Source organism: Spermophilus citellus (genome assembly GCF_964194105.1).
Source record: "Spermophilus citellus genome assembly, chromosome: 9".
NCBI classification, from domain to species: domain Eukaryota; kingdom Metazoa; phylum Chordata; class Mammalia; order Rodentia; family Sciuridae; genus Spermophilus; species Spermophilus citellus.
This window is the reverse complement of record NC_138191.1, coordinates 122783504-122855015: the sequence shown is the minus strand read 5'-3', so window position 1 is coordinate 122855015 and position 71512 is coordinate 122783504. Positions and strand designations below refer to the sequence as shown.

At 42.7% G+C, this 71512-nt stretch overlaps 2 protein-coding genes across 3 annotated transcripts in view; both read left to right on the top strand.

Annotated features, from left to right (window-relative positions):
• Positions 1-1503, top strand: part of RPL11 (ribosomal protein L11) — a 4550-nt gene extending 3047 nt beyond the window's left edge. For both annotated transcript variants that reach the window (XM_081307421.1, XM_081307420.1), the window contains exons 5-6: positions 913-1023; positions 1425-1503. In XM_081307421.1, the coding sequence (XP_081163547.1) occupies positions 913-1023; positions 1425-1454 (141 nt within the window). In that variant the 3' untranslated portion in view covers positions 1455-1503. The remainder of the gene's footprint in view (positions 1-912; positions 1024-1424) is intronic.
• A 36599-nt stretch (positions 1504-38102) lies between these two features.
• Positions 38103-56122, top strand: ELOA (elongin A). Its single transcript, XM_081306938.1, has 11 exons — positions 38103-38270; positions 44293-44349; positions 45690-45796; positions 46910-48101; positions 48423-48537; positions 50041-50196; positions 50296-50393; positions 51152-51332; positions 51515-51626; positions 52130-52302; positions 53734-56122. Exons 1-11 carry the CDS (start codon positions 38196-38198, stop codon positions 53793-53795), a joined length of 2328 nt encoding a protein of 775 aa, XP_081163064.1. The 5' UTR covers positions 38103-38195; the 3' UTR covers positions 53796-56122.
• The last annotated feature ends 15390 nt before the right edge of the window (positions 56123-71512 follow it).

Sequence of the window (71512 nt, the reverse complement as noted above, 5' to 3'; positions counted from 1 at the left end):
ATGCACTGAGGCTACTCTTTCCCAGCTCCTTCCCATGGACCCTGGGGAGATTTGGCTTCCACCCAGATAACTTAGAACCAGGTTTGGGTGATGCAACTGTAATGCTTGGGGATTTTAATATAAAAGTGACTATTTGTGTTACTGCAGTGTTTTTGGTTCAAACATAGTACCCAGAAGCAGCAGGCTTGACTAATATGGAACCTGAATTAGGTAGAGACACCTTTACCAAATAACACAAAAGTAATGAAAATTGGGTATTTGTGGAAAGTTTGGGGCAGCAAACCTTTTTTTTTTTTTTAAGAGAGATTTTTTAATATTTGTTTTTTAGTTTTTGGTGGACACAACATCTTTGTTGGTATGTGGTGCTGAGGATTGAACCCGGGCCGCACGCATGCCAGGCGAGCGCGCTACCGCTTGAGCCACATCCCCAGCCCACAAACCTTTTATTTAACTTGCTTTTTTTTTTTTTTTAAGTATTTATTTATTTATTTTAGTTTTTCGGCGGACACAACATCTTTGTTTGTATGTGGTGCTGAGGATCGAACCCGGGCTGCACGCATGCAAGGCGAGCGCGCTACCAATTGAGCCACATCCCAGCCCCTTAACTTGCTTTTTTAAAAGAAAATTGCTTTGGTGATTAGGGAACAGTAGTAGAGAATCTTCAGCACCACCGGAAGTTGCGTAGGGAAGGAGGAATGTGTTGAAAATTCCAGCCTGTGCGGCAAGCCTATCTTATAGCATTAGGTTGTTTGGGATGCCAGTGACTGTTCTGTCAGATACTGAGATCATCCTGGGTCTTGCTCCAGAAACCCAGATTTGCCAGGTGACTTGATCAGTCTCCAATGTGTGAGTCTTGTCTGTCTGCTCTTGACTCTGAGCTGACTAGGTGACTGTTGGTTATTCCTGGGACAGGTGCTGGGTAGGCCAGGTTTCAGCATCGCAGACAAGAAGCGCAGGACAGGCTGCATTGGGGCCAAACACAGAATCAGCAAAGAGGAGGCCATGCGCTGGTTCCAGCAGAAGGTAAAGCTGATGGATCTCAAGTGAAGTGGTGGATGGAGTTGGGATTTGGGGGTGCAAAATATGGTACTATTTGGTGGGTAGCTTCTTTAAGGAGAGAGAGTATTTGGGCAGCTTGGCAAATGTGGGTTTCTGGGGTTGGTGATTTAAAAGAACCCCCAGAATTGTGAATATGGGTAGCTGGAAGGGGAGGAATATGGCTTTAAAAGGAACCCCCTTTTTTCAGGTATAGTGTAGAGAGCATAGTATAGCAATTGTTAGTTGGCTTCCCATTTAATCCAGAAACAACATGGGATTCAGAAGTTCATGTATTAGTTTTGAATTCTCCGATGTTAGCCTTTGCTGCAATCATTGCTGTTGCCTCCTTTTCTGAAAAAAAAAAATAAAAATCTCTTCTCTTTCAGTATGATGGGATCATCCTTCCTGGCAAATAAATTCCCGTTTCTATCCAAAAGGCCAATAAAACATTTTCAGTGAAATGTACATTACTGTTGTGTGTTCTGTGAAAGGAGCCTGGCCATATTCAAGTCCCTGGATCTCAAGCCACTTTAAGCTTCGATGGGAATAGCTGGTAAAAACCCTGTTCTCCGTTTGGATGCCAGTGTTTCTTGGCAGATCCAAGTCCAAGTGTTGTCTGTGCTTACCACACCCTTCTAGGTGATGCTGTGGTGCAATAGTCCATGTAAACTGGTTTTAAAAAGAGGGCATGGTTGGGGCTGGGGTTGGATTTAGGGTCTTGATTAAAGGTAGGGTGCAGTTCTCCCCTGTTCCTGGGAGCTCCCTTGTGTTCAGGGATTTGGTGTGTATGGAATGGATCACAGGCTTTGGTTTGAGCTTGAGATTAAATGTTGGCTTAACTTCAGACTTGGTTGCCTTTAAAATGAGAATCTGTTTCTTGAAAAGCAGAGTAAGTAGATAAGAACAGTCTAGATTTAATTCCCAGCCTTTTATTATCTTGAGTGAGTTAGGAATCTTCCTCAGTTCTTATCTGTATCATGGAGGAAATAATAACAATATTCTTTTTTTCCCCTTAATAACGATATTCTTTATAAAGGGTTAGTTTCATACTGAAAGAATGCTTAAGACTAGTAATGTTAATTTGGCGGGGGGGGGGGTTGCTGGGGATTTAACCCAGGAGGGCTTAACCACTGAGCCACATCTCCAGTCCTTTTTGTTTGTTTGTTTTTGAGATGGCCTCACTAAGTTGCTGAGGTTGGCTTGAAACTTGTGATCCTCCTGCCTTGGCCTCCCAAGCTGCTGGGATTACAGGCTTGCACCACTGAGCCTGATTTAGTCTTTGTGTTTTCGTAAATAAAAAACATTACTCTTAAAAGCTTACCCTCCCTTAGTGTATAAGTAGAATATTTATTTGTTGCTTATAGTGATTTATCATATGACGTGGAGCAGTAATCAAAAGGTGTCATTTCTCTGGCCATTAGGCTGGATTTGGCTATTGAAATCATCATTCTAGGTTTGGGGCTTAAATTTTTAGTACATTCTGATTCTGTTCAATGGTTTACTCCTTTTGATTGGTTCAACTTTTTTCTGTTCATGCCTTTGTAGGCGTTTTTAAGCCTGGAGGCTATTTGGTGTGCCTAATTTTTAGACCAGTTGGTTAAAAGAAAGACTCATAGAATATGTTACCACATACTTTTTATTTCACTTACACATGCATATTCGCTTCTAATATTATAGGGCCAGGGCCACCATCTCATAAATGCAGTAAAGATGGAGTAAAGGAGAACGATTTTTGTGATTTACCTTCATTTTTTTAAGGGGGAGCCTGCCTGGTTTTATTAACTTCAGAATTAAATAATGGCTACAACTAGAATAAATATTTGTGAACAAACAGGGTGGTGGGTGGGTGGCTGAGTGCAGAGGGAATTGGGCATGAGTTTTTACAGAGGTGGAACACATTCTGATCTCATCAAAAGCATTGCAGAAATGGAAAATGCACAGTCCTGTTGCTACCACCATCCTCTTGCACTAACTGTTTTTAGACTTTACTCTTTTTTTATTTTTTGTATTGCTATTTAATTTTAACAATATAGACCTGTCTGAACTTAATTTGGTCCTGCTGTATGTGTGCTCAGTTGACTGCCCATGTTAAAAATAGGAAACTACCTGGGTTTCTGGCCCAGTGGCAGTAGCACCTTTAGGAGTTAAGAGATCTAACTGGATTTTAGTCCTGGCTTTAACTAGTAGTGAGATTTTGGGTGAGTCATGAAGCATCTGGGGACAAGAACAAGTGAGGACACATGCCTTTCTTATGTAGAGCAGCCAGTGGCAGAACATTTGGCCCCTTTTCTGGTTTAGAAGCTTGACCTCCAAACAAGTATCCCATTGGGGTCTAAAGCATTTGTGTTTGGGGTTGAGCTTTTGGCAAGTGGATAGATAGGATCACTTGGAAGTTGGTAAAACTCCTGGACCCCACCTCAGATTTTGTGAATTAGTCTGCATTTTAGCAAGATCTGCAGGTTGTTTATATGCATGTACTCCAAAGTGTACAAGCACTGCCCACATTCTAATGCCAGAAGAAAAGGGGGATGGAATGATGTCCATAGAGATTTCTTTAATGAGTTTTAGTTTTATGAAGTTCTTGTTTGTGGTTTTTTCCCCCACCCCCCCGGTTTCTTCAACTGTTTTTTTTTTTTTTTATATATTTATTATATTTTAGTTGTAGTTGGACACAAACCCTTTATTTCATTTATTTATTTATTTTTATGTGGTGCTGAGGATCGAACCCAGGACCTAGCATGTGCTAGGCGAGTGCTCTACCGCTGAGCCACAATCCCAGCCCTCTTCAACTGTTAACCTATGAAATTTTTGACATTGTTAGGTAATCCTGTGCCTCAATCTTGAATTGTGATTGTCATTGGAGTAAGATGGTGGGCATCTCATCTATCCCAATAGTAGGCCCCAAAATGCTGTGCTACTTTGCTGAATCAATGTTCTAGTTCTGCAGTGAACCTTTAGGGCAGAGTTCTCAAGAGGCTGAGATAATATTGCCCAGTTCCCCCCCTGAGGCATTTGAAAATTTATAGGCCTGGGATTCTTACCACATTAACTTGGTATGTGCCTGCATGTTGGAGATACCAGAGGTTCTGCCACAAGGATAATCCCATTTAATGAGTATGTGAAGTGCTGTGGACATGGATAAAGGGTGGCCACTGATGCATAAATATATGATGGGGCCACACGTCTGTGCACACTAGGAGCTCCCATTTTGGTTGAGAAACAGCACTTAGCCCATATAACCAGAAAGCAAGGCAGGAGGGAATCAGTCCAGCTAATGGGGCCAGGTCACAGTACTGGGAGTCCACTATCTGAGGCTCTGCTGCAGAAGCTGGGACACCAATTAGGTAGTCCATGTAGGATGGCCAAAGGGGAGATTAAAATTTAAGTAAGAGCAATCTAGGAATCTTTATAAGTGATCAAAACTTGGTTGGGTGCCAGGTGCGGTTGGCACAACTGCAATCCCGAGGCTCGGGAACCTGAGGCAGGAGGCTTGTGGGTTCAAAACCAGCCTTAGCAACTCAGCAAGGCCCTATACATTTTAGTGAGACCTGTCTAAATTACTGGTACCAAAATAAATAAATAAAACTTGCACTGGAGCTGCAACTCGGTAGAGTGCTTACCTAGCATGCATGAAGCATAAACCAATTTAAAAGGTGTCAGCCAGATTCGGTGGCACACACCTGTAATCCCAGCATACTGAGGCAGAATGGTCAGAAATTCAAGACCAACCTAGGCAATTTAGCAAGGAAAAAGTCTGGGAATGTAGCTCGGTATTAGAGCATCACTGGGTTAAATCCCCAATACTGCAAAACAAAAGTGTCTCTGGATGCAAGTTACTGTTGAAAATCAATCTACAAGGATTGTCTTTATGCTAAGTAGTTGTACAGGAATTATCACACAAGATAGTAGGTTGTCATTCCCCAATGGAAAACAGCTAATGATGGTTTAAAACGGCTTTGTGTCCTTTTTTTGTGTGTGATAGCATGGATTGACCCTAGGGGCACTTTACCATTGAGCTACATTCCAGCCCTTTAAAAAATGTTTTCATATTATAGCGGTTATGTAATACTCCATTTTAGGAACGTGTAGGACATGTTGCCTTCTCTACAGCCTGCATTGAATGTCTGACCTGTCCCAGGAGAAGCTGTCCTATCCCATTGTCTTGTCCCCCTGCCCAATATGTACCTACTTTGTCCTTGCAAGCATCTCAGCAGTGAGTTTTATTATGACTCTTGCTAGCAGTGATGATCATGGATGAGTACTGCCACTGGTTGCAGCCTCTCTGGACTTCTAAAGTGGAGCCTGCTGCTTTTGCCTTTTCCCACAGCTTAACCAGTCACTAGTTCTAACCTGTTAAACTCAAAGCAAATGCTGAAGTTCTCTGGGCAACCAGTTGGTGAAGATCACAATGAATAGGATGCCAAAAAGGCCTGAGTCCTAAAGGGTTAAGGCCCATGTGCATTCTAGGTCCGGGCCCAGAAACTACCCACAAATAATTTAAGCTTCCAGCCTCTGGGGACTAAGCTGGTACCTGCGGGGTACACTAACCACTTAAATAAACAGCAGCTTGTTATGGAAAAACGGCAGTGTGTTTGTCAGAGGGGAATCCAGCCTAAGGCACTTGGGCACTAGGAGGACTGAACTTGACTCTTTAAGGTGCAGGTGCAGAACAGTTCAGAAACAAGTGCAGATGGTTTATATTTTCACAGATCATTGAACAGAATGAGTTGCAGAGGCTTGGGGATGTAGTTCAGTGGTTAGAGTGCTTGCCTGGCCATGTGGGAGCCCTTGGGATTTCTGCGGAGCACTCACAAAAAGAGAAAGTTGAGTTTGTCCCAACTGAGGACCTTTATGTAACGTGATTCTAGGATGTTATGTAATTGTATTTATTGCTACTGGTGTAATTTTATGTGAAATATGTCAGTAGTTACCTGGAGCCTGAAGAGAACTTTAAAGGCAAAGGCATTCATGACATCAGTTATTCTGAATGGACTGCTTTGATAACATATTTTAACCCTTTGAGTATCATGCTGACTGCCTCTGAAATACAGTTTTTCTCTTATTTGCTTTAAATCTTGGTTTTGTTCAAATATGTTACATGGTATATCTTAGTGGTTAAGAGCACAGAATTTAGGATTTAAGCATTTCAAATCCCTTGGAAGAATTTGAGATGCAGTCCTCAGAATAGAGGTTTGCCTTCTGTGAAGAGCCTCCTAACTGCTAGCTGGCCCCTCTTTCAGCCTAGATTTTAGGAAAGTAATTGTGTGATGGTAGTTATTCTCAGGATGGTCATCCAGGAAGACCCTTTGACCGGTGGCTGTTGGGATTCTTTCTTGACATTGAGTATATTACCTTGTGTCTTAAATGTAATAAAGAGGAGGGCATGGGGGAATAGTGAAGAAAACAAATTGTCCAATTTAAGAATCAAGCTAAACCACACATCTGCCCCTTGAGACACACCTGTCAGCTTTTCCCAAAATTAAGTGGACCAACCTATAACATACTGTTTATCCTTTTAGCCTGAGTTTCTCACATCCCCAGGGAGTACTGACAGGGAATCAGAAATGGAGTCAGCCTTGTCGACAATTGAGTCTACAGGGACAAATACCCAAATAGCCCCTGAATTTACAATTAAATGGGAAAAGTTCTTCATTCAGGTGGTAAGCTAGGCACAGTGGCACATCCCTTATTAGGAGGAGGCTGAGGCAGGAAAATCATAATTCAAGGCCAGCCTAAACAACCTAGTGAAACCCTGTCTCATTAACAAGAAAGGGCTGGGTTGTAGTTCCATGGTAAAGAACTGGATTGGTTGCCCAGTACTATAAAAAACAAAACTCAAAAGCAGAAATATGGAGGGAAGCATACTTCATAGCAGACATCCTGTAACCTTACTCAGTGACAGTCTCACTGTGTTCATGGTGTCCAGCTCTTGTGATCAGTATGTTGTCCAGATTGGGCACAGATAGCAACAGTGCCACTGACTACCTGGACAAGTCTCTCTGGGCCATGGGGCTTGTGTAAAATAGGGTTCAGGGGCTGGCGTTGTAGCTCAGTGGTAGAGTACTTGCCTAGCATGTGTGGGGCACTGGGTTTGATCCTCAGCACCACATAAAAATAAGTAAAGATATTATGTCCATCTACAACCAAAAAATACTAAAAAAAAAAAGTAAGGTTTTATTCCATTACTTGAGCTTCCTGGGGAAGAAAGGGTGAGGGTGGGGGGTGGGAATTATTCATCTAAAGGCACACTCAGATTCAGGAGATTTTTGCTGGGCTTCTCTTTCCAGAAATAAATCCCTAAAATGTATGAAGAAGTGGGCTTTGGGAATGACAACAATTTAGGTACAAATTGCTGTTTTCAGTGTTAATGATGTGGATGGCCGTCTACCTGAGCTGGTGACTTATGCTGGGTTTACAAAATCTGACTACTTCAATAACTGAAGAAAATGCGGAAGAAAGCACACAAGCACACAGAAGTACCTTTTCAAAATCCAGGATGGCTCTCAACCTTGGGGATCCATTGGAGAGAACACCGCCTGAATTCTTTATTCTTTTATAAGGGGGACACACAAAGGAAAGTTCCATGGAATGTTCTTCCCAAAAAAGGTCAGGGGTAGTATTACAAAGGAACAAGAAGGCAGTCCACTCCATTGGGTACCACTCACTCCCAAAGCTTTGCTCTTCTGTTGAGCAGAGATGGGGATCCACCTGCTTTCCTGTCGGGGAAGCCAGTCTCCACATTTCCATTGCTTAGAGCTAGGGATGCTCAGCTCCTATGTGGCAGCTCCCGACAAATATGCTTTTTCATTCATTCAGCATTTGAGTGCTTATCTACCTTGAAGCATGTCATAGAACCAGAGTTCCTGCAATTAAGTGGACAAAAATATGCACATATTCTTCCTTTGCTTGCACTTTTTTGGTGGGAGGTTCTATGGGTTGAACCCAAGAGCTCTACCACTGAGCTGTATCCCCAGCCCTTTTCATTTATTTATTTTTTATCTTAAGACAGGATCTCACCAAGTTGCTCAGGCTAACCTTGAACTTGGAATTCTGCCTCAGCCTCCTGATCTGTGAGGAGGAGCTTTCCAGAGAGAGCACAGTTAGAGCAAAGGCCCTGGGGCAGAGGACCATGTAACACAGATCCCATTATGGTAGATAGAGTGAGCAGGGAAGAGGAGATAAAGTCAGAGAGGTGAGTGAGGCTTTGAAGGCCAGAAAAGAGTGGCCTTGACTATAAGTGGAATGAGTCACTCTTTGGAGAGTTATGAGAAGAGGCATCATGTGAACTGACTTCACTTTAAGTCTATAATTGACTGCTGTGATAAGCAAATATGTGAGGCAAGGGTAGAAGCAGAAAGGCCTATTAGAAATGCGATTCAGGCAATTGTTGGCTCTAACTTGGTGGCAGCATTGGAGGTGATAAGAAATGGTCAAGTAGCCAGGTGCAGTGGTACTCGCCTATAATCCCAGTGGTTTAAGAGACTGAAGCAGGAGGATTGCAAGTTCAAGGCCAGCCTCAGCAACTTGGTGAGGTCTAAGTAACTTAGACCTTGTCTCAAAAAATTTTTTTTCAATATTTTTTTTAGTTGTCAATAGATCAATGGACCTTTATTTTTTTTTTTATTTATATGTGGTGTTGAGGATTGAACCCAGTGCTTCACACATGAAAAGCAAGTGCTCTGCCACTGAACTACAGCCCCAGCTCCCCTGTCTCAAAATTTTTAAAAAAGGGATGGGGTTGTGGCTCAGTGGTAAAGCACCCCAGGATTCAGTCTCCTGTACAAAAGAAAGAAATGGTCAAATAGTAGATATGTCTTGGAGGTAAAACAGCAATTGGATAGGGATTGAGAGAGAAGCCACAGATGATGAATTTCTGACCTAAGCAACAAGGTTGGAGTTAGCATTAACTAGATGGAAAAGGCTGTGCAGATCTGGGTGTGGTGGCACACACCTGTAATCTCAGCGGCTTGGGGGACTGAGGCAGGAGGAAGATCATGAGTTCAAAGCCAGCCTCAGGAAAAGTGAGGCCCTATGCAATTCGGTGAGACCTGTCTCTAAATGAAGTACAGAATAGGGCTGGGGATGTGGCTCAGTGGTCGAGTGCCCCTGAATTCAATCCCCAGTTCCAAAGCAAACAAAAGACTATGCAAAGCACATTTTCCTTGGTTTTTGTCTGTTTATGGTTCTGGGGATTGAACCCGAGGGCACTCAACCACTGAGCTTCATCCCCAGTCTTTTGAAAGATGTATTTTGAGAAAGGATCTCACTAAGTTGCTGAGGCTGGCCTTGAACTTGTCATGCTTCTTCCTCAGCCTCCTAAGTAGCTAGGACCACAAATATGTGCCACTGCACCTGGCTCTGTGGAGCAGATTTGACAGGAAACTAGGAATTCTGTTTTGCACCCATTCAATTTAAGATGTCTGTTAATCATCTGAGAAAAAGTGAGTAGAAGATGGAGTCTGTGCTGCAGATACGTGTTTGGCGGTCTTCAGCAAAAGATGTTTAGACTGGAGACTGGCAAAATCATAAGGGAGTGAAAATAACAAAAAGAGAAGGCTGTGGGACTGAAGCTTGGGGTCCTTCAGCATTAATGGGTTTGGAAAAAGAGAAGACTAAGAAGAAGGGCTGAGTAAAGTAAAAGAGCCGAGGGTGTGGTGTGCTGGAAGTAAGGTGTATGTGAAAGAGGAGGGCAGGAGGAGCTGAGTGCAAACCACTACTGGTTTCATCTCATGGAGGTCATCAGTGACCTTCACTGGAGCAGCGCTGCTAGTACAGTGGGCAGGAAAACCTGAGCAGAGTGGGCTTGAGAGAACATGAGGAGAGTAAGGAGATGGCTAGCGTAGACACCTCCTAGGGGGATCTTTGTACCGAGGGGAGCACAGGTAAGAGAAAAAACTTTATGGCAATTGGAAAAATTTAGTAGAGAAACATTGATGTAGGAAGGGAAAACTTGCTTAGCAATAACCTTGAATAGGTCAAAGGGCTTGGCTTCTGGCACACAAATGGAGGGGCTATATTCAGGTAGAAGCACAGCTGGGGTAGTAAGTTGGAGGCTGAGTGTGGGTGTGGAGACAGGTAGGTGGTAGAGATGGCATGAAGATCTGTGGAAGTTCTCTTTTGAATGCCTTCATTTCCCCCAGTGAAGTAAAAGAGTAAGCACAAGAGAGGTGTCATCTGGGGGAGCCCTGTGTCAAGTTTGGGGCCACTACCAAGGGGCAGGACCCTCTCATTGAAGCAGTCCTTGGCAGAAAACTGGCTGAGAGGCAAAGGGCTGTGCTTAAGAGCACAGAGCTGGTTATGGTAGCATCTTGATAGCTGCAAAGGAACTAATTTCACCATTCTGTCAAAAACAATCCTCTTGGCCCTTCCTGTTAGTGTCTCCACCTGCAGGTCTCCTGTGGTACAACTGTTCTGTGCATCACTTTCTCTCCCCTCTGCCCTTGCTCTCTGGATTCTGCCTGGACTGCCATCCAGTCCTGCTCTTTATCTTTGTTCTACTGAATCAGTGATGTTCAAACTGAAGAGTGCATTAGGAGCTCCTGTAAGGCTTGTAAAAACTAGATTGCTGGGCCCTATTCCCAGAATTTTGGATTCATTAAATCCAGTGTGAAGTCTGGGAATTTGAACTTCTAAAAAGGTTCCCAGATAATGCTGAGGCTACTAATTCAGGAATAGTGCTTTGAGACCACTGAACTAGACCATATACATCTCTCATGAATTCAAGTTCATGAACTCAGAAGGTGTCTATCCTCCATAATGCCTCAGGAGTATCTCCCACTGACTGTGTTGTAGAGTGTTTGCCAAACTCATTCATTCAACAAAATTTTATTGTGCGCTTGGCAGTGATTTGGGATCTGAGGGACGCAGCAATGGAAGATGCCCCTACCCTCATGAAACTGCAGTTTAGTGGGGGAGAGGATTGAAAAAACGCCCATATGCTTTCCCAGCTTCATTCATTCTACTACTGCTCTTAATATTTTTATTTTATTGCCACATCCAGGTACCTGTGTTATTACCTAATGTTTACTTTACATGGGCTCATTAAATTTATCTCTTTATATTTTATAGTTTCCTAGCTGGTTAGATTCCATTGTATGCTAAGGGCCTTGGGCCTGAGGCTTGCTCTACTCAAGTAATGGTTAGAGGTGCTGAAAGGAACTGTTAACAGCTGTCTGTCCCTGAGCAGTTACCATGTGCAAGGCCATATATTAGTAACTCATTGGATTTTTGCACAACTCCATTTGTACTGTTATCTGGTATAATGTTAGTAGTTGAAGAAACCACAGCATGAGAATGCCAGGCTGCTGTTAAGTGGCATAGGAGGATTTGAATCCACTCTTCGGGGCCAGGCTTTTAGCCACCTTTTTTTTCCCCCCCTTTTTTTTGCAGTACTGGGGATTCAATCCAGGGCCTCACACATGCTAGGCCGTGTACCACTGGGCTATATCCCCAGCATTTAACTACCACCTTAATACACCAGCACTGCATCAAACCTTCCTCCTCGGCTGGGGATGTGGCTCAAGCGGTAGGTAGCGCGCTGCCTTGCATGCGTGCGGCCCGGGTTCGATCCTCAGCACCACATACAAATGAAGACATTGTGTCCGCCAAGAACTAAAAAATAAATGTTAAAATTCTTTTAAAAAACACAAAAAACCTTCCTCCTAACAGATCAAAAGAATTGGAATAACTTGCTCACTTTGTGAATCTATGTCGGTTGATACTGTGTCCTTGTGCCTATCTAAAATCATTGGTACAGGCTGGGAATATCGCTCAGTTGGTAGAGTGCTTGGGTTCAATCCCCAGCTCCACACACACACACAAATAAAATAAAAATAATATCATTGGTGCAGCCACTAGTACCCACCCTTCACTTTCAGATACAGCAGTGAGGTTTGCTGAGATTGTTCTCTGAGTACTTGTGTGTGAATGGGCATAGTAGGGGAAATGATGAAATGCTCGTTTGATTTAAATCTCAGTGTTGTAAGTGAACCAGGCAAAGAAGGAGGTTTGGAGGCTGGGGTTGTGGCTCAGTGTAGAGCATTCACCTCACACGTGCGAGACCCTGGAGTTCAGTCCTCAGCACCTCATAAAAATAAATAAGTGAAATAAAGGTATTGTGTCCAACTAAAAAATAAATATTAAAAAAAGGAGGTTGGGGGGAAGTCATTTCAACTGTGACCATAGTGATCACTAGGGTCTGGACGCAAGAAAGATATTAATTGTTTTGGCATGTCTAGAATTGAAAGAAATGTTTGGGACACGTCAGGAAATGTGGCTGAATATTAGGTAATTTATGAAAGGCTTTGAGCCTGTTAAGTGGCATAGCAGGGTTTGAATCCACTCTGACTCCCAGGCCAGGCTCTTAATCACCAGAGCCTAAACCTATTCTCGAGGGCCAGTGTACTATAATGGGGTGGGCACAGGCTCTAGAGCCTTAGAGATCTGGGATAGAATCCTCCCAGTTCTGGCTGTTAATAACCATGTGATCTTGAAGCTATGTACAGGGAACCTGGAGACTGGGCAGAAGCAGAAGAAGCATGCGTTGGAAAGGGGATAGCAGGAAGAGATAGTTGAGCGCTGGCTGCTCTTAATTATTGTTTTTTTCCAGCAACCTTGAAAGTCCATAGCAAATTTTAACCTATAATTTTTCCAAGACAGTCTAAGAGGCAGCTTTTATGAGAGTCAGCTGCTAATAAGGCTGATAAAGGTGAACAGAAATTTAGAAGCTAAGGCAGGAGGATCATAAGTTCAAAGCCAGTCTCAGCAACTTAGCAAAATCCTGTCTCAAAATAAAAAAATAAAAAGGGCTGGGGATGTAGTTCAGTGGTAGAGTGCTGTGGGTTCGATCCCTAGTACCTAAATAAATAAGTAAGAACAGAAAATGATGTGGTCTAAGGAAAACAGTATCTGAGATAGAAATCAGCTGGAGATAAAATGGTGGCATGATCCAGCAGAGACTTGGATCTATGATATGAGGCCACCTCTGTGAATGCAGAGCACTGTTTTCATTTTCATCCAGTTTAAGTTACATATCAACAGCGAAATAAATGGTGAGGCAAAAGTTGGAGAATCTAATAACTATAAAGTTCTGTTCTACTCAGGAATTGCTGACAGGTGATTGTCAGTCTGCCTCAGCATCACAGTGCTATGTTCAGGTGACCCTTTATTTTATGTAGTAGAATATGAAGAATGGATCTGCCAGCATTTATGTGATTAGTGGATATCTGAAGGTTTTTTCTGTAATACTTAATATTACAGAAGAAACTATTGGGGTTTTGCTGTGTTACTCAGGCTAGCCTCAGACTCCCATGTGCTGGGACTGCAGGTATACCCTTTTTCTTTCTTTCTTTCCTTTTTTTTTTGGTAGTTGTAGGTAGACAGAATGCCTTTATTATTTGTTTATTTTTTATGTGCTGCTAAGGATTGAACCCAGTGCCTCATACATGCTAGGTAGGCAATCACACTGTCACTGAACTATAGCCCCAGCCCTGGGGAATTCTTTTTTTTTTTTTTGGTACTGGTAATTGAACCCAGGGGCACTTAACCACTGAGCTACAGCTACAGCCCCCTTTTTATTTTTTTTATTTAGAGATAGGGTCTTGCTGAATTGGTTAGGGCCTTGCTAAGATGCTGAGGCTGGCTTTGAACTCCTGATCCTTTTGCCTCAGCCTCCTGAGCTGGTGGAATCACAAGTGTGTGCAATCACGCCCAGTCCTGGGGAATTCTTTATAGTTGTAGACGGACATAATACATTTATTTATTTATTTATTTATTTATTTATTGTGGTTGTGAGGATCAAACCCAGGGCCTCACACATGCTAGGCAAGCACTCTACCACTGAGCCAGCCCTACCTGTGGAATTCTTAAAAAGTCTCCTTTCCCTCCAGAATATCAAGTTTTCTCAGTAGAACTGACAAGCTTTTGTGCGTGATTTTCAAGACTATGCTGTTCCATTTTCAAAGATGGTAACAATAAATGAAGTTACCTAGTGTAGATTCTAAAAAGCAATTACACAACAAGATCTTGGCTTGAGATTTGTTAGTCTAGTATTCTGGTCCAGGCTTGCAAAGTATCTGCCACCCATCAAAGTGTATCTGGAGGACTTTGTGTAAGTTTATGTCTTGAGAGAGGGTTTTTTTGTTGTTGTTGTTGGGTTTTTTTTTTTTTTTTTTTTTTTTTGGTACTAGGAATTGAACTCAGGGGCACTTGACCATTGAACCACATCCCCAGCCCTATTTTGTGTTTTATTTAGAGACAGGGTCTCACTGAGTTGTTTAACACCTTGTTTTTGCTGAGGCTGGTTTTGAACTCATGATCCTCCTGCTTCAACCTCCCAAGCCGCTGGGATTACAGGTGTGAGCCACAACGCCCAGTTTAAGAGAGAGATTTGTACATGAAAGTAAGGTCCAAGGAGGACCACTGGGTATAAAGTATATAAGGTTTCTGGACTATCTTCAGTCTTTTTACAGACATCTCATTCATCCAGATTAGAATCATATAATTATCCAGATTGGTGGGTATTACCTGAACTCATTCCCACAGCACCATAACAATCTGATAGAGCTGAAATTCAGACCTGCCTGGTACTGATGAACTTGGGCTTGTGCATTAACCTCTCTAAGCTTCAGTTCCTATTTGCAAAATAAAAATAACCTATTGCACAGGATTATTGAGAATAGAGATCATATCTTTGTAGTGTCCACCATATATAGTAGTTCCCCCTTACCTGAGGGAGATATGTTCCAAGACCCCATTGTAGATGCCTGCAACCGTAGTTAATAACTGAAACCTATATTTACTGTTTTTTTTCCCAATACATAACTATGATTAAGTTTAAATTTGTAAGTTAGGCACAATTAGAGATTAACAATAATAACTTAGATCTTAGCAATCTCAGCATATGATTTCTTTCTTATTAAATTGAGAATTTTCACTTTTTTGCTTAAAGAAGCACTTTGTGCTGGGCACAATGGCACACACCTACAATTTCAGTGACTTTAGGAGGCAAAAGCAGGAGAATTATAAATTCAAAGCCAGCCTGGGCAATTGAGCAAGACCCTGTCTCAAAACTGAAAAATAAAAAGGGCTGGGGATATAGTTCAGTAGTAAAGACCTCTGGGTTCCATTCTCAGTACTTATTTATAAAAAGAAAAGGAAATACTTTTTATGTTTTTTTATTTTGGCATATTTGAATTGCCAGTGTGCTACTCTTGCACTTTGGGGCCATTATTAAGTAAAAAAGGGTTACTTGAATACAAGCACTACAACACTGTGGCAGTTGATGGGATACCAACGTGGCTACTAAATGGTTAACAGGTGGATACAGCTTGGATGGTGTTGGACAAAGGATGAGTCACACCCCAGGTGGGATGGTAGAGATTTAATCATGCTACTCAGAGCTTATGAATTTTTTATTTCTGCAATTTTCCATTTAATATTCTTGGATTGTGGTTGATCTTGGGTAACAAACCACAGATAAGAGGAGCTATTTTAGTAGGTCCATAACAATCATTGACTGTAAAATATGCACAGTTTTTTTTTAATATTTATTTTTTAGTTGTAGTTGGACACAATACCTTTATTTTATTTATTTATATGTGGTGTTGTGGATCGAATCCAGGGTCTTGCACATGCTAGGTGAACACTCTACCACTGAGCCACAACCCCAGCCCCATATACGCAACTTAAATTTTTTTTTAGTTGAACATGGACACAGTACCTTTGTTTTACTTATTTATTTATTTTATGTGGTGGTGGTAATTGAACCCAGGGGTGCTGAGGATCAAACCCAGTGCCTCACACGTGCAAGGCAAGCGCTCTACCACTGAGCCACAACCTCAGCCCCCTATACACAATTTTTAAACAGCCTTCTTATCCATCGATTTATCAACAGCTGTTGTATTTCAAACTCTATTTATGCTCTAAGAATACTTACTCTCATGGAACTTGCGTTAGTAAACAAAAACACCATATCAAGCCCTGATTAACTGGTATGAAGGGTATTAATAAGGGTGGTTTGGGGAGACCTTTGGAGAGATCTCATTTGAGCAGACCTGCAGGAAGTGGGGGAGGCGGGCTAGACAGAGAACCTGAAAAGACCTTAATTTGAGAAAGAACTTGAAGAAAAGACCTTAATTTGAGAAACAGCAAGGAGGCCCCGGGGCTGGATCAAGCAAGGAAGTGAGAGAATGGAAAGAAAAGAGGCAGGAGAGGTGCAGGACAGACCTTGGTTAGGTTCCAAGAAGGCACTGGGGGGCTTTGAGAAGGAACTGAAAGTCTGATGGTGCTGCTTTCCTACTGTGGCATTTCAGGAGTTCTATCTCCCCCAACCCCTTCTTCTTTTTTTTTTTTTTTTTTAATAATTTTAGACTTACAGAAGAATTATAAAAAATAGAAATCATACACATAAATAAGCGCAAGTAAAACAGGGAAGGTGGGTAGGTTGCATCCTTGTCAGTGTCCTGGTTGTGATATTATTTTAATATTTATTTTTTAGTTGTAGTTGGACAGAAAACTTTTATTTTCATGTGGTGCTGAGGATCGAACCCAGGGCCTTGCATATGCTAGGCAACCGCTCTACTGCTGAGCTACAACCCAGCCCCTTATTCTGTAATTTTGTATAGCTTGGATGGTGTTGGACAAAGGATGAATGTTATATTAGGGGAAACTGCAAAGTGTACAAGGCTTTCTTACTTTTCTTGCAAATCTATAATTATCTCAGTAGAATTTCCAATGGAAAAAATTATAGAAAGCTCCTGTGTCACCCCCTTTCCCCTAATGTTACGATCTCATGTAACCATAGTGTAATAATCAAAATACAAAGTTAAAATTGGTTAAGTATTGGGCTGGGGATGTGGCTCAAGCAGTAGTGGTAGTGCGCTGGCCTGGCATGCACGGGGCGCTGAGTTCTATCCTCAGCACCACATAAAAGTAAAATAAAGATGTTGTGTCCACCAAAAACTAAAAAAATAAATATTAAAAAATTTTCTCTCTCTCTCTGTCTCTCTCTCTCTCAAAAAAAAAAAAAATTGGTTCAGTATCATGGGTTTTATTTGACTTAAGCAGTTTTTCTATTGGTGTTCATTTTATGTTCCAGGATCCAACCCAGATCCCACATTGCATTTCATTATTTCTCCTTAATCTCATCCAACCTGTGGGTATTCTTCAGTTTTGTTTTTCATGACATTGACACTTTTGAAAAGTACTTAGTAGATTGAACCCAGGGGTGCTTTACCACTGAGCTACATCCTCAGTCCTTTTTATTTATTTATTTATTTTGAGACAGGGTCTCACTAAGTTGCTGAGGGTGGTCTTGGACTTGGAATCCTCATGCCTCAGGCTCTGTAGTCACTGAGATTATAAGTGTTAGCCATGACCCTGCCTAATCAGTTAATTTTATTTTTTTATTTTTATTTTTTTTTTTTAATATTTATTTTTTAGTTCTCAGCGGACACAACTTCTGTATTGGTATGTGGTGCTGAGGATCGAACCTGGGCCGCACGCATGCCAGGCAAGCGCGCTACCGCTTGAGCCACATCCCCAGCCCCATCAGTTAATTTTAGAATCTCTCAGTTTGGATTTGCCTGTTGTTTTCTCATGGTTATATTGAGGTTGTGTGTTCTGGAGCAGAATCCCACAAAGGTGATGTGGCCCTAGTGCATCAGTGTCAGGGGGCTTATGATGTTGCTGCTTTACTGAGGTAGAACAAAGGATCTGATCTTAGGAACTTTAGAAAATATTGTGTTTGATTAGATACTAGAAGGCTAAAGAAAAAAAGAACCCTACACAAACATTCTACATAGTGGGGAGCGGGAGGAGAGAGCGGAAGTCTCTTTTCTAGGTTTGAACAATAAGTAAATATATTGTACATAATGAGAACCAGGTTTCTCCCTGTTGGAAAATAAGTGAAAGAAAGAACTACAAGTATGTAAATAGGAAATGAATGAACCCAGTGGAGTTGGATTGGAGGTATTTTTGGAACTCAGTACAGAGAATTGTGTGTGTTCATGAGTTAGTAAAAAAGCATATATTTTCTATCTCTTTCTACTTGAGAAGACCTACAAACACTCCAGAAACATCACCTTAACCAAGCAATCAAGATTATCAGTGGTGAGCTGGGTGTGGTGGCTGGAGCCTGTAATCCCGACAGTTTGGGAGGCCTAAACAAGAGGTTTGCAAGTTCAAAGCCAGCCTTAGCAATTTAGTGAAGTCCTGAGACACTTAGCAAAAGACCCAGTCTCTAAAGCATAGAAAAAGACTGGGAATGTGGCTCAGTGATTTAAGTGTCCCTGGGTTCAATCCTTGGTACCAAAAAATTAAAGAAATAAACAGTGGCCGGGCGTGGTGGCACACACCTGTAATCCCAAGGATTCAAAAGGCTGAGGCAGGAGACTCTCAAGTTTGAGCTCTCCTCAGCAACTTAAACAGCCCCTATGCAACTTAGTGAAATCCTGTCTTAAATTTAATAAAAAGGACTGGGGTATGGCTCAGTGGTTAAGTGCCTCTAAATTCAATCCCTGGTACCAAAAAATATAAATAACAGCAGTCACTTGGGAGGCTGATGCAGGAGGATTGCAAATTTGTGGCCAGCTTGGGCAACATAGGAAGACTCTGTTTTAAAAAATAGAAAGGGCTGGGCAAGTAGCTCAGGGGTAAAGTACCCCTGCATTTAATCCTCAGTACCTCACGCCCCAAATAAGAGTTTTTGGACAGACTTAATCACTGTATGCCACCACACCCAGCCACTGTTTATTTCTTTAATTTTTTGGTACCAGGGATTGAACCCAGGGGCACTTAATCACTGAGCCACATTCCCAGTCCTTTTCTATTGCATTTGAGATGCCTTTTAATCATCTTTAACTTTTACTTTATTTGTAGTACTAGGAATCAAACCCTTGGTTTCATGCATGCTAGGCAAATGTTCTATCACTGAGCTATATCCCAAGCTACCTGTTAGTCATCTAAATGGAGGTGTCACATAAGCAATTGAGTAACTGGGGAAAATAGATAAAAACTTGGCTGTGGCTCAGCGGTATAGCGCTTGCCTCGCACATGTGAGCCACTGGGTTTAATCCTCAACACCACATAAAAATTAATAAACAAAATAAAGATTTAAAAAAACCTTGGCAGTTACTAGGGTACAGAATGAATCAGTTTGTACATTGTCAGTAGCAAAGTGCTTTTCAAACTTTAGCAGGGTTATCTCCTAGAGAGCTTATTAAAATAGATTCTTGGGCCTCCCAGGACTTCTAATTCAGTGGATCTAAAGTTGCAGGAGAATTTGCATTTCAAACAAGTTCCCAGATGCTGATGCGGCTGGTCATCCCAGCTTACTTTGACTAGAATCTAATGCTGACCTTTTAGCCTCTTCATTCAGTTTTTCCTTTCTCTCAAAGATAAAATATCATACTCTAAAGGACAGTGTCTAAAAATCACATGCTTTAAATAACTCTTTTTAAAACAGATAACCTGTGTCTCACTTACTTCATCTTACCTTAAATCAGTACATATGAATGACAGTTGAAATTTGAACCGAAGTCTCCATAGTGCACATATTATACCCTACTCCCATATGCAAGTCACCAAGCCTAAGCCAAATCTTTAAACATTCTGTCCTACTAGGTGCTGAAGAGTCAACATATAGTGGTCCCTTCTTATCTAGTTTTACTTTTGTTTCTTTCAGTTACTCTTAATCAATTTCAGTCTGAAAAAAATTTTTGGCAGGGGGAAGGAAGTACCAGGGATTGAACTCAGGTGCACTTAACCACTGAGCCACATCCCCAGTCCCTTTTTTTTTTTTTTTAAGATTTTTTTGTTGTTGATAGACCTTTATTTTATTTATTTGTATACAGTGCTGAGAATCAAACCCAGTTCGATTGCCTCACACATGCCAGCAAGTGCACTACCACTGAGTCACAGCCACAGCCACTCCCCAGCCCTTTTGTATTTTATTTATAGACAGGGTTTCACTGAGTTGCTTAGCGCCTCACCATTGCTGAGGCTGGCTTTGAACTCTCAATTCTCCTGCCTCAGCTTAACTAGCCACTGGCCACTGCACCTGGCTCAATCTGAAAATATTAAATAGAAAAGTTCAGAAAGAAACAATTCACAAATTTTAAGACTGGAGATTTAGCTCAGTGGTAGAGTGGTAGCCTAGTATGCCCTGAATTCTATCCCGACACTACCCCCCCCACACACACACACACTGTTACATCCTACCTAGGACATGAATAATCCTTATCCTGCTTATCCACACTGTATATGCTGCCCTCCTGTTAGTCACCCAGTAGCTATCCGAATTATCAGATCTATTGCAGTGTTTGTGTTAATTTAGTAATCTAATGCTAAGTCACAATGCCTATATTATTCACCTCATTTCATCTGAACATGTAGGCTTTGTATCATTTCACATCATTATAGGAAGAAGGGTAAGTACAGTATAATGAGATATTTTGAGATCAAGACCACATTGACAAAACTTTTATTACAGTACATTATTTATTCTATTTTATTATTGTTAATCTCTTACTATGCCTAATCTATTAATTAAACTTTATCATAGATATGTATGTGTAGGAAAAACAAAGTATTTATAGGGTTCAGTACTCACCTCAGTTTTAGGCAAGAAGTCTTAGAACATACACTCCACAGACAAGGGGGGGGGGCTACTGTGCATGAAACTGCTGTGCATACTATAACACTGTGCTTGTGAGTTGTTCCTGTTGTCCTTGTAGATGTGGTCAGAGATTGTCAATGTGGCTAATGTTGATCTGGGATATAGTAAAAAGTCTCACAGCCCTAATTGTGAACTAAGCATCTGTGGAGAGAATTATGTGTGGTGAATTCCTGAGCTCTAGAACATGTTCCTTTAATCTTTGTTTTATTCATTTTTGTGCTAGGGATCAAACCCACAGTCTGACTGGTGCAAGGCAAGTGATCTAACACTGAACTACCTCCCACTCCTGGTCTGTTTTAGAAATTGCTCTCATGGTGGTCAGATTGTCATGCCTACCAGCTGAGCTCACAGGGACTTGGGGGCCACAGAGAAAGCTCAGAGGAGGAGATAAGAAAGAACTAACATTTATTGACAGATCTCCTTTGTTCTGGACCCTTCATATATTTGGGTTAATCTTTATAGTTGCCGTATGCATTATACAATATTCCCATTTTACAGATGAGGAAAGAGACTTAGGGTCATCACCAAGAAGTGATGGAGCTTGAATTCTAACACTGTTCCTTCTGACTAAAAGTTTTCTGTCGCCTGAAGAGGAACCTTGAAGCATAGATACTTGGGCTCTAACCTAATGGCTTCTGGTGTGAGGCTGTAGGAAGGGTGAGCCCCAGGCAAGAAAGTTAGAAAATTTAAAAAACAACACCACCTGTACTCCCAGCTACTTGGGAGGCTGAGGCTGGAGAATCTCAAGATGGAGGCTAGCTTCTGTAGTTTAATGAGACCCTGTTCCCAAAAGGGCTGCGATGTAGCTCACTGGCAGAGCACCCCTGGGTTCAATCCCCAGTACTACAAAACAACAACAAAAAAAACGAAAACTGGGGAAAACCAGACAACTCTGTGGGCAGTCTATTTGGGACCTCTGGGAGTGAAAATTTCCATCAGGAACCCTGTCACTTGTCTTCTCTTTATATCTGCTTCAGCTAAATTTACCATTCATCCATCCCTTCCCAAACGTTAATCAAAGCACCAGGCCTGTGCTGGGCCCAGCAGTAAGACTGAGTTCCTACCTCTGGGTGCTACAGGAGGAAGCATGTCAACATAACACTGAAGAGTGGATGTAAAGTAACCCATAGTAAGCATAACAGCATTACCATTTGCCCACAATTGCTTCTACTGCTGGGTGTATACACCAAGGTATTTAAGAACAGGCACTTGTACCCCAATATTCATAGAAGCATTATTCATAATAGCCAAATGTAGGAAAAACTAGTATGTTCATTGAAAGATGAATAGATAAACAAAATTTGCTATATACATACAGTGAAATATTACTCAGTTTTTAAAAGGAATGAAACCTTGGTATGTGCTACCTCATGGATGAATCTTGAAGACAATAAACCAAGTGAAATAAGCCAGTCACAGCAGGCCAAATGCTAGATGGTTCCAGTTGTATGAAGTACCTACAGTAAGTCACAGAGACAGGAAGTAGAACCCCTGTTGCCAGGCATCCTGTGAGGAAGCAGTTAGGGAGTTTCTGTGGAGTGGTGCAGAGTTGGATCCTGGGATGGTACAGTTCTGGAGAAAGGGTGGTGAGAGGCACAGCAGTGTGAGTGTGCTCCATGCCATGGAACTGCACACCTGCAAATGATGAAAATGGTAAATTTTATGTACATTTTGCCACAATATAAAAATGTAATATATTTGGAGCTTTTTCTTTTTTTTCTTTTTTTGGTACCAGGAATTGAACACAGGGGTGCTTAACCGCTGAGCCACATCCCTAGCCTTTTTTTGTATTTTATTTAAAGACAAGATCTTGCTGAATTGCTTAGGTTCTTGCTGAGTTGCTGAGGCTGGCTTTGAACACCCAGTCCTCCTGCCTAAGCCTCCTGAGCTGCTGGGATTACAGGCTTACACCACCACATCTAGCCGGGAGTCTGTCTTTTAAACAATATGAAAAATTTAAATTATTAAAATAAATTTATTTTATGTTTTAAAAAATAGGTAATGCAAATAGCCATATAATAACCTTTGTGGTAAGTGCTACAGAGAACCCTACCTAGTGTTGGGATAGAGGATAACAGGTAAACCAGTTCTGGTTACTGAGGTTCTGAAACTGAGAAGGAGTTCTTCTTTCAGAGAATGTCATTTCAACCAAGCCCTGAAAGGGAAGGCTTAGTGAAAGGGGTGGGTATGGGTGAAGGACAGAACATTGCAGACTGGAGGAACACAGCAAGGCAAAGTCTTGCCAAAGGGCCATATTGTCCTCCCAGGAGCAAATGGAATCCACTAAAGAGTTTGAGCAAGGGATTTTTATTTCTTTTATTTCAGGGCCTTGTATGTGCTAGGATTTTTGTAACTTGACAGTCCATTTACCTACTTGAAATTAAGTAGAAATGGAAAGAATTTAAAATTTATTGTGGGCATACCGTGTGCTAGCTGCTTTTCCTGCCATTCTCTTCTTGGGTAGAAGCCCTGTGAGGTCAGAAGGAGCTGAATCCCTTGAGGACAAGGACTAGCATTTTCAAATCTCTATCACTAAGCATAACATTTGGCACAAGCAAGGTGCTCAAAAATAACCCAATGGTTGATTTTACAGCTGAGGCTCAGGGAGATGAAGCCATTTGACCCAAGTAAGCAGGTAAGGAGCTATGTGGTCTAGGAATGGGGCTAGCCCCAAGCGCACACCTCTGGTAGACCAGGCTGCAAATGCCAAAATCCCAGAATTCCCTGCTCATTTCCAGAGCTGCTTCCCAGGTCCTTTCTCTCAAGAACACTGGTGCGTGTGCCCCTAGGTCCAAGAAGTGGCCAAGGGGCAGACTTTAATGAGAGTGTGACTTTGCACTTACAGGCTGCAGGGGACTAGGGAGGGTAGTGTACTAGTTTCCTATTGCTGCTGTGTAAGAGTTACCACAAAGTTATTATCTCAGTTTTGGAGATCAGAAGTCTAAAATAGAGCTGGGTGTGGTGGCACACATTTGTAATTCCAGGGATTTAGGAGCCTGAGGCAGGAGGATTGAAAGTTTGAGGCTGGTTTAGGTAAATTTAGTGAGACCTTATCTCAAAATAAAAACTAAAAAGGTGTGGGAATTAGCTCAGCGGTAAAGCACCCCTGGATTTAATACCTAATTAAAGAAAAAATCCAAATACATCTCAGTGGCTCAGTGTGGTGGCAAACGCCTGTAATCCAGCAGTTTGGGAGACTGAGACAGGAGAACTGTGAGTTCAAAGCCAGCCTCAGCAACTGTGAGGTGCTAAGTAACTCAGTAAAAATACAGAATAGGGCTGGGGATGTGGCTCAGTGGTTGAGTACCCCTGAGTTGAATCCCTGGTACCAAAAAAAAATGGGTCTCGGTGGGCTATAATCAAAAGTATTGGCATTCTCCTGGCTGACCCCTGTTCCCTCTTTTCACTTTTAGATCTTTGTGATTACATTGAGCCCATCTGATAATCCAGGATAATCTCCCTGTTTTGTGGGTTAGATGACTAGGAATTTTAATCTCCCTTGTCATATTAAGATAATATATGCCGCAGTCTGGCTGGGCACAAAATAACGGAGCCGCCATGAGGCACTTGTAGGTTCAAACAGGAACTCCTTTATTGCCCAAACTCCCGCTAACGCCACCCACGCGGCCCTCCCAGGAACACCACACACCAATCCGAACTCCCTCCACCGGGACTTCACCAACCAACGTGAACTCTCCAGGAATCCCAGAGAGCTGAACCGGAACTCAAGGGGAACTCCTCGAGAACTCAAAAGTAGTGGGCGCCTGAGGCAGCAGGAGCCACCCTATTGCCAGACAGCAGGGGTCTATCTACAACTTAATACACAGCCTGTTTCAATCCAGCATCATCCAGTCACAGCAATTATACACAGCTTAACTTAATTATCATCATCTTAATGGCTCGCTGGGGTCACCTCGCAACCATTCCTTCTGGCAAAATGCCAGGGGCCATTCCGACTTGGCTGTGGCTCTCAACAAATATATTCATAGGTTCTCAGGATTAGGGTATGGACACTGGAAGGGCCTTGTTCTGCTTATTGTCAGTATAAAGAGAAGTCTAAGGACCAGGGTCTAGTTCTTGTGCCACCACATTCCCAAGAACTCTGAGAATTCCAATTAGCTTCCAGGCCATTAGGAAGGTATGTTTATCAAGGTAAAGAGGAGGATAGGATAGAATAGAAAACAAACCATATTCAACAGTTGTTGGCTTATTTTGTTACTGAAGTTTTCAGATACATAGTATGTAGGCCTCCATCTACACTCTTGACATCCACCCTGCAAAGCCGTATGCAAGTGAGTGTTCAAGATCCCGTTATTTTCACCCCAGGGGAACTAGGCAGTAGGCTGCCACCACTCACGAAGCTTTGATGGGTGTTACAGGACTACCTCTTCTGAATCTCCTGAGAAGTTGGCCGCCTCCACCTTCTGAAACCGAGTCTCCTCTCATTCCACATCTGCCCTGTTCAGTTGCCTCACATCCACACCCTCCTCAGGGCTGTTTAGATTTGTTCATTATGGATTCACCCAAGAGTTGTTCAGCACCTCCACTGGAGCTTCAGAGATGGCTTAGTCATAGTCTGCCTGTGAGCTGGTGAGCGCACCAAAAAAACGAAAGGTGCCATGACGGGCAGTAGGGACTAGGTATCAGGGATGGCTGCAGAGGTCACATGGGAAGATGGATGGTGGTTCTCAAGTTGTCTTAGCTAGGCCAGGAAGCTGAGGGCTGGAATTTTGGGTGAAGAGATAGATCTTGAAGTCAGAGCAGGGCAAGTTTTGGGGAATCCCAAATCTGTCATGGTAACTAGAACAGAGGAGGAGGTGGAAGGAGGCAGAAGTAGGCTTAAAACACGAAGGGCTGGATTGATCCTGATGAACCACAACTTCATAAGGAGCCTAAATAGGATTCATTGTAACTTCAGCGCCTGGGAGAAGTCCAGCATGGAGCAGGGGCTTAGTCATTATTTGCTGAAAGAATGACAGGGTCTCTGGAAACCCTGCTGGAGAAACTGCACTCTGAGAGGCCAGCAGTTTCCAGCCCTGGCTGCACATTAGAATCATCTGGGGAGCTTTAAAAACTAAAAACATCTTTAATCTGAATCTCAGAGTGTGGGACCTGGTGTTCAGAGAAGGTTAAAAGCTCTCCAGGTGATTCCCAGCCTAGGCTGAGAGCCAGGGCTAAAGGTCCCAGGGGACCATTAAAGGGGTTTATTCAGATTTGCATGTTAGAATCATTCTGAATTGACAGCTCTGTGGGAGATAAGTATGGCAGGGGCTGAGGTGGCAGCTGATGACAGGTGGTTGTAGCAGTCCAGCCAAGAGTGAGTCCCAACTAAGGGAGAGTCAAAAGGATTCTGAGGGAGTTTAGAAAGGTACAGTCAACGGGATCTTGAGACCGGAGGTGGCAATTCAGGTCTGGCCCCCTGACTAACCATGTGAGTGCCCTCTCCTGGAACAGGGAGAGTGCTTTAGGGAGGGTTCCTCTAATGGTTCTCAAAATGTCTGATCTTTGTTGGCTGCTGACTGTTCAGGCCCAGGGTTCCCCCAGTCCCCTCCTTGCCTCAGGCCCTTAGTAATCCCAGTTACTTTCATTTCTTTACCACTATGTGGGCGGGGCCTATGGCCAAGGGAACAGTCTCCTTAGCCCCCTCCTCCATGCTGCCCCAAAGACTGACACTCTAGACCTGTTTTTTTACTTTTATTTTTTGGTGGTGTTGGGGATCGAACCCAGGGCCTTGTGCATCCAAAGCAAGCACTCTACCAACTGAGCTATATTCCCAGACCCCTAGACCTGTTTTTAAAATAAATAGGGAGGGCTGGGGATGTGGCTCAAGCAGTAGTGCGCTCGCCTGGCATGTGTGGGGCCCGGGTTCGATCCTCAGCACCACATACAAACAAAAATGTTGTGTCTGCCGAAAACTAAAAAATAAATATTAAAAAAATTCTTTCTCTCCCTCTCTTAAAAAAAAAATAGGGAAGGAGGCGGAGATATGGAGCAGCAGGGAGGTTATTTTCCCAACTGTTATGAAAGCAACATGCATTTAAGAACATGAGGAGGGCTGGGGGTATAGGTCAATGGTAGAGCACTTGCCTAGCAAGAGTTGAGGCCCTGGGTTCAATTCTCAGCACTAGGGGAAAAAAAATTGGAAAAATTGAAAAAAATTTTAACCAATTGTATCATGCCCACATAAATTGAATTATTGCCATCAATCATCTTGGTGTGTTTCCTAGACATAGATTATTTTGTTTTGTTCCTTTTATAGTTGTAATCAACTGGTGACACTGAACTGATTATAACAATAACAAAGCAGCTTGAGAAAGCAAAGGGAAAATATACCCATTGCAGGCAAGGGTGTGGAAAACACTTTCACACAGTGTTGGTGGAACTATGCATTGGTAGAGTCTTTCTGGAGGCAGTTTGACAGTATCAGAGTCATAAATATGCATGACCTTGCCCCAGGATTCTCCTTGGAATTGTCCTGCAGAAATAAATGTTCACGCGCACAAATTTAGGTGGATGAGGATGTTTGATGCATTTTTCCCCAGTACTAGGGATTGAACCCAGGGATACTACCACTGAGTTATATCCCTAGTCCTTTACATTATTATTATTATTATTATTATTTTAAATTTTGAGACAGTCTCACTAAGTTACAGAGGTAGGCCTTGAACTTGCAGTCCCCCTACCTCAGCCTCCTGAGTTGAGTTTCTGGGATTACAATGTCAATGTCCTTGGCAATGTATTAGCTCTCTTTAAATAAGGAAAACCTGGGGAAACCCCACATACTTATTGATATAAGTGAAATAAATTCCAGTCTGTCCCTAGATGATATGGGAAATGCACCACAGCACATTGTTAAGAGAGGGCACAGCGCATAGCAGAGCACGTGGAATCCCATTTGGGTATTAAAAGCAAACACAGAAAATATTTCTGCCTTGAAAGAAAGGCACTGAAGTGTTAGCAGTGGTGATCGTGAAGAGGGAACTGGTGAGTTGGTTAGGTGGGGACACTGCAGAAGCACCAGGGGCAGATGGGACAGTGTCTGAGATTCAGCCAGTGCAGTGAGATCACTGGGTTCCAAACCCAGAACTACCGCTGACCTTTACACTCAGCAGCTTCGGAACCCCAGCTTTCTCACAAGGAAGATGGGAATGAAAGGCAGTTGCTCCTGTCTCCAAGGGCCCTGGCCTGCAATGGGAGCCAAGTATCTCACTCAATAAGTGCTTAGCATATGAATGTAGTTAATCAATATTAGCTAACCCAGAGATTCCTGAGCTCACATTTCAGCTGAGCCACCAATTGGGCAAATTTCTTAACTTCTTTGAGCCTCGGTTTTTGTGTGAAAAATGTTGATTTATAGAAAGACACGGGGGGGGGGGGGGGGGGGGGGGGCTGGGGATGTGGCTCAAGCTCGCCAGGCATGCGTGCGGCCCGGGTTCGATCCTCAGCACCACATACCAACAAAGATGGTGTGTCCGCCGAGAACTAAAAAAATAAATAAATATTAAAAATTCTCTCCCTCTCTCACTCTCTCTTTAAAAAAAAAAAAAAAAGAAAGCTCAGTGGTAGAGTGCCCCTGAATTCCATCCCCAGTACTGGGACTGGGCAGGGGGAGGTCAATTATAGCATCAACCCTATAGGGGGGTTTTTTGTTTGTTTTTTTGTGATGCTGGGGATTTTTTTTTTTTAAAGAGAGAGAGAGAGAGAATTTTTTAATATTTATTTTTTAGTTTTCGGCAGACACAACATCTTTGTTTGTATGTGGTGCTGAGGATCGAACCCCAGCCGCACACATGCCAGGCGAGCATGCTACCACTTGAGCTACACCCCAGCCCATGATGCTGGGGATTGAACCCAGGGCCTTGTGCATGAAAGGCAAACACTCTACCAACCAAACCATATCCCCAGCCCAAGCCCTATAGGGTTTTAAGGACATGGGATTATAGGATGCCAGTATCTCCCTGAAGAAATTGTCCCAGGTCCTAAGGCAAAGCTGGTCATTCCAGTCTCTGGATTTTATTCCCAGGAATGTAGATCCCATTAAATCCCCAGTCCTGGAGGTACACGCTTTGTGCCTCTAGTTGAGCCAGCCCCAGTGTGGGAGGCAGGGGAGCCATGGGGGTGTGGCCACAGTTGCTGCCCAGCTCCAGCCAAGGGTTGGCCATTGTAGACTGGGCCAAGAGCTGCCAGAAATGACTATTTTTCAAGAGAAGTTGTGAAATCAATCTCCTGATTTAACACTCTTAGCAATCAGTTCATTTGGTAAACGCTGTGAAAGCAAATAAAATATGCCAGCAGACCACATTCAGCCCAGGCTGTGGGATTGCTCCCTGTTCTACACCCTTTCTGCACTTGATTTAGCAAAATATTTACCAAGATCCTACTGTACCTGTCACTCCTCCAGCACCTGACCATGCTTGTTGTTCTGCAACCTCAGGTCTGCTGGCATAGTGCTCCTGTCAGTCGGTCAATCAATCTGGTGAGTAAAACAGTGTTTCATTGTGGTGGTTTGTTTTGTTTTGTTTTAGTTGTAGGTGGACATCATACCTTTATTTTGTTTTTATATGGTGCTGAGGATCGAACCCAGTGCCTCACACGTGCCAGGTGAGGGTTCTACCACTGAGCCAGCCCCAGCCCCTCACTGTGGTTTTAATGTGCCTTTCCTTGACTGCTGCTGAGATTGAATATCTTTTTATGTATCTATATAAACTTTTCTTCATCAATAATATTTTTTGTTTCAAGTCAATTTTGGGGTGCTGGGGATGGAACCTAGAGCCTCATGCATGCTAGACAACTGCTCTACCACTGAGCCACACCCCCAGCCCTCTTTCTGGTTTAGATCATCCTCTGAATATCAATAAATTTAAGGGTTTCCCTGATGTATATAATTTTTTTAAGTAAGTTGCTTAGGGCTACATTAAGTTGCTGAGGCTACTGGGCATGCTGGTGTGAACGCTTGTAATCCCAGTGTTTTGGGAGGCTTAAGCAGGAGGATTGCCAAGTTTGAGGCCAGTCTCAGCAATTTAGTGAGGCCCTAAGCAACTTAGAGACCCTATCTCAAAATAAAAAATAAAAAGGGCTGGGGCTGTATCTCAGTGGTAAAGCTCCCTTGTGTTAAATTTGCAATTATCCGCCCCCCACAAAAAAATTGCTGAGGCTGGCTTCAAACTTGTAATCCTCCTGCCTCAGTCCCCTGACTTACTTGTTTTATAGGTGGGTGCCACTGCACTGGGCCATAATTTTTCTTTTGAATAACATCACACCCACTAGATTGGACCCCTTGTTTAATTTGGGGCTGTGTACATATCAGAAGGCCCAGTGTCAAACTCAGTATTGCCACCAAGTAGAGTCTCAGTAACTATGTTTGAATAGGACTGGTATATAGCTCAGTGGTATAGCACCTGCCTAGCATGAGTGAGGCCTTGTGTTGAATCTTCAGCACCAGGAAAAAAATAGTTTGAACAAATCAAGTCCTGTTTCAAGAGCATGAGATTTCTTCTTTATTCTGCAGTTCTTGGCATAAGTATTATTGATTTAGCTATCACCTTATTCCATAATCAGGCTCCCCACTTTGATGAAAAAACAAACTGTGAGAGGTTTTCTATATTCTGCCCCATTAAAACCAGGAAGTAGAAAGGGGAACTAGTGGCCTTAAGGGAACAATGATTCTTTTAGGGGATGGGGAAATATCTACTAAAAGGGACTCTGGAACTTAAGAGAGGGCTACTTTGAATCTCTGATAACCAGCTGCATAGAAGTGGTCCAACAGGAGGCTGAGCTGGAGGGCCCCCAGGACACAGAGGGCCTCCCTTCTTCATGTGTCAATCGCCTTGTGATGCCCTTTTGTGGTGAAGTGGGCAACACTGTTTTCATAGCCAGAAGGCTGGGCTCCAGTCCACTGATTCCCATACCCTGACCAAGTCTGTTTCTTCTTCTATTTAGGGGCAATAATATCCACCTCATGGAGCTGCCCTTTAAGTGAGTAAATATTGAAGGCCCCACCTTTGCAAACAGTGCTAAGCTGCCCTTTGATTTTGTGTTGTTAGCATAGCTGGCCTCTGTCACCCTAAGTCAGAGGGGTTTTATCTGGGGATGGATCTAAACTGCATTTGTCCCTGAGTCAGTCTGTTTCAGGCAGCTCTGCTCCCTGGAATGGACTTCCTGTGGCTCTCTGCCTTTCAGGCTGGTCTGTTTTTTTTTTTTTTTTTTTTTTTTGGTACCAGGAACACTTAACCACTGAACCACATCTGGCCCTTTTTTAAATATTTAGCGACAGGGTCTCAACTGAGTTGCTTAGGGCTTCAGCTGCTTAGGCTGGCTTTGAACTCACAATCCTCCTGCCTCAGTCTCCCAAGCCCCTGGGATTACAGGCGTGCACTCTGCACCCGGCATAGGCCTATCTTTGGGGTGAAAGTCTCTGCTTTGTGGTCACAGGGACTTCTCTAGAGAGTAAGTTCCTTGAGGGCTGTAGGAAGTCGTGCTGGTTTGAATGTGGTTGTTCCATATGGCTGGTTTGGCATCTGTGTTCAGATAGTCTGTTTTTTGTCTTCAAGGTAGAATATTCTAGTCCCACAACCCCTTTAATCAGTGTCCTCTGTGAGCATGTGTGGATATTTATCAGGTGGGGTATTTAACAAAGATTGGGGCACACCATGAATGGTGCTTTTTTCCCGTGGTGCTTTCCATCATATTCCCTCCAGGCCCCACCTCCAGCAGTGTGTCTGTCCATGTCCTTGAGCACCCAAGCTCCAGCAGACCTGTAATCCCATTAGACCTGCTGTTGCCTCACCTGGAGTCCTCTTCCATTCACTTCTCACCTGGCAAATTCCTTCCTGCAAGATCTCAGTCACATGGTCTCTCTCTGAAAGCACCACCTGCCCTCCAAGCAGTCAGGCCTCTCTGTAGGTATCATTCACTCACTCAGCTACTTTTTGTGTGTGGGGGCCATGCTAGTGATTTAACCCAGGCCTCATATTAAGCAAGAGCTCTGTTACTGAACTGCACCCTCATACCCTCAACAGCCCCTAGATCCTCAGAGTAGAACAAGTTTATGGAGAAGATAACAAATTCCATCCCTTGCTGAGTCATAGGCACAGGGGAACCGAAGGAAATGTCTGTCCAGACATATTTTGAACTCCTTCCAGGAAATCTAAAAGATGGGACTAGCCCTATAGATATGGGAAGCACCAGCCCTTTGATAGAAACCATGAGATCAGATGGGAGTACCCAAAGAGAGTGTGTAATTACAAAAGCAAAGATCCTGGACCCATCCTTGAGGAATATAGAGCTTAAGGGAGAGAAATGGTGAAAAAGACATAAAGATGACAGAGGAATAAGGGGACAGTCAAACCTTTCATGTGCTCTGTGAGCATATGTGGATATTTATCAAGGTATTATAGGTTTTGTCACTTCCCTATCTAGAATTCATTAAGTCAGAATAAAATGCAAATTCTTTACCATAGTCTCTAATACCCTATATAATCTGCTCCTACTCCTAGCCAAATTCATCTTATACTGCCTTCACCTTTCTCATTGCACACCAGTCACCCACACCAAAGCTGGATGAATAAATGAAGTGTTGGATGGTATTCCAGGTGGCTTCTCAGGCAATAGGAAACAGAGCAGCTCAGGGGCAAAGAGCTTGAGTTCGGGTGCCATACAAACCTGACTCTTCAGCCCCCGGCAGTGCTGCTTATAAGCTCTGAGACCTTGGGGAGGTAACAAATCCTCAGTGAAACTTTCCTCATCTCTGAAGTGGAGATGATGTATCTATATTACAAAATGTTTCTTAAGGTAAAGTTGAGAATTAATGCAGATTGCTTAGCACAGTGCCTGGCACATTTTAAACAGGCGTCAGTGGCATTACCATCTTCATTGGTACTGCCATCATAGCTTGACTAGCCCTCCTTGTTAACAGACAAGGAAGCAGGCCTGGTAGAGTCATTCATGGAGGGGGTGGAGGAGGGGTGATCGGCGCCCAGGCTTCAGGCCTGGAGTGTAGGCCCGTGCACTGAGCTGGAGCTGAGCAGACTTGTTCACGGTTTGGGTCCATCCATTACCAAATTGGAACTCGTTCCTTAGCCTTTTTTAAAATTTTATTTTATTGTGAGGGAGCAATTTTTTTTATTAAAGCAGCATAGTTATACATAGTAGTTGGATTCATTTTTTTTATAAAGATGTGTACCTATTGTACAACCCTTTTTTTTAAGAGAGAGAGAGAGAGAGAGAGAACTTTTTTTTTACTTTTTTTATTGGTTGTTCAAAACATTACAAAGCTCTTGACATATCATATTTCATACATTAGATTCAAGTGGGTTATGAACTCCCATTTTTACCCCAAATACAGATTGCAGAATCACATCGGTTACACATCCACATTCTTACATAATGCCATATTAGTAACTGTTGTATTCTGCTACCTTTCCTATCCTCTACTATCCCCCGAGAGAGGACTTTTTTAATATTTATTTCTTAGTTTTCGGCAGACACAACATCTTTGTTTGTATGTGGTGCTGAGGATCGAACCCGGGCCGCACGCATGCCAGGCGAGTGCGATACCGCTTGAGCCACATCCCCAGCCCCAGATTCATTTTGATAAAATCATCTAGGCATGGGTTTTGATTTACTCCATTTCAATCCTCATTCCCCCCCTCTTTCCTTCCCTTTCCTTCCTTTCCCTCCTTCCTCCCCCTATTCTCTTTCTGCTACTCTACTGTTCTTACCCTGTTGAAGCCTTGGATTCTCTATCTTTAAAATTGCTCAGGAGATCACTGGAATGTTGGGAGATGAAGTATATAAAGGCAGCACAGAGCTGAGCCACCAAGAAGACACTCAGCAGGTGGCAGCTATTCTCACCCCAGTCTGTGATGCCGAGTTTTTATTCTTCCTACTTAACTTCCCTTTTTAATCTTTTTGTTTTATTTTCTTAAAGATAGATGGGAGACATAGATCACTTTGAGAATTTGTAATCTTACAACACGAAACACAGAAAGTCCACAGCCCTGCCAAAATAGAGTATAAAAACTTAGTCCAGCAAGTCAGTCAGCCACTCCTTCCTCTACTCTTTGTCCCCCTCCTCTGTTTTCCTTTCCATTTCCACCAGTGGGAGGCTATCTGCGTTCAGCTCAAACTCTGACACCTTTATTCCAGTAAAGATTCCCAGCAAAGACCACACATTTTATTTCTGGGGCTGAGGGCATGCTCTCATTAAAATTTCTTAAGTATCAATCCCTCATCTAGTGAAGATAACATCATTGGTTGCTAGCACGTTTCCAGTTTCATTTAATCTGTACAGTATTGGGGGGTAATTTTCATTCAACTCAATTTATTGAGTACCTTCTAGGTCCCAGCACAGTGATGCTCCTGGAGCTCACATAATGTGAAGAGACTATAAAAACAGGAACCACTAATTAAGGTAATTTCGAATTATGTTAAGTGTTATAACAAAGATAAAACAAGATGAAAAGCTAAGGGAAGACATGTAGGTTATTACCTGAATACAATTTGTATGCATTGGTAAAGTTTAAAAGTATCAAAATATACACCGTTACTTTTTGATTTTTTAAAATTTGTTTTTATCCTGGGGATTGAACCTAGGGCCTCCTGCCTACTAAACATGTGCTCTGCCACAGAGCTCCGCCCCAACTTTTTTACTTTCATGGTAGCTGTTTTTCTGGAAAACACAGATTCTCTGCAGACTGCTCTCCAAGGGTGTGAGAGAATGCTGAAATATATTCTCTTCACACAAAGAACCTCAGAGGCTATCCAGGTTTGATATCCTTAAGTTGCTAGTGGAAAGTTTAATCCAACTTTCAGGCATTCTGTGAAAGGTGTGGATTTTGAATCTTAGGCACCACTCCCTGGAACAGGCCATCTTCATTTCCATTACTGTATTTGAGGAGTGAATCCGGCCAGTGTGAAACACATCCTTTAGGAAGGTGCCATCCCTGAGTAAATAACCAGCTGAATGTGTTTAAAGGATGTGAAACAAAGATGGACATAGTAAACTCAGAAACCTGAGCCCTTTGGAAGAACCGTAGCCACAGCTGTGAAGAACAAAATTGCCCAGAAGAGGAGTTTTCACTCTGTTTTACAGAAGATCCCAGTATGCTCTTGACTGAGTCAATGCATTTTCCTAACAATTGCTGCTTTTTCAAAAATACTACTCAACTTCACTCACTCAACATGATGACAGGTCTCACAAGAAGTCTAGAAAGGAGGAGGAAACAGTTTCAGTGTGTTCAACTTAATTGTGAGCTACACAGTTAGCATGGTAGAGGGAGACTGGAACTCAGGTCGGCACTGAGCCCCAGCCTGTGTTCCCTGTACCCACCATCTGAGAACCTCAGATGCTACCCACTTGATAAGATGAATGGCAGAGCCCAGGGCAGTGGGGTGGGGGTGGAGCTCAAGCCAGTAACCTTTACTTAGTACAGGGTCTGTCCAACCCGAAGAATGTCACTTGAAACTCTAAGAGAGGGTCTTTTTTCTGCTGTTGAGAACAAGATGGATGATTCATCATTATTTATTATCTTCCAGTGTTTCAAATTTCCTAATATGAGCCAGCCTGGGATTGCTTTTCTCTAAAATTAAAATATCTGGGCTGGGGATGTGGCTCAAGAGGTAGTGTGCTCGCCTGGCATGCGTGCGGCCTGGGTTCAATCCTCAGCACCACATACAAACAAAGATGTTGTGTCTGCCGAAAACTAAAAAATAAATATTAAAAAATTCTCTATCTCTGTCACTTTCTCTTTAAAAAAATAAAATAAATAAAATAAAATTAAAATATCTTTAAGTTACTTTGATTATGAAAGTAGACTATACTTATTGCAAAAACTCAAAAAATGTACAAAGCAGAAGATGAGAGCCCCCCTGTCCATTTTTCTCCCCAACTATAGCCTTAAACACATCTTCAGGGCATAATAAGAAAGTTAATTATTAATTATCTGTTAATTATTCTCATGAAGAAGTTCTAATAGTGTTGGTATGTGGCTAGAGAACCCCTCTCAGGTTTTCAGATGAAAATCTGATCTTGCCTTAAGTTTAATGATTAGTTCAGTTTTCAACAAACTTTCATTGAATGTCATCTGTGTGCTAAGTGTTGCTGATTTGAGATGGACAAAACTACCCTGACCTTAGGCAATTTGTTCCTGTGTTGAACATGCCTGTGTAAATCAAGAATTACAGTGGTAACCTCCAGTGAACATAAACTTTTGGCTGGTACCCCTGCTCCCTCCCAAGGGCACTCTACCACTGAGCTACATTCCCAACCTTTTTTTTTTTTAAATTATTTTTTACTGTGAGACAGGATTTCACTGAGTTACCCAGGCTGGCCTCAGACTTGTGTGATCCTCCTGCCTCAGCCTCCTGAGTTGCTGGACTATAGGTATGTATTACCATGTCCAGCTGAAAACTTTTTTTTATTAAGTCAGACAAAAACATATATAATAACATATGTAATTAACTGCTCATCAGAGAAGTCACAATATCCAAATGTCAGAGTACTTTGTAGACTGACTACAGGGGGGCAAAGGGTGTTGCACCCTCTCCAGAAGCCATCAGCAGCAAGTGGGGTTTCTTTTCGTTTTGGTTGTTGAGATCTCCCTGGGTAACATTTGCAAAATGTTCCATGCGTCCCAAGTATGCGCCAGGTCAGTTAGTCAGCAATTCTGCTTTAAGAACCAGCCTGTATTCCATTACACCAGTGCTGCATTTTCAAAATGGAAGGAATTTAAAGTGTAAAAGCATTTGCTGTGCAGAAGAGACTCCAGGTCTCACACTTGGTTCAATGCCTTTTCCTTTATACCCCTAGATAGAGTTTAGGGCACAAAGTGAATGGTCATTAATCTTATGTGGGCCTCCCTAGCCCATCCCCCACCCCCCCTCCTTATTGTGCTGGGGATGGAACCCAGGACTCATACAGGCTAGGCCAGCAAGCACTCTACAAGCAAGTGCTGCAGCACCAGCCCTTTTGTATGGGCTTTTCATCCAAGGCTGATTATGTGGTTGTATTATTGTAGGCAGCAGACATTCCAGGTTGTTTTTGTATTTGACAAGACAGAAAATTTTTGAGTTTCTCTGAAAGGGGTCAATTATTGAGGGAGCTTGTGGTGGGACACCAAATAGAGGTGTAGGACATGGCAGGGAGGGCTTTCTAGCTAGAGAGTAAGTGAATGTTCATTTGAAGAAACAATTTTTATTGTTTTTGTTTTCTTCCAGAACTGGAATGTGGAAGAATGCTTGGGCTTTTCTGCTCTGGGGGAAAGGTCAGCCCATACGCATTGTCAATTTGCTCCTGGGGATCTGATTAGAATCTAATGTAATCTGACCTAATCCAGTAAGATTTAATTGATGCCGATGTTTTGTTAGTTTTAACTGTTTAGTTTTTCTTTTTAATAGTTATAATAAAATTACTTTTACCAAGTAATAGATTTTAGTGCTTCTTGGATGAGGGTTGGTGGCAGGGAGGGAGGTGTCTTGGGTTGTAATGATTCAGGATCTACTGCTGATGAGTAGGTCATCAGAGGAAACAGCCATTCATTCATTCAAGAAGTATTTATTTCGGGACTGGGGTTGTGGCTCAGCGGTAGAGCACACGCCTAGTTGCCTAGTGCGTGTGAGGTGCTGGGTTCATCCTCAGCACCACATATGAATAAATAAAAAATAAAGGTATTGTGTCCACCTACAACTAAATTTTTTTTTTAAGTATTTATTTGCTGCCTTTGTGCCAGACACTGTTGAGGGAAGGGGGACAGACCACTATTGTCTGAAGGAGCTAAGTTGTTTTGACATATCCCTCTGGCCCTCATATCCTTGACCTATTCATAGGTGTGGACTCACGATGTTCCTAGACTATTTAAAATCAAATTCTGTCTTCATTAACTATTACGTGAACATTTTGCAAGTTATTTTCATCTTCCTGGGCCTCCATTTCCTCATCTGTAAAACGGGGATAACTCGTTTCAATGAGTTGCAGAGAGGCTGAAATTAAGATAGTCCAACTGCTGGCACAGTGTGCGTAACCTACGTATCGCTCCTTTTATTACCCCCGATTCCCAGAGCCAGGCAATGACCTGGGCCCGCCGTCAAGGCGTTAATTAGGGTGTGGCTCGCAGCCCCCGGCGGGGAAGGGTGGAGGTTAGGACTTATAAACCCAGGGTCTTGCTCTGTGGCCCATTCCTTTTTGGACTATATACTGGAGAGGTCTTTGAGACTTGGGCTCGGCTCCCGGAGGACCTGACGCGCAGAGGTCGGCGGCTGGCAGCGCGCTCCCCGCAGCGGCCGCGGGGCGAGCGGGGGGCCCGGGGCGGGCCTGGGGGCGGGGCCTGCAGCCGGCCAGCCCCGCGCCCCCCGCCCCTCCCTCGCCGAGGCCCGGAAGGGGCCAGTCGCGCTTCCGTCTCCGCCGGGGCTGCACGGAGGGCGGAGCTGCGGCCCGAGGACGCAACGCGAACCCAGTTCCGGCGAGGAGGCCGCGCCAGTGACAGCGATGGCGGCGGAGTCGGCGCTCCAAGTTGTGGAGAAGCTGCAGGCGCGCCTGGTTGCGAACCCGGACCCCAAGAAGGTCAGCAGCGGGCTGCGCGGAGCGGGCGGGCGTTGGGCGCGGCGCGGGCCCCTAACGGTCGCGGGCCGGACGCGGCCGATTCCCCACCGGCCGGCGCCGCGGGGCTCGGACCCCGAGCCAGGCCCGCGGGCTGCAGCGCCTGGCATGCGGTGGCCCCGCAGGTCGGGCCTCGGCGGCCCGCCTCCCCTGTCCTGGGTCGGGCCGGGCGCCGCGGGCTCCGGCGGCAGGCGCGATCCGGGGCCGGCGCGGTGTGCCCCGCGGACTCCGAGCCGCTCCCCGGCGTCCCGGGCCAGCTGTTTCCTGTCGGGGGAGCTGGCGCGGAGTCGAGTGCCCGCACCCGCGAGTCCGCGCTGCTTTGCGCGTGTCCTGGGTGTTGGTTGGGAGCCGGAGGAGGTGCCGGCGGTGCGCCGTGGAGTCGAGGCTCGGTGTGGTCCTGCGCCTCTGCGGGACGTTTTTATCGCTTCTCGGCTTGGTCTTAGAGCGTGGACCCTTTGCTTTCTCAGTAAATCCCGTTCAGAGCAACAAAATAAAGCCTCCTGTCACCTAGCTGTACTCCAGAAACTTAGGTTGTAATTGAAGGGGGTGCGGCTAGAAGTTGTGGTTAGCTACCCTCTGGCCTTAATAGAAAGGCGAGACCTACCGTTTCTCACTGCTTTCAAACGATGGGCAACCATTTTTAATTGTACTTAACTAGTTTTGTTGCCTCTTTTAGAAACTGTTAAGTTAAATACGCCCTTCTCCCTTCTTGACTTTGTTACTCAGCGTCTCGGATGTCTCTAGGAGTGTCTGGTGGGTGTTAGAATTGTTTTCATTGAAATACAGAGTTGAGCCAGGCGCCGTGGCGCACATCTGTAATTCCATTGACTGGGGAGGTTGAGGCGGAAGGATCGCAAGTTCGAGGTCAGTCCCCGCAACTTAGCTAGGCCCTCACTAAATTAGCAAGACTCTGTCTCTAAATTAATTAATTAATTAACAAATAAAGACTGATTGGGGATGTAGTTCAATCCCTAGTTCCAAAAATAAAATAAAACAAATCACTTAAGGGTGTGATGTTCTCTGCCAGCATTCTAGACAGGGTGAGTGGTTCCAAAGAAATGAGACCCGGTCCTGATGGAAGAGGAATTAAAGGAGAGATGTAGTGAAGATAAAATGCTGCTGAAATTTGGATTCTGATCCATTTGCCAACCATGAACAGTGGGGGAGTTCTTTGCTGAGCCTGTCTTCTCCCACTTTTGCCTAGGGTTTTTTTATTTTTAGTTTTAATTTATTTTTTGTTTTTGTGGTACTGGGGAATGAACCCAGGGCCTTGTGCATGCAAGGCAAGCACTCTACCTACTGAGCTATATCCCCAGCCCTTTGCCTAACTAAAAGACTCAGCTGGAAGAAAGTGCTTAGTAGATGTTAATCACCGTTTTTCAGAATTTTTCTCCCAGGACACCCCCCCCCCCCCCTTGCAATTTCTCTTGTTGCTACCTAGCCTGTCACATGAGGGTTTCCATCTGCACACAGCCTCTCACTATCAGGCCACTCTTGAACTCTCTTCATTCATACCCAGCTGAAGAACCACTTTTCCAGCTAGTTACAAAGCTGTGAAAACTTAAATGCTTTCAATTGTGTTGTGTTGTATTTTTTTTTATCAATGCTTTATTACCTAGTGGCCAGGCATATTTATAAGTTTCTTTTTATAATATCCCTTTGTGGACATCTAATAAGTGGTCATTATTTCTGAGTACTAGTTCATTTTCCTGAATACTGTAAGATTTGTGACTGACTTTAAGGCACTATTATGTAACCTCCCCCCATTTGGTATGTATGTATTTGGTCTGTATGTATGTATTGTGCCAGGGCTTGAACCCATGAGTGTTTAATCACTGAGCCACATCTCCAGCCTTTTTTCTTTTCTCTTTTTAAATATTTTTTAATTGCCAATGTGCCTTTATTTATTTATATGTAGTGCTAAGAATCAAACCCAGCACCTCATACATGCCAGGTAAGCACTTTACCAATGAGCTACAGCCCCAGCCCTTTTTATTTTGAGACAGGGCCTCATTAATTGCTTAGGACCTCACTAAGTTGCTGAGGCTGGCTTTGAATTGGTGATCCTCCTGCCTCAGCCTTCTGAGCCACTGGGATTACAGGCATGTACCACCATGCCTGGCTGGTCTTTATTTCTATCAGGTTAAAACAATGCTCTATTTGGAATAAGCTTTTCTAATATCAGGTAAGTTTACTTGAACTATTAGTGGTTTTTGCTTGTTTGTATGTTTTTAAGCACTTAGGCTTTCCTTTCCCAGATAGAAAAATCAACCCCTAGGTCGAGGGGTGAACTCAGTAGTAGAGCACTTACCCACCATGCGTGAGGCCCTTGGTTCCATGCTCCAACCGAGGAAAAAACAAACAAAAAAGCCACCCTGAATTTTTGGCTTTATTCTGGGAAGTGAGCTTTATGAAGATAAGAAAATGTTGGAATATAATTTTTGCAAAGGGCATAATAGTTGGCATTCAGAAATGAGCTAACTGCAGAGGGAAAAGTGCAAGCTGGCACACTGGCCTTCTTCCTCTCAACCCTCTGTTAACCCAACAAGCTCCCACAGGTTGTTCTTGAAATTGCAGGATGATTATAGAGCAATATTGGACATGTAATCAAATCTTGCTTTCAAGCCATTATTAGTCAAAGGGTGGATTTTACACCTGTGCTCATGGATCTTCTGGTGTTAAACATTGGTGTCTAAGTGTAACTGTTTTCATTTTAATTTCATCTATGATCTAGGCTTTTTGGGAGAGAAAGTATCAGGCAGACCAGATACACCTGGATTCTGTTCCTACTATTAATTTGGAATTGATTTCCATGAGTGATAAAGTTACTGGTCCTGTGTTACATATGTGAAAACTATCAGGAATGCAGATTGATGGCAGGTGGAAAACTAGGGGGTCAGCTTTAAGGACACTCTTTTGCTTTGGGGATTGAAGCAGTGTGCAGGGGACTGCTGAGATTACTAAGCATGCACTGTGCAAATGTTTGATAATTTTTAATTGTCTGTTATCAGGTCTTACAAGCTCTACAGACCATACCTTAGTTTGATAACAGCAAGTTTCCATCTCTCTGAGGATACACAGAATATTCTTGTCTTGTTATTGCTTTATTCTTTCTTGGAATTTACTGAAAATAGGTTATGAAGTTTTTTCTTTTATGATGGGCTAGATCAGTTTTTAAATCTTGAGAGTTTTAGTATTGTGAGCTTAAGTCACTTAAGCAGAAAGGCAGCATTTGCTTTTCCAGTTATTGCTAGGCTTTGAGATAACACACCCTCAGTGACTTCCTGCCCCGTCTTTCTATGTTGGCTTTGTAGAGGTCCTGGGACTCTTTGCCACCTTGGTGACCTCCTTTACCAAGTGAACTCTAAACTGCCATGCAGCATAGTACTGACAAAGAACAAAGCTGCTTTGCATTGTTCCAAGTATGCTAAGAGGGGGCATAGGAATTACTGGTCTATTTTCTTTTCCTAAGAACAGCATTAATTATGTTGGATGCTTCTCACCTTGTTAGGCAAGTTACTGAATCTCACTGGCCTCAGTTTCAAAATCTGTAAAATAGGGAGAATAATACCCACTTTATAGTGAAAATAAAAGGAGGGAATGCATGGAAGAGCTTAGTATAGTCACTGACAAGACAGTGGATGATATATAAGTGTTTCCCACCTACCCCTTCTGGACAATTTAAAACAGGGAGAACTGCCTGTTTAAAACCTTTTCCATGATTCTAAATATGCCTTTAAGAAAAGGAATTAGGGGTCTGGGGTTGTAGCTCAGAGGTAGAGCGCTTGCCTAGCATGTGCGAGGCACTGGGTTCGATTTTCAGCACCACATATAAATAAGTAAAATAAAGGTCCATTGACATCTAAAATATATTAAAAAAAAAGAAAGAAAGAAAGAAAAGAAAAGGAATTAGGCCAAGTGCAAGCTTGTAATCCTAGCAATTTGGGAGGCTGTCGCAGGAGGGTCACAAGTTTGAGACCAGCCTCAGCAACTTAACAAGGCCCTAAGCAACTTATTGACACCCTGTCTCAATAAAAAGGGCTCTGGCGGCTAGGGAGGCTGTGGCAGGAGGATCATGAGTTCAGCAACTCAGCAACTTGGTGAGGCCCTAAGCAACTTGGTGAGATCTGTCTCTAAATAAAATATTAAAAAGAGTTGGGTTTGTGGCTCAGTGTTTAGGAGCATCTGGGTTCAATCCCCAGTACCTCCCCGCCGAAAAAAGAAAAGAAAATGAATTTGCACTAGATATATCTATAATACTAGTGACTATACATCTGTAATACCAGTGACTCAGGAGATTGAGACAGGAGAACTGAAAGTTTGAAACCAGCCTCAGGAACCTGGGGAGACCCTGTCTCAGAATAAAATTAGAAAAGGCTGGGGGGATATTGCTTAGTGGTGGAATGTCCCAGTGTTAAAACTCTAGTACCACCACCACAAAACTAAATAAAAAAAAGGAATTGGCATTGATCTTTGTACCCATAGCTTGGGTGTCAAGAAATACACAATAGAACTTTTTCTGAGTTGGATGGTAGTGCAAGAGGAATTTGAAGTAGAGGATAGTTTTTACTCAACTGTGTTTCATGCTCCCTAGATACACTACTTGGCTCCTACTTGTTCCCAGTCAAACATGATTATCACCTGTGATCCAATTGCTCTGCCTAGTGACCATGTTAAGTAATTGTGGAAGGAGAATGACCAGAAAAACACACCTGTTACTCTGCCTATTAGCCATGTGGCATACCAGGTGTAGCCTGGGCTATATGTGAAGAAAGAACAGATATTGTTATTTAATATAAGTATAAAGGTGACCACAGTTATCTCTTTTGAACTGCTTGTACTTGCAGCACTCCTTGTATAGTCAGTGTGTTTATGGACACACAAATGTTTCCTAGAAAAAGGCTTAGCCAGTCATGGCTTTTGATAGAAATAGAGCAAGTAGGAATTGGCTGAGCAATATCTGGTTGAGGATCAAGGGTAGAACATTTAAAGAGCTGTCAGCTGTCAGCATGTTTTAAACTTCTGTAGTGTTGAAGACACTGTGACTAAATGCTTGTATGGTTTGTATCACTTGAATCCTCACAGCCTGTGAAGTAGAGACGGGATCCAGTTCTTGTTCTGCGAATGCAGCAAGGTTCAGAAAGGTTACTGACCTGCACAAGATTACCTGGCAAGAAGGCGGCAGTCAAACTGAATTTTGTCTCTGACTCCAGAACTTTGTCTTAATAGCTCTGCCTACCGATTTTGGCCTAGTTTTAGGGACTCTAGAAAGGAAATGTGGCCAAACCCAGATCTTTGCTAATTTACCCTGACATTTTGTGTTCATCATTGACAGTATTGCTCTGATTCTTGTAGCTCAGAATTGCTCTTGGCTTCTGCCCATTTCTGGTCGGCACAGTAGCCCTTCTGGAGACAGTTTTCTCATAGAGGCCTCTTCTTACTTTTCTATGTGCCAGATCCATGGGTGATTTCCCTAATGTTGGCACTTCCTCTGTTAGAATTGAGGCAGAATTAGCTGTTGGTGACTTATCAGTCAGTAGGTTTTAATTATCTTCTGTGTCTTACTTTATCTTTTATGTCTTACTTCCTTTTGGTATAAAATAGCAGTTGAAAGCACAGAATCTAGAGCCACAGATCAGACTGATTCCTGCCCCACTTATATCCTGGGGTAAGGGTTTTATTTTTATTTATTTAATAATAAATAATATGGTGTTGTTTTTTTTTTATTTATTCACTGATTTTTTTTGTGGTGTTGGGGATGAACCCAGGGCCTTTTACCTGTTAGGCAGGTGCTGTACCACTCAGCGACACCCCCAGCTCATATCATAATTTTTCTGAGCCTCTTCTCATAACACAGATAATAATCATGCTTATTTTACTATAAAATACATAGTACTGAGTAAGCATTTAACCATCAGGTATTTCTATCTGTTCCAGTGTTTATGACTATAGAAATTAACGTTTGCTTTATTCATTCATTCTGCAGCTATTGAAATATTTGAAGAAACTCTCCACCTTGCCTATTACAGTAGATATCCTTGCGGTAAGAATTGTCTGTATTTCTTTCTATATCTCTTTCTTTATTCCTTTCCTTTTGTGTGTGTGTGGGGGGGGGGGCTGGGATTAAGCTAAGGGCCTCTCATGTACTAGGCATCCACTCTACCACTGAGCTACTTCATTAGTCCCAACTTTGTTATATAACTATATCCCCATCCCCTTTCCACTGGAGAGAGTGTAGAGGAAGATTTAGAGGATGGGCTTTGAAAGTGAAAGAAACCAGACACAAAAGGCTATATATTGTATGATTCTGTTCATAGGAAATGTCAAAACAGGCAAATCTACAGAAAGTAGATGAGTGTTGCCAGTGGCTGAGGGAATTGGGAGGAACCAGGCTTCTTTTCAGGGTAATGGAAATGTTCTGGAATTAGATAGTACTCAAGGTTACATAATATTAGAGGTGTTCAGGAAATCACTGAATTATATACTTTAAAATGGTGAAATCTACATGATTCCCCTCCCCCCCCCCAGTGCTGAGGAATGAATCCAGGGTGTTCCTCATGCTGGATGAGCACTCTACCATTGAGCTACATCCCTAGCCCTGTTATGTGACTTGTATTTCAAAATTAAAATGAATGAAAAGAACATTGGCTTTGGCATCTACTGGTTCTGGATTCAAATCCAAGTTCTGTGACTCTATGCTATGTCTCTGTAAAATAAGGCTGATTTCTGCCTCAAGAGCTATCATAGCTGGGCCAGGTGTGGTGGCACATGCCCGTGATCTCAGCAACTTAGCGAGACCCTATTTCGAAATATAAAAAAGGGGAGGTGGCTGGGATGTGGCTCGGGGGGTTAAGTGCCTCTGGGTTAAACTCCAGTACCAAAAAAAAAAGTTATCGTAGCTGAGCATAATGATACATGGCTACAATCCCAGATACCCAGGAGGCTGAGTCAGGAGGATCCCAACTTGACAACTTGGCAAGGCCCTATCTCAAAAATAAAAAAGGGCTGAGGATGTAGCTTAGTGGTAAAGCTCCCTGGATTTAATCCCCAGTATTAGAGGGAAAAAAGTTACAGAGAAGACTGGTTTAAATACTGTTTGCAAAACCCTGAGCTCAGGGTCTAACACCTACTATAATCATTCTTGTTAAAGTTACAGAAATATTTTGAGGAAGTGTTTTTCTGAATTTGTAAGCTTTGTTACCTTGTGTCACTTAAGAAATTTGAACATAGGCAACAAAGTAATTTGTTATTCAGACTTGCAAAGTATGTTTTAGGACGGAAGTATTAGTTGTTGACTTTCTCAAAGCAAGAGGCCCTGTTTCTTTAGGAAAAATGTGAGCTGGGTTCCCTAACTCTCTGTCAATTATTTTGTTAAATTTGTAGGAGACTGGGGTCGGGAAAACAGTAAATAGCTTTCGAAAACATGAGCAAGTCGGAAGCTTTGCCAGGGACCTAGTGGCCCAGTGGAAGAAGCTGGTTCCTGTGGAACGGTGAGAACATTTATTCAGCACTGTGATATTTATTTTTATTCCTTTTCCATCTTATTTAAAATGCATATTTTGGCCAGACATGGTGGTGTGTGCCTGTGGTCCCAGCTACTCAGGAGACTGAGGCAGAAAGATCACAAGTTTTTAGGCCACCATCAGCAACTTGGTGAGACTCTGTTTCAAAAATAAAAAGGGTCTGGGATGTAGCTCAGTTAAAACACCCCTGGGTTCGATCCCCAGTACCATAAGTAAATAGATAAATATCTATTTTGCCTCAATTATAAAAATAATGCATGATTGTTATAGACTCTTAGAAAATAGAGATAAGGCTAGGCGAGGTGGTGCACACCTCTGACCCCAGTGACTTGGGAGCCTGAGGCCGGAGGATTGCAAGTTCAAAGACAGCCTCAGCAATAGCAAGGCACTAAGCAACTCAGTGAGACACTAGATAAAATACAAAATAGGGCTGGAGATGTTGCTCAGTGGTTAAGTGCCCCTGAGTTCAATCCCCAGTACCTAAATAAATAAATAGAGATAAGAATTGAAATTTCTTAAAGGTAAACTATAACATTTTAGTATGTTTCTTTCTAAACGTTGTTGTCATTCTGGATATTGAACCCAGGGGATTGTGCATGCTAAACATATGTTCTGCTGAGCTACATCCCCAGTCCTTTTTATTTTTTGAAACAGGGCCTCACTAAGTTGCTGAGGCTGGCTTTGAACATGCTCTTCCTGCCTCAACAGTCATTGGGATTACAGGTGTGCAACACCATTCCTGGCTAACCTCTTCTTAAAAGGCATTTTTAGCTTCCTTTTTACATAACAAGTTTAAAATTGTCCCTGTGTTAAAAAGAAAAAAAAAAAACTTTAAGCATTTTCATGTCTACAAGACATTTGATCTTCCCTGTATCCTTGTCATTCCCATTTATTGAATGTTTTGGGGTTTCCCAGTGTTTGAACTTGGTTGAGGATCTTCACGTGTACCCCCCATGCCTTCTTCCTGTGACTGTGTTCTCACTGTGCATCTCCTTGATCTCTTGTGAGTTCAGGGCCTGTGACTTGTTGTCTGAACAAGGATTACACTGAGAGTTATCTCTGCTTTTTCTTTTATTTTAGAAACAATGAGGCTGATGAACAGGACTTTGAGAAAAGCAATTCCCGAAAGCGCCCTCGGGATGCGGTTCAGCGGGAGGAGGAGATGGAAGGGTACTACCAAGAAAACTGCAAGGCCTCGGGCAGCCGATCCTATAGTCCCGAGCACAGACAGAAGAAACACAGAAAACTCTCAGAATGTGAACAACCTCACAAAGTGTCTCACAGTCATGAGAGGAGAGATGAGAGGAAGAGGTGTCACAGGGTGTCACCTTCATACTCATCAGACCCCGAATCTTCTGACTATGGCCATGTCCAGTCCCCTCCATCCTGTGCGAGTCCTCATCAGTTGTACACAGACCATTACAGGTCACCAGAGGAGGACCATGAGTCCATTGTTTCACACCAGAAACCTGGAAAAGGCCACAGTAATGCCTTTCAGGACAGACTGGGAGTTAGTCAAGAACGTCACCTGGGAGAACCCCAGGGAAAGGGGATCTTGAACCAAAACAAGGAACACAGATCTTGCCACAAGGAAAAACGCCCTATGGATGCCAAGGGTGATGACAAGGCCTCTGCTTTGGGCAGAGAGAAGCCACACAAATCCCTCTCAAAAGAGGAGACCCGAAGGCCACTCCAAGGGGATAGTGCCAAGGAGAGACCACCTTCTAGTGCTGCCAAGAAAGAGAAAGAAAGAGAAGGCAGCAGCCTCAAAAGGAAGTTTTCACCCTCAGAGGTTGCTTCAGACAACCACCTTAAAAAGCCAAAGCACAAGGACTCTGCAAAAACCAAATCAGACAAAAGCAAGCAACGCGTGGACAGTGCAGACATAGGAAAAGGGGCTGGAGACCTGTTGCCCAGAACAAAAGAGAAGGTTTCTAACAATATAAAGGCTCAAGAAGGGAAAGTAAAGACTTCTAATTTGGATAGAAAGTCACTGGGCTCACTCCCTAAGGTAGAGGAGGCAGACGTGGAGGATGAATTCGAGCAGCCCACCATGTCATTTGAATCATACCTCAGCTATGACCAGCCCCGGAAGAAAAAGAAGAAGATTGTGAAAACTCCAGCCACGGCACTTGGAGACAAAGGACTTAAAAAAAGTGATTCCAAAAGCACTAGTAAAAACTTAAACTCAGTTCAGAAATTACCCAAGGTGAATGAGAGCAGGTCAGAGAAGCTACAGCTGGCTGGAGCTGACTCAACCAGGCTGAGAAAGGTAAGCCTCAAGGCTGCAGTGCCTGCGGGTTCTGGGTGCCCACCTGCTACTCTTCTCCTTGGCTTATTTGCAGTTGGCCTGTTGTATTTCAGTTTGCACTAATTTCCTCTGGGCCTCATTTGCCCAAGGATAGCTGATTCCCAAGAAGACTTTTTGGAGGCGTCCCTACGTGATGGACCCTTTTGTATTCATTTCCTGGCTAAGATGGTGGTGTTCATGACTGTAAGCCTCCCTTCGGCCTGGACCTGCTAGGAATTTACTGTGGGTATGAAAGGTGTGCTCATAGAAAGGGGCTCTCCATTCACTGTTTCTCCTCTGCAGGTCCCTACTGATGCACTGCCAGTATTGCCAGACCTCCCCTTACCCACCATCCAGGGCAATTACCGTCCACTTCCTTCCCTTGAATTGATGCCCTCCTTCCAGCCAAAGAGAAAAGGTAATTTTCTATGTCTTTTTTTTTTTTTTTTTTTTTTTAATAAGTGAGATACTTAAAAAAATTTCTTTCTTTTTCAGTTGTAGTTGGACATAATGCCTTTATTTTATTTATTTATATGTGGTGCTGAGGATCAAATCCAGGGCCTCACGTGCTAAGCGAGCGCTCTACCACTGAGCCACAATCCCAAACCCTCTTATTTTTAATTTTTTTTTTTTTTGTAGTTGTAGATGGACAGACTGCCTTTGTATATTTTTATGTGGTACTGGGGTTCGAACCCAGTGCCTCATTCATGCTAGGCAAGTGCTCTGCTGCTGAGCTATAGCCCCAGCCCACCCTCTTTTTTTTTTTTTTTTATAACTTTATTTTATTAATGTGGTGCTGAGGATCGAACCCAGTGCCTCACATGTGCTAGGCAATTGCTCTACAACTGAGCCACAACCCCAGCCCTGTATCTTTTTTTTTTTTTTAATTGGGATAAAGATGTACAAATTCATTCATGATCTGTCAGTTATCATCATATCAGATTTTGAGTACATTTCCTAGGAGTGTACTCTGGAGTTTGATGGCTTAGGTTGAATCTCAACACTGTTTTTTGCAGGTAGTATAATCTTGGGTAATATCTTAATTTCTTTGGAACTCATTTTCACATTCTGTAAATAGAAGTAATAATGGTAGGATTGTTAGATGGAATCAAAAGTAGTAATGCCATGCCACTGGATGTAGTGGCACACACTTGTAATCTCAGCGACTCAGGAGGATCACAAGTTCAAGGCTAGCTTCAGGAACTTAGTGAGACCCTGTCCCAAAATAAAAAATAAAAAGGGTCTGGAGATGTAGTTAGTGGTACAGCATCCCTGGGTCTAGTCCCCAGTACCTCCCTACCCCAAAAGTGGTAATGCCAATAAAGCTTTTAGCTGTAGGTTTTTCACATACAATACAAAGTCTTCAGGAAATCTTTGCTCCTGTTATTGTTAGCAGCCTTTCATTCTATATATTGTATGTCTGATTTTTATCTTAAAGCAAAAAATTGTAGAGTTTTGGTAGCAAAAGAATAAGAAGCTACATTGTGTCTGTCAGCAGAAGACTTAACAGAAACAGATATATCATGGCCTGTCCACAAAGTGTCCTCTTAGACCACTGTAAAAAAATGTACAAAGTTTTTATGTATCATCATGGAATGATTTCCTCAAATGTGCTAAATGAAACAAGCGATGGACCCAGGCTCAGTGGTGCACACCTGCAGTCCCAGTGACTTGGGAGGCTGAGGCAGGAGGATCAGTGACTTGGGAGGCTGAGGCAGGAGGATCAGAAGTTTGAGGCCAGCCTTAGCAAGATTGTCTCAAAATAAAAAGGGCTGGTGATGTTATTTAATGGTAATGCAGTCTCTGGCAGAATCCAGAAGAATTGTCATTGATTGTCCTTGAGAAAGGGAAGGGGGAGGCCAAGGACCAATGTGGCTTGGGGCCTTTTGTGATTTCCATTCTGGTTTTTCTTGCCCTGTAGCATTCTCTTCACCCCAGGAAGAAGAAGAAGCTGGATTCACTGGACGCAGAATGAATTCCAAGATGCAGGTGTATTCCGGTTCCAAGTGTGCCTATCTCCCCAAAATGATGACCTTGTACCAGCAGTGCATCCGTGTACTTAAAAACAACATCGATTGTAAGTCACATGCTTCCCTTGAGCACATTGTTGCAGTGGGACCTTGTCACTGGGTAGCTTGGCCGCTATTCAACACTCTTACCTTTGATTTCTTTGCAGCCATCTTTGAAGTGGGAAGAGTCCCATTTTCTATTCTTGAACCTGTTTTGGAGAGGTGTACACCTGATCAGCTATATCGCATAGAGGAATATAATCACGTGAGTATTCTCCTTGTGAAGAGAGCAGTTTTCTGACTTTGTCTCTGGATCTGCCGTGGCTGAAGGCAGACCAGTGGTCGGATCCCTGTTCTGGGCTTGTTTGGTTTGCCTCTGGGCCTTTAAACAAGCATTTTCCTATCACCTTCTCTTAAGTAGCCTTTTGGGCTAGAATCAGGGTGGGATTCAAAGGAGCAAGAAAAAACTTCTGGTGCCTCCTTTGTGCTTGCCTAGTCCGCAAGGGAGGAATCTGGCAGCAGAGCACTTAGGACCCAGGGATGCTCAGGTGTGAGGTCAACATAAAAAAAAGTACAAATTGGCTGAGTATCCAGACCTTCCAGAATTCTCCTGTAATGCAGACACACTCATCTGATGGCAGAGTCTCTCTCTCTCTCTAGTTCTGAGATCTCGTAATATGACATCCCTCTTTGGTGGCCCCCCTTGCCAGTGTAGTGCTAGGGAAGTAGCTGATTTGAATTCACCCAGCTCTACCCTTTACTGATTCCTAAAGGAAAAGAATGATCTTAATTTTTGTCTTATCTTCTCTTACAACCACCCAGGAGCTACTTAGTGCTCACACTGAACTTTTTTTATTTTTTAATTCAGTGATTTGTTTTTTTCCCTAGAGTTTTGGTATTTTAATATGAAACTTCTATGCAAACCAAAAAAAAAAAAAAATTGCTAGGAAACGGGTCACTCCTAAGTGTAAAAGAGATACGTAAGAATGTTTTTATATAAGCGATATCCTCGCCTGAATGCAGGTATTAATTGAAGACACAGATCAATTATGGAAAGTTCATTGTCACCGAGACTTTAAAGAAGAAAGACCAGAAGAGTATGAGTCCTGGCGGGAGATGTACCTGCGGCTTCAGGATGCCCGAGAGCAGCGGCTACGAGTGCTAACAAAGAACATCCAATTTGCACATGCCAATAAGCCCAAAGGTAAGGGAAGGCAGAGGAGGCAGGAGCTGGCAGGTGGGTGGCTCTGGTCAGCAGCGAAGTCTTGGTGGGCCTGGCTGGTGTGGGGCCATTCTATAAACGTCTCTTGTCTTTGTAGGTGGGCAGAAATAATAGCAGTGTCACTGCTCAGGAAGACAGATATTAATCTCTAAATTTTTCCATAGGCCGGCGAGCAAAGATGGCCTTTGTCAACTCTGTGGCCAAGCCACCTCGAGATGTCCGCCGGAGGCAAGAGAAATTTGGAACAGGAGGAGCAGCTGTCCCTGAGAAAGTCAAGTAAGATCTCTGCGTGTGCTTGCTCTTTACCTGCTCAGGGAAGAGAGCCCCAAAAGCTTGTCATCCACCTCAGAGGGAGCTAGCTGCAGGGCAGGAAGTGACTCACTTTGTAGTGTGAGTTCTGAGGCAGGCCTCGTTGAGCACAGACCTCTCCTGAGCCTCAGTGTGCTGGACTGCAGCATGCCCTGCATGGTGATTCCTGCCACCCAGGGTCTTGGCTTGTGGCAAACACTACCTTACACTTTTTCTGGGGTGACTAGACTCTTTCCTCTAGACCACGTGAACATCTGAGCATAAACTGGCACCTGAACAGAGAAGGCAAACTGAGATGTTGACTTGCTCTGTAGCTGCTACAGTGACTCTGATCCACCACCAGAACCCAGGGGGCTGCATCCCTGCTCACAGTCACAACACGAGTCATCCTGTGGCAGGCCAGCTTCAGGCTGCTTGTGCAGGGCAGATTTTCCCTGCTTGTGGCTGACCAGCTCTCTTCTCTGATGCAGGATTAAGCCAGCCCCGTATACCACAGGAAGCAGCCACATTCCTGCCAGCAGCAACAGCTTTAACCCCAGCTCTGAGGAGCCGGCCTATGACGGCCCCAGCACCAGCAGTGCCCACTTGGTGCCAGTGGTCAGTAGTACCATCTCCTATGATCCTAGGAAACCGGCTGTGAAGAGTAAGTAACCTGGGCCCCTGCTCAGATATCTAAAACTAGTTTGGGAAGTTCCTTGAATATCATTGCCATGGTATTGAATTTATGTGCTGGATGTAGCATTGCAGATGCTAGAACAACGGTCAGCCCCCTCCTTTCACTTGCTGTGTCCATGAGAATGATCATAGTATCAGGCATGGTAGCTCGTGCCTGTAATCCCAGCAGCTTGGAAGGCTGAGGCAGGAGGATCACAAATTCAAAGCCAGACTTAGCAACTTAGCGAGGCCCTAAGCAACTCAGTGAGACCCTGTCTCTAAATAAAATACAAGAAAAGGGCTGGGGATGTACCTCAGCAGTTAAGTGCCTCTGAATTCAATCCTTGGTACCAAAAAAAAAAAAAAAAGGATCATTTTAAACATTCATTTGGACACTTAGGTTCTATTTTAAAAAATATTTTTGTACTGGGGGTTGAATTCAAGGGTTGCTTAACTACTCAGTCACATTCCCAGCGCCCCCCCCCCCCTTTTTTGGTACCAGAGATTGAATCCAGGAGCATCAACCACTGAACCACATCCCCAGCCCTTTTTAAATTTTTTATTCTGAGACAAGTTCTTGCTAAGTTACTCAGGACCTTGCTAAATTACTGAAGCTGGCTTTGAACTTGCAATCCTCCTGCCTCTGCCTCCCAAGTCACTGGGATTACAGGCATGCACCACTGCGCCCGGCCCAGCTCTTTTGAGATAGGGTCTTGCTAAGTCCTTAGGGCCTCCCTAAGTTGCTGAGGTTGGTCTTGAACTTGCAGTCCTCCTGCCTCAGCCTTTTAAGTTGATGGAATTGCAGGTGGAGTCCTGTAATCTTACTGAGGTTATAATCATAGCTTTCAAATATTTTTAATATCTGTTTGGGTCTATTTTGTGTATTATCTATTACCATAGACTACCCTCAGGAGTGTCTACCTTGAGAAAGGTACTATTGTGTAGTCCTTGCAGGACCTATGGGAGGGTGGGAGTCCTAGCTCAAGTGTCGGCCACACTTAGCTTAACAGTGGAGAGGTAGGTTGGCCCTCTTGAGGCTATGCTTGCACAGCTCACCTTAGACTTGTTGCTGTATTGGACAAAGTGGAGGGTGGGGGTGCCATTTCCTGTTTGGATGTTTGTGAGGCAGAATTTAATTACGGCACAGCCTTTATAGTTGACAAGGATTGAGTTCCAGCTATGCCACTTACCACATTCCCATGGGCACTGCAGTTAGAACTGGGAACAGCGATGTTAGCTCCTGCGAGGGCCTCAGCAGGTGTGTGCTGTGTTCTGTGGCTTTCACTGCAGTGTTAGCAAGTAGCTCCTGCTGCTGTCCGCTGTCTGCTGGTGCTCAGCCAGTAGTGTAAGGCTTGGCTTTGACTATGCTATGGTCTAAGCTGCTGTCCATCTAAAACTGCTGCCTTACTTCTCTTAACAGAAATCGCACCAATGATGGCCAAGACAATTAAAGCTTTCAAGAACAGATTCTCTCGACGATAAACCAAGCACTTACTTTGGAGATGGAATTTGGGGGGCAAGAATACAGGGACAATGGGGGCTGGAGAGTGGGACTTCCAGAGGAGCCCAGACGCTTACTTTGTGGAGCCTCTTGGCCTTGGAATCCTGCATGGTCGCAGGTGCTGCCCTGCATACCTACCTGTGCCCTGCCTGGAGCACACTTCAGAATTCTGAAGACGATGTGAAGCCTCAGTCTCACTGAGGATTTTAAGGTCAATTATACTTTTGTTGTTAATTAGCATCTTTGTAAACTATATAAGACATAGTTTTAATTAATAAATATTGCCCCCAGATTGTATTTATATTACCCCCCAGAGTTTTTTGGTTTTGGTTTTGTCCTCTACCACACTTAGCTTTTCATTTTCCAGGTCCTTTATTAAAGTTAGATGAAGCCATTCCCTGTCCCAGGGCAGTGCTCCTGAGTGCTCTCTGGTCCAGAGGGAGCTGGGTGTCCCCAGAGCTTGTGTGATGCTCACTGCACTGAGTGCCAGGACCAGACCATCACCCAGGGAGCCTCCTTGTGGGGATGGCAGTGTTTGGGGGCTCCTCACACCGAGACCCTCCTCAGCGTTGCCCAGAGCCCTGTGCAGGCGCATCCTCTCTCACACGCTCGGTAGTGTTTATTAAGGGAGGCTGTCTGTGAAGTCTAGAGTCCTCGCCTGTCTCTTCGCAAGTTCTTTTTGTTGGTTTTGCCTGTTAGGCTCACTAGAGGACCGGAACCTTGAGAGGAATTTGCACAGACTCTCAGCAATTTAATATTCCACTTTTTGATTCCCATTTTAGGTGGTTTCTTTCTTCCTCCTCTGCCTTCTCCCCATCAGCATGGGGATAAAACACAGATGTGGCAGGGCTCTTTATAGCCAGAATACAACTTTGGAGTAAGCCAGCACTTTAATCCCTGTGAATTGCTACTAGAAGCAAATGGTTTTTAAAGTTGTAATGCTCTGTTGAAAGTTGCTTTTGTTTTTCCTTTTTCTTTGAAAGTAAGATCATGTAACTGCAAAAGCACAACAATTTGCTCGTCTGGTAGAGAACTGCAGCCCTCTACCTCTTGGGTTGTGTTCTCCATATCAGGATGGCGGGGCCGCCTGGGGAGTGGGGAGCCTCAGGGCATCCATCATGTTCAGGAAGGGAGGCTTTTGCTGACCGGTTGACTTAGGAGCAAAATCAGGGCCAGGAGGGCAGTGTCAGCTCTTTCCTGGCTGTTGAAGGACACAGGTAGTAGGAATTGCTTGTTTTGACCCAGGTGGATGTAGATGTGAATTTTAAGATGCTCACATTCAAGAAGCCTGCAAAGCAAACTGAGCGGGTAGATCGTTAGTGTGACAGCCTGCTGAGCGTGGCCATCAGTCCCTCCCACAAGCTCTCTGAAAGCCCAGAATACAGAGGCCACTGTTTTAACCCCCCTGGACACCCCCATCGGGCTACCTTGGAGATTCCAGGGCTGTGCGGGAAACCTGCTCAGCAGAAGTTCTGCGTCCTCCAGTGTGCATTGCTGTGTCTTAATTTGCTGTATTTCTGAATTGGGTAAATTTCTTTCCCTTGATTGCTTATTTTCACCAGTACACCCCTATTTTCTAGCCTGATTCCTAAATCTAATATTAGAAAGTCTTTTACCTGAAACCAAGTGAACACTTGGATCAGGTGCCAGGCACCTGCTACCTAGCGAGCTTCCTGTAAGTGTGCACTATCTGAATTTGTCTCTTATTGGTGTCTCTAAGTCTTTGTCATTGAACCAGTTTTGCATATTTCAGTTGAGTATTCCTCTCATTAGGAGTCTGTAGGCAGGAAAGGACATAAATTTGTTCATTCCAATGTCAGTATCCGCTTCTGGCACATAAGATTTCTTGTTTGTGTAGAGCCAGGTCTTCCTCCGTCCCCCTCTGAGTGTCTGCATCAGGGATGTGACTTGGTGAGAAGAGGACACACTGAACTTTTAGATGACCCCCTCACCCAGCTTACCAAAATGGCTGCAGAGCAGACGCAAAATGACGTTGAACCTTTGGTCTCATTTTTGAAAACTTGTGCAATTTTTTTCTGTTCTACACTACACATGAATCACCAGATAACAGATTAGTCCTTTGTGATCCCTGGTGTGATGAGCAGGGTCTCTGAGGCTTTTTCTTTCTTGGAAGTGGGAGGGGAAGGAGCAAGGTGTAATCCTGCTCTTCATTTGTATTTTGGTCCCAAAATGTAAATACAATTTTCTATGTTACTTTTTTGTGGTAACTACCAAGATGAATATTTTAATTAGATAAGTTATACAAAAAGGAAAATCCCACATCTAAATAAAAAACAAAAAAATTCTGCCTCCTGCGTTTTTGCTCTTGTGTCATGGAACAGAAGTCAAGATGTCTGCCTACTGGGCTGAGGCGGAGGCCTTCGTGGGGGCAGGGGTTGCTGTTGGTAGTGCCACAGGACCAGGGAGGGAGTTTCAGGAGTGAAGAATCCTCCTGGGGACAGGTACCAACCCTTGTTGTGCTTAGAAGCCTGCAGCTGTGCAGTCGACCGACCCGACCCGTGACTTGAGGTGAGAACATAGCCAAATGCTGAGCTCCTGGTGGCTAAAGGAAGGATTGGGAACCCAGATTCTCTTGACTTGCAAGGCTTGTGCGCTCTGGCTTTCCGTCTCTCCCTAGAGGGTGTGGGGCTCAGGTAGGTCTTCTCGGTCCTCCATTGATGTCTTAAAGAATGTTACTCTAAGCCACCTGCCTGTGATCCCAGTTACTTGGGAGGCTTGACCTTACTGATTATGCTCCTACCAGGTGCCAGACCCCATCCAGTCTTGTATCCAGGCAGCCTCAGTTCCTACTTTGAAATCCTAAGCCCTAGTGGACAATGAGAAGGTGGGGCCTTTGGAAGTGATCAGGTCATTGGGCAGTGCTGAGAGTCGCAATGGCCCCTGGCATTTTGCCAATAGTATTGGTTGACAGGCGAGGCATTACTATCTGGGCCTCAGCTGCTACTTTGGAGTTCTCATGGGGATTCCCGAAGAGTTCCCATTGGTTGGGGAAGTGCAGGAGGAGGGATTTCCAGAGGATATTCCCAGCTGCTGGTTCCTGGACGAGCCGCGTGGGGTTCGGGATAGTTCCGGGGAGCATGTGTGGAGTGTGCTGGTGGAGTTCAGAAATAAAGTTTGTTCCTGCTTCAGTGGCTTGTGATTTGTGCCCAGCCAGACTGCAGCAGGCAGAGGCTTAATGAACAGGATTCTCCTGCCTATGAGAGAAGAAGTGGGAGCTTTGGGTCACTCTGCTCTCCCCCATGTGAAGGCACAAGAAGAGAGCCATCAGGGGCAGGATCTGCAGTGCCTTGATCTTGGACTTGAGCCTCTGGAACTGAGAGAGATGAATGTTAAGCCACCTAGCCCATGGTAATTTGGTACAGCAGCCCAAACTAAGACACTGGGCAGTTCTTAAGATAGAAACATAAGTTTTGAGAACTGCGGGAGCACACCTGGAGGCCCAGCAGGAGGATCCCTTGAGCCTAGGAATTCAAGGCCCCCCTGGGCAATATAGCAAGACTCTTGAAACAAAAGCATTGTTCTTGGAAGCTTAATGTATTTTTTTCTTTTCACTTCTTTTGTTCTTAGAAATTTGAGATCTGCTCCAGAGAATTCCACAAATAGCTCTTGCTACTTGGGTCAGTGACAGGAAATTGGCACATGTAGTCGGGCACACTTGGGTGGCCTCTCTCTGTTGCTGGGTAAGACCTAGCCTTTGCCCTGTGAAGCTTTCATCTTGTAGTGGAGATAGTTATCAAATAGTTGCACAAATAATTGGTTAAAATAGAATTTTCTGGGCACCACTGAAGAAATTTAGTTGACTTGGTCAGAGGTAGGATCTGGAAATACATTTTGTTTTGTAGTCCTCCTCAAGTGAGCCTGATAAACAGTGTGGTTGGGACTAAAGCATGGTGGGAAAACCCATGTAAACCTGGGAAATGAGTCAGACCCAGGCTCAAATCCTGACTCTACCACCCACTGACCTCAGTTTCCTCATCTATAACATAACAATGACACCAAAGGAATTCTATTAGAGCTCCCTGAGAGAAGAGGAGCTGAATGAATTTAAAATGGAGAATGAAGGGAAAGAGTTATTTTCTACTGGTAGAGGGTTTTATATCAGAATACAAATATATCAGAAAAATCTGTATGAAATAGACAATTTTTTAGAAAAATACAACTTAACCAAAAATTAGCTGGGCATGGTGACACATGCCTGTAACCCCAGTAGGAGGCAGGGAAAAAAAAAAAAAAAAGGAGTAGGGGGAGGAGGAGGGGGAGAAAGCAAGCGCTAGCCCAAGATGGTCTCCAAGGGGAATTTTTTTTGTTTTATTGTTTCTTTTAAATATTTTATTTATTTATTGGTACCAGGGATTGAACCCAGGGGTGCTTAACCACTAAGCCACATCCCCAGCTCTTTTTCATATTTTAGAGACAGGGTCTCACTGAGTTGCTTTAGGACCTCATTAAGTTGCTGAGGCTGGCTTTGAACTTGTGATCCTCCTGCCTCAGCCTTCCAAGCCACTGGGATTACAGGCATACACCATTTTAATTTTTTGTTTATTTTACTTATTTATTTTAATATTATTTTTTTAGTTTTAGGTGGATACAATATCTTTATTTGATTTTTATGTGGTGGTGAGGATCGAACCCAGTGCCTCACAGGTGCTAGGAAAGCACTCTACCACTGGAGCCAAACCCCAGCCCATGTTTATTTTATTCTTCAAAGGGGAATTCTTTCAACCTTCCAGGATCAAGTGGTCCCAGTGCCACCTGCTATTCCAAAGCAAAGGAAAAAGAGAAAGTGCTGTGGAAGCCAGTAAAACATGATATTGAAACTAGATAAAGGTTACACCAAAAAATACAATTACAGACCAATCTTATTTATGAATATCGATGAGACTATTCTAAATATTAGCAGAACCTAACAGCACATTAAAACAAACCAAAAAAACCATGCTGGGATCTTGGTCGTTCTCAGTGTGAAGACTGGGTTTCACAGTGTGAAGTTTGCCTCTTTCCAGCCCCATATGACGGAGGCATATCGCATCACCTGCCTGATGTGGCTTTAGGATCAAATCACAGCCAAATAGGGTTCACTGAGCACTGGCAGGACATTGGGACTCTATCAGAACGTGTCAGGACAGTAGTTTTCAACTAGATATGATTTTGCCCCCAGTAAGACATGTAGCAAGATCTGGAGATGGCTGGCTGTCACTGCTACTACACCTTCAGATTGCCATAAAGAAACTTTCAAAGGCAACACGGTTAACGGTCCCTTTCTCACAGCATAACAGATAAAAAGAGAGGAGACGAAGGCCGATGCAGCAGTGCTTGAGCTATGAAAATGTTTACTGATGGCCTAGAATGGGAGAAAGAAGACACTCGGAAGGTGCTCCTACATGCTGCAGCCGAGACCTGAAATGAGTGAGAATTCCCACTTGTCTCCGCAAATTCCCACAAGATAGGGTGTAAGACAGGGGACAGCTCAGAGGCACAAGGCATGACTCTCAATCTCAGCTAAGCCTGGCCGGCCCTCAACCAGACAGGAGAGCTGAGCTGAGAGTCTTGCTCTTGGCAACGGTGACAGCCACTGGGAGAATGCTAGTCTTTTCCTAGGGATCAGACATTTTTCCATGTGTATGTCACTGTCACAAATAATGCTACCAGGTAGTTACTCTTATTAACCCCATTTTATAGGAGACAAATCCAAGATATAGAGAAGTCACTCAACCCACTCAGGAGGCCAGACCTAACATTGTGGCACGGGGGTGAGAGGACAGAAGGAGGCTGACTGAGCGAGTTACAAGGGAAGCAAATGAGCTCTTAAATAAATAAAACTGTTCTGCCTCTTTGATTGATAAACCTTCACAATGACCTGGAAAGCTACATTTAAGATGCTGGGCCTAAACCAGGCATAGTAGTGTAATCCCAGGGACTTGGGAGGTTAAGGTAGGAAAATCGCAAGTTCAAGGCCAGCCTGGGCAAATTAGTCCCTGACTCAAAAAAATCAAAATTAAAAAAGTAACTGGGGGCAGCCAGGTGCAACGGCACATGTCATAATCTCAGCATTTCAGGAGGCTGAGGCAGGAAGACCGTGAGTTCAAAGCTAGCCTCAGCAACTCAGTGAGACTGTCTCTAAATAAAATAAAAAATAGGGCTGGGGATGTGGCTCAGAGGCTGAGTGCCTCTGAGTTCCACCCCCAGGGCCCCCCTTAAAAAAAAAACTAGGGGTGTTGGGGTTGTGGCTCAGTGGTAGAGCGCTTGCCTAGCATGTATGAGGCACTGGGTTTGATCCTCAGTACTGAATATAAATAAATTAATTAATTAAAATAAAGGTTCATGGACAACTAATTTTTTTAATTAATTTGTTCTAATCAGTTATACATGGCAGCAGAATGCTCTTCGATTCACTGTACACAAATGGAGCACAATTTTTGACTTCACTGGTTGTATCAAAGTAGGGTCACACTATTTGTGTAATCATACAGGTACCTAGGATAATGATGTTCATCTCATTCCACCATCTTTCCTACCCCCATGCCTCCTACCCGCCTCCTCTTTGCCCTATCCAAAATTCCCTCACTCATCCCATGTCCCTCCTATTATGGATCAGCATCCACTTATCAGAGAAAACATTCAGCCTTTGGTTTGGGGGGATTGGCTTACTTCGCTTAGCATGATATTCTCTAACTCCATCCATTTACCTGCAAATGCCATAATTTTATTCTCTTTTATTGCTGAGTAATATTCCATTGTGTATATATACCACATTTTCTTTATCCATTGATCTATTAAAGGGCATTGGTTGGTTTCACAGTTTGGCTATTGTGAATTGAGCTGCTATGAACATTGATGTGGCGTGTCACTGTAGTATGCTATTTTAAAGTCCTTTGGGTATAAACCAAGGAGTGGGATAACTGGGTCAAATGGTGATTTCATTCCAAGTTTTCTAAGGAATCTCCATACTGCTTTCCAGATTGGTTGCACCTATTTACAGTCTCACAAGCAATATATGAGTGTGCCTTTCCCCCCACATCCTCACCAACACTTATGGTTGTTTGTATTCTTGATAACTGCCATTCTGACTGGAGTGAGATGATTTGCATTTCTATAATTACTAGAGATGTTGAACATTTTTTTCATATTTATTGATCGATTGTATATCCTCTTCTGATAAATATTTGTTCAGCTCCTTAGCCCATTATTGATTGGGTTGTTTGTTTTTTGGGTGTTAAGTTTTTTGAGTTCTTTATATCCTGGAGATTAGTGCTGTATCTGATGTGTGTGCGGCAAAAATTTGCTTCCAAAATGTAGACTCTCTGTTCACTTCATTGATTGTTTCTTTTACTGAAGAGAAGCTTTTTAGTTTAAATCTATCCATTTATTGATTCTTGATTTTATTTCTTGCACTTTAGGAGTCTTGTTAAAGAAGTCAGGGCCTAATCCAACATGATGAATATTTAGGCTTACTTTTTCTTTTATTAGGCACAGGGTCTCTGGTCTAATTCCTATGTCCTTGATCCACTTTAAGTTGATTTTTGTGTATGGTGAGAGATAGGGGTTTAGTTTCATTTTGCTGCATATGGATTTCCAGTTTTCCCAGCACCATTTGTTGAAAAGGCTATCTTTTCTCCAATGTGTGTTTTTGGCACCTTCGTCTGGTATGAGATAACTGTATTTATGTGGGTTTGTCTCTGTGTCTTCTATTCTGTACCTTTGGTCTACATGTCTATTTTGATGCCAATACCATGCCATTTTTGTTACTATAGCTTTCTAGTATAGTTCAAGGTCTGGTATTGTTATGCCTCCTGCTTTACTCTTCTTGTTAAGGATTGCTTTGGCTATTCTGAGTCTCTTATTTTTCCAAATGAATTTCATGATTGCTTTTTCTATAAGGAACGATGTTAGGCTTTTAATTGGAGACACCTTGAATCTGTATAGCGCTTTGGGTAATATGGCCATTTTGACAATATTAATTCTGCCTATCCAGGAGCATGGGAAGTCTTTCCATCTTCTAAGGTCTTCTTCAATATCTTTTTTTTAACATTTATTTTTTTAGTTATATGTGGCCACAATATCTTTATTTTACTTTTATGTGGTGCTAAGGACTGAACCCAGTGCCTCAGGCATGCTAGACAAGCACTCTACCACTGTGCCACAGACCCAGACCAGGTCTTCTTCAATTTCTTTAGTGTTCTGTAGTTTTCATTGTAGAGGTCTTTCACCTCTTTTGTTAAATTGATTCCCAAATATTTTATGTTTTTGAGGCTATTGTGAATGAAATAGTTTTCCTAATTTCTCTTTCAGAGGATTCATCATTGATATTTAGAAATGCATTTGATTTATGGGTATTGATTTTTATAGCCTGCTACTTTGCTGAATTCATTTATTAATTCTAAATTCTGGTGGAATTTTTTGGATCCTGTAAGTATAGAATCATGTCATCAGCAAATAATGATAGTTTGAGTTTTTCTTTTCCTATTCATATCCCTTTAATTTCTTTCGTCTGTCCAATGGCTCTGGCTAGAGTTTCAAGAACTATTTTGAATAGAAGTGGTGAAAGAGGCCATCCTTGTCTTGTTCCAGTTTTTAGTGGGAATGCTTCCAATTTTTCGCCATTTAGAGTGATGTTAACCTTGGGTTTATCATAGATAGCTTTTACAATGTTGAGGTATATTCCTACTATTTCTAGTTTTCTAGTGTTTTGAACGTGAAAGGGTGCTGTACTTTTTTTTTAAGAGAGAGAGAGAGAGAGAGAGAGAGAGAGAGAGAGAATTTTAATATTTATTTTCTTTAGTTTTCGGCGGACACAACATCTTTGTTGGTATGTGGTGCTGAGGATCGATCCCGGGCCGCACGCATGCCAGGCGAGCGCGCTACCGCTTGAGCCACATCCCCAGCTCCAGGGTGCTGTACTTTGTCAAATGCTTTCTCTGCATCATTGATATAATCATATGATTCTTTCTTTAAGTCTATTGTATGATGAATTACATTTATTGATTTCCGTATGTCGAACCGACCTTGCATCCCTGGAATGAACCACACTTGATCATGGTACACAATTTTTTTTTTTTTTTTTTTTTAAATTTTTTTTTAATATTTATTTTTAGTTCTCAGCGGACACAACATCTTTGTTGGTATGTGGTGCTGAGGATCGAACCCGGGCCGCACGCATGCCAGGCGAGCGCGCTACCGCTTGAGCCACATCCCCAGCCCCATTGAGCCACATCCCCAGCCCCCACAATTTTTAAAATATGTCCTCGTATGCAATTTGCCAGAATTTTATTGAGAATTTTTATATCTATGTTCATCAGGTATATTGGTCTGAAATTTTCTTTCCTTGATGTGTCTCTGTCTGGTTTTGGTATCAGGATGATACTAGCCTCATAGTATGAGTTTGGAAGAGTTCCCTTTTTTTTTTTTTTTTAATACACATTCTTTTTTTTTTTTTTTTTTAGAGAGAGAGGATTTTTAATATATATTTATTTTTTTTAGTTCTCGGCAGACACAATATCTTTGTTTGTATGTGGTGCTGAGGATCGAACCCAGGCCACGCGCATGACAGGCGAGCGCGCTACCGCTTGAGCCACATCCCCAGCCCCAAGTTCCCTCCTTTTCTATTTCATGGAATAATTTGAGTATTGGTATTAATTCTTTGTAGGTCTTGTAGAACTTGACTGAGAATTCATCTGGTCCCCGGCTTGTCTTTGTTGGTAAGCTTTTGATGGCATCTTCTACTTCCTTGCTTGAAATTGATCTGTTTAAATTATGTATGTCTTCCTTGTTCAATTTGGGTAGATCATATGCCTCTAGAAATTTGTCTGTCTCTTCAAGGTTTTCTATTTTACTGGAGTATAAATTTTCAAAATAGTTTCTAATTGTCTTCTGTATTTCAATAGTGTCTGTCATGATATTTCCTTTTTCATCACGAATTTTAGTAATTTGAGTTTTCTCTCTCCTTTTCATTAGGGTGGCTAAGGGTTTGCTAGTTTTATTTTTTCAAAGAACCAGCTTTTGTTTTGTTAATTTTTTGAATTACTTTGTTTCAATTTCATTGATTTCAGCCTGATTTTAATTATTCTCTGTCTTCTTCTACTTTTGGTGTTGATTTGTTCTTTTTCTAGGGCTTTGAAATGTAATGTCAATTCGTTTTTATTGACTTTTTCTTCTTTTAATGAGTAAGCTTAATGCAATGAACTTTCCTCTTAGCACTGCTTCCATAGTATCCCAGAGATTTTGATGTTGTATCAGAGTTCTCATTTACCTCTAGGAATTTTTTTTAATCTTCTCCCTGATGTCATCTGTTACCCAGGTGCCATTCAGTGGCATATTATTTAGTCTTCAGATGCTGGAGTAGCTTTTATTTTTTATTTTATCATTGATATCTAATTTAATTCTGTTACGGTTAGATAGAACACAGGTTCGTATCTCTATTTTTGTATTTGCCGAGACTTGCTTTGTGGCATAACATATGGTCTATTTTGGAGAAGGAACCATCTGCTGCTGAGAAAAAAGTATATTCATTTGTTCATGGAAGGACTATTCTATATATGTGTGTTAAGTCTAAATTGTTATTTGTTTTATTGAGTTTGATAGTTTCTTTGTTTAGTTTTTGTTTGGAAGAACTATCCAGTGGTGAGAGAGGTGTGTTAAAGTCACCTAATATTATTTTGTTGTGGTCTATTTAATTCTTGAAGTTGAGAAATGTTTGTTTGATATACATAAATGCTCCTATGTTTGGGACATAGATATTTACAATTGTTATGTCTTGTTTTTGTTGTTGTTGTTGTTGTTTGTTTTTTGTTACCAGGGATATTGAACTCAGGGATACTTGACCACTGAGCCATATCCCAGCCCTATTTTGTATTTCATTTAGAGATAGGGTCTCGCTGAGTTGCTTAGAGACTCACTTTTTGCTGTGGCTGGTTTTGAACTTGCGATCCTCTTGTCATAGCCTCCCGAGCTGCTGGGATTACAGGTGTGCACCATAGCACCCGACTGTTGTGTCTTGTTGATGTATGATTCCCTTGAGTAGTATGAAATGTGCTCCTTTATCCCTTTTTGCTAACTTTGGTTTGAAGTCCACTTTATCTGATATAAGGATGGAAACCCCTGCTTATTTCCTCAATCCATGTAAGTGATATGTTTTTTCCCAACCTTTCACCTTTAGTCTGTGGATGTCTTTTCCTGTGAAATGAGTCTCTTGAAGGCAGCAAAGTGTTGGGTCTTTTTTAAAAATCCAATCTGCCAGTCTATATCTTTTAATTGTTGAGTTTAGGCCATTCACATTCAGGGTTATTATTAAAATATGTTTTATATTCCCAGTCATCTTGGTTTATTTGGGGTTTTTAAAAAAATAAATATTTTTAAGGTATAGTTGGACATGATGCCTTTATTATTTTATTTACTTATTTTTTTTTTTAAAGAGAGAGTGAGAGAAGAGAGAGAGAGAGAGAAGAGAATTTTTTTTTAATATTTATTTTTAGTTCTCGGCGGACACAACATCTTTGTTTGTTTGTGGTGCTGAGGATCGAACCCGGGCCGCACGCATGCCAGGCGAGCGTGCTACTGCTTGAGCCACATCCCCAGCCCCTTATTTACTTATTTTTATGTGGTGCTGAGGATCAACCCCAGGGCCTTGCCCATGGTAGGTGAGCACTCTACCACTGAGCCACACCCTCAGCCCCTATTTTTGGTTTTTAATTTGACTTAGCTTCTCTTTCATTTGGCCTTTCCTTTAGTGTAGTTCCTCACTTTGCAGATAGTCATTGTTGTTTTCCATTTCCTTCTCATGGAATATTTTGAAAAGAATATTCTGTAGTGCAGGCTTTCTTGCTGTAAATTCTTTTAATTTTTGTTTATCATGGAAGGTTTTTATTTAATATGAAGCATAATTTCGCTGGATATGATTCTTGGTTGGCATCCATTTTCTTTCAGAGCTTGGTATATGTTGTTACAGGATCTCCTGGCCTTGAGGGTCTGGACTGAAAAATCGGCTGAGATCCAAATTGGTGTCCCCCTATATGTAATCTGATTCTTCTCTCTTATGGCCTTGGATTCTATTATTCTGTATGCTAGTCATTTTCATTATAATGTGGTTTGGTGTAGATATGTTGTAATTTTGTACATTTGGTTTCCTGTAAGCCTCTTGTATTTGATTTTTCAATTCATTCTTCATGTTTGGGAAATTTTCTGATATTATTTCATTGAGGAGATTGTGCTTTCTTCTATCCTGATAAACCTTAGATTTGGTCTTTTTATGTTATCCCATAATTCTTGGATGTTCTATTTATGATTTCTTTCCATCTTCACTGTGTGGTCAACTTTATTTTCCAGATTGTGTATTTTTTTTCATTGTCTGAGGTTCTGTCTTTCTTTTTTTATTTTTTAGTTCTCAATGGACTTTTATTTTATTCATTTATATGTGGTGCTGAGAATCGAACCCAGTGCCTCACATATGCTAGGCAAGCGCTTTGCCACGGAGCCACCACCTCAGCCCAGAGGTTCTGTCTTTCAAGTGATCTAATCTGTTGGTGACACTTTCTATTGAGTTTTTATTTGGTTTATTTATGAAATCCTTCATTTCAAAGATTTCTGTTTTTTTTCCAAAATCTCTCTCTTAAAGTAATCTTTTGCTACCTATATTTGCTCTCTTATCTCTTTGTTAGAGTGATCAATTTTTGCCTGTATGTGCTCATTTAGGTCATTCTTTGATTCACAGATCATTTTAATCATGTACATTCTTTTTAAAAAATATGTTTTTTTAGTTGTAGATGGACATAATACTTTTATGTGGCTCTGAGTGTCTCACACATGCTAGGCAAGCGCTCTGTCACTGAACCACAACCCCAGCCCCGAATTATGTACATTCTGAACTCCTTTTCTGTCATTTCATCTATAGCACTGTCATTGGATTCTAGTGTTATACCATCTTGGTTTGTTTGGGGCATTTTCCTCCCTTGTTTTTTCATGTTGTCTGTCTCTTCTTCTCTTGCATTGTGGATCTAAGGTATTGAAGTTTCTACTCTATAATCTTGTAATGTCCCTGCAGGTTACGGGATACCTCACCTTTAAGGGAAAGATCAACATTTACAGCACCCAATGCAACTATGCAGCTATAAATCAATTAGCTTCTTTTTAGACACAGTTTTGCCACTATAAACAGAAATGATGAGTTTGGTTATCTTCTACCATATAGCCAGTAGGTTTGAATAGGGTTTAGAGTTTGTAGTGGTGATCAGAGAGAGAGGGAAGGGAGTAGGATGTGATGTTTATGAGGTAGGATGTGAGAATATAGAGGTATTAGATTATAGGATGAGTGAAAGGGGAATCAACAGAAGTTGGCTGTTAGCAGGAGGGAAAAAACAGGAGAGAGAGGCGACCCTATGCAAGGCTCCCTGTTGCCTCTGCAACAGGATGGTGACTGTTAGCACACCTAGCAGGGATACTTCTGGTGCCACTGGGCCCCCAGAGACCTTGGTGATGGTCTTCCAGTTCCTCTTTATTGTCTCTAGATAGAAGTGGCCACATTCCTAGTTGGTGGCAGCAGTAGCGTCAAGCCTGTAGGTACCTTGGTATTGGGCTTCCAGGCCTCAGTTGGTGTCCCAAGATGGAATCTTCCCCAACTAAATATGGCGGAGGTGGCAGTGGAGGTAACCCAATACAGCAGTTGAGGTGTCCCAAGATGGAGGCATCCACTTTCACAGATGGGGCTGGGAGGATGGGCTGTGTGATAGCATTGGGAAGCCTGTTCGGTGATGGCACAGTGTGGCACGCAGTGCTGCAGCAGACAGCTGCTTCCTGACCCTGTCCATTGTCCCACAGTGGAGATTACCATGTGGGAAGGGCTATGGCTGTGGCTGTAGTGTCCCAAGATGTAGGTGGTGGGTGCAGTCACACTTTGGTGGATAGGGAACCACAGTGTGGTGTTCCTCTCCATGAGGCACATGGTTCTTGGCTCCAGCTGAGGTTGCACATGGTGGGTTCTGGTCTGGGCTCCATAAAAAAAAAAAAAATATTAAAAAAAAAAAAGGACTAGGGATGCAGCTCAGTGGTAGAATGCCCTTGGGTTCAATCCCCAGTCAAATAAATAAATAAATAGGAATTCTGGACCTCTCAGATCTGAGCACTATAAGGAGGTGGAAGGCTCCTTTCTCTTTATATACCTAAATCTGTTGCCTGGCAAGGAACCAAGTGCACACACATGCAGATGTCCTAACCCGCACACTCACACTCTGGTCTACACAATGAGGCACACATCATCATCCCTCAGAATACCAGGGAGCACAGAGAAGGTCTTCAAAACTCAGAAAAGGAGGGGGCACATTCAAAGATGCTTTCTTTTATATATATATATATATATATATATAAAAAATATATATAAATAAAATTTTATATATATATATATATATATATATATATATATAAAATTCTTTTAGTTGTCAATGAAACTTTTATTTATTTATTTTTATTTATTTATTTATTTATATGCAATGCTGAGAATTGAACCCAGGGCTTCACACATGCTAGGCAAGAGTTCAACCCCTGAGCCACGACCCTGGCCCTCAAAGATGCTTTCTCAAAGTTAGAAGAAAACAGAGCAATTGCTTCAACATTATGAAAGAATTCATCCACAGTCAAATTACCAATTAAACATGAATAGACTGAAGATATTTTCTTTTTTTAATTAAATATTTTTTAGTTGTCAATAGACCTTTATTTTATTTATTTATATGCAGTGCTGAGAATTGAACCCTATGCATGCTAGGCAAGTGCTCCACCACTGAGCCACAACCCCAGCCCTGAAAATATTTTTATTTCCACTTAACAGGTATGGTTGTATGGCAGCCAGCCTCTAAGGTGGCCTCTAATGAGTTCCAGATCCTGGTATTTGCATTCTTGTACCATTCTTTCACATGTCCGTGAACATGGCTGACCTATGGAGCCAAGGGAGAGTGCAGAACTGCCAGTATGTGTCTTCCAAAGCTAGCTCATAGGCAGCGTTATGGTTTCTACCTTGCTCTATTCTGGATCACTTGCTCTGGTGAAAGCCAGCTGTGATCAGATCATAAGATATTCAAACAGGGCCAGTTGTGGTGGAGCACACTGTAATCCCAGTGGCTCAGGAGGCTGAGGTGGGGAGTGGCAAGTTCAAAGCCAGCCTTAGCAACCGTGAGGCGCTTAGTAACTCGGTGAGACCCTGTCTCTAAATAAAATACAAAAGAGTGCTGGGGATGTGGCTCATGGTTGAGTACCCCTGATTAGGTTCAATCCCCGGTAACCCCCACAACAGCAACAAAAAAGATTCAAACAGTTCTACGGTGAGGTCCATGAAGCAAGGAACTGAGACCTCCTTCCAACAGCCTGCACAGTTTGCTGCCATGTGAGTTGGCCATCTTGGAAGTGGATCCTTAAGCCCCAGTCAAGCCTTCCAGAAGAAGATCCTTAAGCCTTCTCTCCATGGGAGACCCCAAGCCAGAACCACCCAGCAAAGTTACTCCCAAAGACCTGACTCCCAGAAACTGTGAGATTACAAATGTTAATTGTGGTTTATTTTTTTATTTAATTTAATTAATTAATTAATTTATTTATTTTTTTTTAGAGAGAGTGAGAGAGGAGAGAGAGAGAGAGAGAGAGAAGAGAAGAGAAGAGAGAGAGAGAGAGAATTTTTTTAATATTTATTTTTTAGTTCTCGGCGGACACAACATCTTTGTTGGTATGTGGTGCTGAGGATCGAACCCGGGCCGCACGCATGCCAGGCGAGCGCGCTACCGCTTGAGCCACATCCCCAGCCCCTTATTTTATTTAAAAAAAAAATTTTTTTTAGTTGTAAATAGACACAATACCTTTATTTATTTATTTTTGTGGTGCTGGGGACTGAACCCAGGACCTTGTACATGTGAGGCAGGCACTCTACCAACTGAGCTACAGCCCCAGCTCCCAGTTCTTTCTAGTCTTTTTTTTTTTTTCAAGAAAGAGTGAGAGAGAGAGAGAGAGAGAGAGAGAGAGAGAGAGAGAGAGAGAGAGAGAATTTTAATATTTATTTTTTAGTTTTCGGCGGACACAACATTTGTTTGTATGTGGTGCTGAGGATCGAACCCAGGCCACACGCATGCCAGGCGAGCGCGCTATCGCTTGAGCCACATCCCCAGCCCTTAATTGTGGTTTAAAGCCATTAAGTTTGGGAGTAATTTGTTACACAACAAAAGAAACTAACACAGGTATATAAGAGGTAAGGTGGAAGGAGCCCCAGTATTTTGTAGTTTCTCTAATCAGTAGGTGAAGTTTAGCTGGGTGCAATGGTTCATGCCTGCAATTCCAGCAGCTCGGGAGACTGAGGCAGGAGGATTGCAAATTCAAAGCTAGCCACATAGGACGTTACAGAAAAATTACAGCAGGTTAAAATGTGCTTGTGCAATTGGGTCTTGCTTTCTCTTGCTCCTGGGAACTCGGTGACTGTCACCTTGTAATTGAGCTCAGACAGTTTGTTGGAGACATAGACTCTATCATCTCATATAACAGCCAATATCAATGAGGCATGTGAGGCCATTCCAAACTGGCACAGCAAAGAACTATCCACAAAACTTTGAGAAATAATAAATATTTGTGTTTAAGTTGTTAATAAATGTTGTTGTTGAAGTTTTAGGATGAATTCACGCAGAATTAGCTAACTGGTCCTTAAGTGAGACTCAGTTTTTCCAAAGAAAAGCTACTGAGTATATCATTCAATTAAATCAACACTTATTAAGTGCTTACCACACACTGGGCCCTTGCCTGAGATTGTGATGTGAAAATAAGCATAATTTATGACCTAGTGCTACTTTGAAGCAGAACCAATCTTGTCTACTTCACAAATGACTGAAGTAGGAAAACTTGAACAGATCAATATTTTTGTTTGAGTTTAGCAGTCTTACCGTGGCACTCCTGAGCCTGCTGTGAAGTTCAGAGTATCTCAGAACTTCCTGGGATCCTGGGGGGTTTTCTTCTTTCCATCACAGAACATTCTATTCTGAAAACAAAATCATTTTGATTCTTTTTAAAGAATAAATATATTCACAGTAGTGAGGATTAAACCCAGGTGGCTTTACTACTGAGCTACATCCCAGCCCTGTAAATTAAAAAAAAAAAATTTTTGAGACAGGGTTTTGCTAAGATATCCAAGATGGCCTTGAATTTTCTTTTTTCTTCTGTTTTTTTTTTTTTTTTTTTTTTGTACTGGGGATTAAACCTAGGCCTAGGGTTATTTTACCACTGAGTTCCACCCCCAGCCCTTTTATTTATTATTATTTTAAATTTTGAGACAGGGTCTCTCTAAGTTGCTTAAAGCCTCACTAAGTTTCTGAGGCTGATTTAGAACTTGCCATCCTCCTGCTTTGGCCTCCTGAGTGGCTGAGATTACAGGCATGTGCCACAGTGCCTGGGGTGGCCTCCAACTTTTCATTCTCCTACCTCTGATCCTCTTGCCTCAGCCTCCTGAATATGTAGCGGCACACTGTTCATTTCAATTCTTTTTTAAAAATATTTTTTACTTGTCAATGGACCTTTATTTTATTTATCTATATGTGGTGCTGAAAATCTAACACAGTGCCTCCATACATGCTAGGCAAGGGCTCTACTACTGAGCCACAGACCCAGCCCTTTTCAATTATTTATGACACTATGAAAAACACTTTCCATTGCACTTGGGTACACAAAC

Coding starts and splice junctions, on each gene's coding strand:
- ELOA (XM_081306938.1), top strand. CDS start 38,196: ATGGCGGCGGAGTCGGCGCTCCAAGTTGTGGAGAAGCTGCAGGCGCGC. Junction 50,197..50,295: donor ACTTAAAAACAACATCGATT/GTAAGTCACATG, acceptor ATTTCTTTGCAG/CCATCTTTGAAGTGGGAAGA. Junction 52,303..53,733: donor TAGGAAACCGGCTGTGAAGA/GTAAGTAACCTG, acceptor TTCTCTTAACAG/AAATCGCACCAATGATGGCC.